General features: G+C 31.6%; 2 protein-coding genes and 2 long non-coding RNA genes across 8 annotated transcripts in view; 1 reads left to right on the plus strand and 3 right to left on the minus strand.

The window, feature by feature from the left end:
- The first annotated feature begins 2,495 nt into the window (after nt 1–2,495).
- LOC143046789 (uncharacterized) lies at nt 2,496–7,239 on the plus strand. 2 transcript variants are annotated; one of them, XM_076219861.1, is made up of 4 exons: nt 2,496–2,635; nt 4,091–4,178; nt 5,248–5,414; nt 6,845–7,239. In XM_076219861.1, the coding sequence occupies exons 1-4, from the start codon at nt 2,602–2,604 to the stop codon at nt 7,108–7,110; spliced, it is 555 nt and encodes a 184-aa protein (XP_076075976.1). In that variant the 5' UTR covers nt 2,496–2,601; the 3' UTR covers nt 7,111–7,239. The 2 variants fall into 2 exon arrangements, with proteins under 2 accessions (XP_076075976.1, XP_076075977.1); XM_076219862.1 differs by having other exon boundaries at nt 2,515–2,635; nt 4,094–4,178.
- A 15,530-nt stretch (nt 7,240–22,769) lies between these two features.
- On the minus strand, nt 22,770–28,657 carry LOC143044978 (uncharacterized). 4 transcript variants are annotated; one of them, XM_076217255.1, is made up of 6 exons: nt 28,527–28,657; nt 26,648–26,799; nt 25,941–26,097; nt 24,545–24,619; nt 24,089–24,164; nt 22,770–23,196 (listed from the first exon to the last, which is right to left on the minus strand). In XM_076217255.1, exons 1-6 carry the CDS (start codon nt 28,543–28,545, stop codon nt 22,929–22,931), a joined length of 747 nt encoding a protein of 248 aa, XP_076073370.1. In that variant the 5' UTR covers nt 28,546–28,657; the 3' UTR covers nt 22,770–22,928. The 4 variants fall into 4 exon arrangements, with proteins under 4 accessions (XP_076073370.1, XP_076073372.1, XP_076073373.1 ...); XM_076217257.1 differs by lacking the exon at nt 28,527–28,657 and adding an exon at nt 28,057–28,118; XM_076217258.1 differs by lacking the exon at nt 24,545–24,619.
- Nucleotides 28,658–51,705: 23,048 nt separating this feature from the next.
- Nucleotides 51,706–72,089, minus strand: part of LOC143044984 (uncharacterized) — a 25,535-nt gene continuing 5,151 nt past the window's right edge. Inside the window, exons 3-6 of the long non-coding RNA XR_012968829.1 lie at nt 60,158–60,332; nt 59,221–59,349; nt 53,393–53,468; nt 51,706–52,917 (exon numbers count right to left, since the gene is read on the minus strand). This is a non-coding gene — a long non-coding RNA (uncharacterized LOC143044984). The remainder of the gene's footprint in view (nt 52,918–53,392; nt 53,469–59,220; nt 59,350–60,157; nt 60,333–72,089) is intronic.
- LOC143046790 (uncharacterized) lies at nt 61,621–61,957 on the minus strand. The gene is made up of 2 exons (XR_012969280.1): nt 61,808–61,957; nt 61,621–61,692 (listed from the first exon to the last, which is right to left on the minus strand). It is a non-coding gene; the product is annotated as an uncharacterized LOC143046790 (long non-coding RNA).

Raw genomic sequence — 72,089 nt, forward strand, 5'->3', positions numbered from 1 at the left:
AAGCTAAAAATAGAATAAAATAAAGATTAAGTAGAATGTACATTCCGCCTGTATGTAATATTGATTGGTGCAAAGTAAGCAACACAACATATACACTATGCAATGTGTCACGTTACTTACTAAAACTAAACTGTCTTTTTCGGTGCTGAGCTATGCCTTCTGAACCCAGGGCCAGTATCCGATTAATTTTTGTTCAAGTATTGTATACATGTATATGTTTGATTAAGATGTATGTGTTTAATGGATAGTTACTACTTACTACTGAATCGTTTATTCCCTCTACTATACGTGAATGGAATAAACTTGATCCAAAAATTCGCAGTGTCGACTCTATTTCTAAATTTAAGAAAGAATTAAAAAATGATAGTCTATTATGTAAAATTGAAACGTTTTATTTGTACGGCCCAAGGAAATTAAATGCAATTGCGATGTTCCGCTTCATTCTTAAACAATGACCTATTTAGAGCTAATATTATAGATGATCCTTCTTGCCATTGTGGGTCCGATATTGAGGATGTCTACCATTACTTCTTCGTTTGCCCAAAATACACATTATGTAGAAAAACCTTATTCCATAACCTTAACTGGCTATCTGAAAACTTTGTTTTAGATACAAAACTATTAATTTGCGGACACTTGGAACTTTCGAACGAACAAAATATTCAAATTTTCAAACATGTTCAAAATTTCATAAAAAGGTCAAACAGATTTCTTATACCTTGATAGAGCGTTATATATTACGGACACGGAACGTCATCATTGTCATCAATTCACAAGTCATCGTCACAGAATTATACGACTTTTCAAACTTCTTTTTCTCTTTTTACTTTCTATCCTCTTTGTTCACCTATCAAAGCTAGTATTATATTGCTTAAATTGTTTGTTTTATATGCATGTCCATTATATTATACTATTATTGTAACTTTATATTGTATTATGGAGAAGACTTCATAAGTATGATTTACTTGTGGCTAATCCATTTTGCTTTAATTCAGCAAATAAAATATGTTTAAACTAATGGATAGTTAATGTTTAACGTTACACAATTATTGATAATGTGAAGTATACGGATAATGATATGTAGATATTATAAATATAAGGATTTGTAGATATTATATAAGGACAATGACATGTAAATATAATAAGGATAATGATATGTAAATATTATAAGGATAATGATATGCAAATATTGTAAAGATAAGGAAGGATAAAGACATATAAGGATAACGATTACAATTTATGCTTTAATTTAGGAGCTTGTCATTAACACTTTTCTCGGCAGCCCCACCAATTCATTGCAAGCCATGCCGTACATTGTACATTCGCCAAAAAAAAAAATTATTTGCAGATTTTTCATTATTTTGGTGTGTATATTCGTTGCTTGATGAGCGAAAATATCTGATTCGAAAGTTATTCTCTCTATATTTGTCAATTTCAAAATATCTAAGAGTCAGTGTACATTTGTTCCGTGAAAAACTGTGTGATTATTTACACGTCTGCCTCTGGTTTTTGTCCAAAACAAGAGAGGTTGGATAAAATTTTAGAGATATTGGACCTCAAAAGTGTCGAAGTAACTGTCCTTCCTAGATTAGTATAAAATTTGTTTGTTAATTTGGGAGTAATGGATCGAGCGAGTATTCAGTATTGAGAGGTATCCTTCTGATAGATGTATGTGACATTTGTGAAATCGTCTGACTGATATATTTAACATTTGTGAAATCGTCTGACTGATATAGTTGTCATTTATGAAATTGTCTGACTGATATAGTTGTCATTTGTGAAATTGACATTTGTGTAATCGTCTGACTGATATAGTTGACATTTGTGAAATCGTCTGACTGATATATTAGACATTTGTGAAATCGTCTGACTGATATATTAGACATTTGTGAAATCGTCTGACTGATATAGTTGACATTTATAAAATCGTCTGACTGATATAGTTGACATTTGTGAAATTGTCTGACTGATATTATATTTGACATTTGTGAAATCGTCTGACTGATAAATTTGGCATCCAAGTCGTTTTATTTTAGTAATACTGTAATTACTGGTATTTTTTGCATTGAGATGACTTGAAAAGAATTTCGTAAATTTCTTAAAAGGAAGCGATCTTATTGATTTTAAGAATGCAATGATCAAAGGTTGTATGCGTACTAACATTGAAGTATAATAGCGGCCAAAAACAAAATACACAATGACTACAATGTAAATATGCTGCCAATAAAATCTGTACGGGTACAAGGTTGAGTTCAATTTTTCAAAATCATTCACGAATATCTATTTCTATCCATTCATGAAAACTAGTACCTACAAAATATATGAAACAAATGTTAAGCAGATGATTGCATCTTTCAAAATAAAAAAAAAAAAAACAATAAGTCCGCCGAATTAATTAAATATTAGGTAATACCACTCTCAGTCTCCATGTTTAAATACGACATTTTTTTAACAGGAAAGTAAACAAATTGATGATACATATACGCTTTATTTTTCAAAAACTTAAATCGGAAGTGTTAGCATCGTACAAGTACACTTATTACAAGTTTATTTTATTATTAATTAACTTTGAAGGACACTAAACCATCAAGTTGGACAAAAATGTTACTATTCGTTGTTATATTGCAGCTTCTTGGTTAGTATGATTGTTTTATCTATTTCAAATGCATAGTATTTTAAATTTTATAGAAAATTTTGTTATATGTTTATTTTAATATTATAATACTCTCTTAATATATAGGGATTTCGATCTACTACGCATTTTATGGATTTCATATAAACACGCAAACACATACATGACATAGTACAGTAAGTTTGTCTGATATGTACTAAGTTATTGAATGATAACGGAAAAGAATAAATAGTCAAATAATGTTGACGGTGAATTATAGATACATGTAGTTACATATATGCAGTGATTAATAGGGTAATGAATTGTGAATTGCAAATAATCACTATGATATGCATAATATTATTCAGCACCAACTAACCTGTTATCAGGATTGTGTTTGTTTTGTTTTTTTTGTTTTTTGTTTTTTTGTTTTTTTTTGTATTGTGTCTTAATTGTTTTGGTGTTTTTTTCCATCTTGTGTATTTTCTTTTTTTTTTTTCATGAGCGGCAGTATCCAACCCACAGCTACATGTAAAATAGCTACATGTACCTCGTCTAGCTTTCTTTCTGTAGAAGTTATCACATTTGTACCATGCTTTCAAAATGATGTGCTGGTCTTTTTTTTCCTTGTTCAAATTAGTGGTCATTCTATTGCTACATGTAGCAGGATTGTGTGGTATTTTTTTTATTGTTCGTCTTAGTTGTACGACACAGGTTCCAGATTGACAATTGCGGGAGGAGGTCTTGCATTTACGTTAACTTGGTTTAAACGCAATAGATCGACATAATCCTGTACCAAGTCCGACTTGTTTTACCGTGTGTTGTTCGTTGTTGTGTTGTTGTTTTTTTGGAGGAAACGGATGTTATAAAAAAGAAGATGTGGTATGATTGCCAATGAGACAACTATCCACAAAAGACCAAAATGACACAGACATTAACAACGTGCTTATTTGTAATATGCAGTGACTTAGACCCGTTGAATGGAATATTGAAAGCAATGTGTGACAAATGCAGTTATCCTTTTCAAACAAATTTAACACGATATTGTTTTGAATATATACTTTCTATCCTATAGAACGGTAATTCTCCTCAGCAAAAGTCTAGCTGAGAACCTATGCTTTATCAATGTACATATGTAGATCCTGGATTTATGAAAAGAGGGGGACGTAATTCATAAAACTGATTATATACTGCCGAATGAAGCGAGGCTAAAAAGAACGATTTACCCCCCATTCGGATCCGCCACGGAGATTTATATTTAAACACTTAAATATAGAAATAAGAAGATATGGTATGAAACCCAATAAGACAACTATCCACCAGAGACCAAATGACACATATATGAACGACTATATAGGTCAACGTAGGCCTCAACAATGAGCAAAATCCATACCGTATAGACGGCTTTAACTGGAACGGTCCACCACGACATAATGTAAAACATAGTTAAAATTAAAATAACTGCATTTTATGTTTTAGTAGGTGTTTTAGATGCATACTGCACTTACTACAATTACGGATATAATGCGATCGGGATGTACTGTACTAATCGCAGTGTGTACGTATTGTAAGTATAGCATATTGATTTACGACACTATCTATACAAAAATATGTTTTAGTCATCCATTCACTATTAAGTCTTTAATTCACTATTTTAATCATTAATTCAACATTCAATTTCAGTATCGTAGTTGACTTTTTTTCAGTGCATAATTCATTAATTTCAAATGTCATTTTTTTTAAATGTCAACAAGCAATGTGATGTTGTTTTATGTTGCTTTTCAGAAAGATATACCAATTCCAATTGTTTTGATATTCAACTTTTACCACAAAAAAGTTAAAAGTATAAAATTTTATTTATGTTGTTTTATGGCCGTCCATTCGAAACAAATTGTTTTCACTCTTTAACTCTTTAACCCTTTTGAGGTTCAGAAGTGAAATTGGCATTATTTTGAACTATTAAAAGTTGTTTCGTATACAAGGAGGTAAACTCAACAATAAAATATAAGGTTAAAGAAGCCCCCCCCCTCCCTTTTCCCCTTTTTGCATATGTAGACAAATCGTGTTAGCTTTCTAATGTGAAAGCCTCTTGGTGTTTATTTATGAAAGAAAGGTTGATTATAGTACTAGAATGTGTGTCATGTACAAAGAAAGAAAACTACACTGGATGTCATGGTCAAATACAAAGTTCACCTTTCTTAAATGTATAAAAATAAACAAATCGTTTCCATTCTTTGACTTCAAAATCCACTGAAGTTCAGGGATGAGATTTTTCTGACTATTTACTTCAACTAGAAGGAAAGTTGCGTAGTACACAGAATTAACCCTTCATTGGAAGTCCGACACATATATGTTTTCTTTCCTTAAACAAATATAAATAAGAAAAATCTTTACAAATGTTCAGCTTACAAACACAGAAAAAATGGTTCTAATCTTCATTTTTCATACTCGACAAATGAAATTATATGTATCTTGTGTATCAATAAGATTCCGATGAGTGGAAATTGACCGAACGGGTCTAGGGATACGCCCAGTAATTAAGGATCGTTGGGCGTAACTTCCTCCCAAAGCTCCTGAAATTTACCAAATAATCGACAATCCATATATATAGTATAATGGTATTTATTATTTTTCAGATCAGCTCCAATTATTGTGGTGATAGCCCTTGGGGCCCTTGTTGGACTAGGCATATTCATTATGGTGTTCGTATGCTGCAGACGTGGTCGTCGAACAACAGGCGTGATTGTAAGCGGAAATTCCGCTCAGCCAACGACAGGGTATATCTATCCAACCAATCCAAACAGTAAGTTAGTTCATGCATGTTACCATTGTCCCTATAGATGGGAACCCTTTAAACAGGTTGCAGGGTATATGTCCGCTCCACAAGGAGCGTTCTTGGTTATGCAGGTGGATTTAAATATGCAGCCCTGCCTTACGGTCCAGCACTAAAAAGACCACTCCAACATCTCTCGTTATTAGCAGTTTTAGTAATAATCATTGCTCAAAGTAAATCGTTGAAGCTAAAAATATATTTCTAAGACTTGTGGTAGTCAAACGTAGTTTATGTTTGGGTGCATTACAAATTTTCTGTTCAAATGCATTTTCAAGTTCTGTTCATTTTATAGCGTCCATGTAATGTGTGTTGCTTCGCTATACAAGTTTTTTTGTGCTAATGCATGAAGATGTCATACACCAACAAGCTATCAATAATTTAGCACTATGGGAGTTTCTTTCACTTGAAAACATTACTTAAAAGATGATTCAGATCAAATATGTATTCGTCGATGCTTTAAGAAAACACCAACAACAAAAAATAACCAACAAAAACAGCATTGTTGCAGTCTAAAAATGTGTTGATTACAAACTTATTTCGTATTACCGGTACATGTATACTCATTTAAGGACTACAGTACTAATAAATATACTCAAAAATGGTTCTTGAATAGAAAACGATATTCATTGTGGAAGATAAAACTCAGTATGAGTAAAGAGACGGAAGACCTAACGGATACTTTTACTTATGCTTAATTTGTGTGTTTAAACTCATCAAACTGTGTACACCGGAGACAACTGCCACTAGACTTATTATCACCAAATATATTTATAAAAGACAAATTCTACGGACACATTACTGAGGCAAATACGTTGAACTATCTTCCAAAAAAGAAAAATTCACAGTACCTTTCATATTTATTATAGCTGGCCCATTTACAGCAAAAAAAAGTGTAACGCCCTTCTTAACGTGTTTTTTTGTATGCATGCTTTCATACTTACTTTCAATAAAATCAAAAAGATATACAGAATATTTAATAGCATATTTTTTGTAAACATCATGCATTTTTTAAAAAGTGAACACTCAGTCTGGTACTTTTTATATGATTTTGATGATTAGGAAACTTTTAGTATAATTGGTAAAATTGATAACTTCTTATGGTAACTTATTTCGTATCAATTCACATCAAACATATTTTTTTATAAAACATTTTAATTCTTTTTATTAACAAACGACGATTTCTAAAAAATGAAAAGAACTGTATGATTAGGAAAAAAAAACAAACTTTTTCTTTGGTTATGATGTCAAAACGGTACCATCTGGTTCTTGTATTACTTTGTGAGCAAATTGGTCTATTTTACACATCGGTTAACTCCGGAAAATATAACAGCTTTTACAAATCTATCTTTAAATAGCAATTCTAATTCCTACGCATCATGTGTATATTTTTTTTACATAAGCTGGTGCTGTGTCATATCCTGGCGGTAATCCACCTGCTGCTGGGTACTACGGCGAAAATGCTGCTCCTACTGGATACCATGCTGGAAATGCTGCTCCTACTGGGTATCATGCTGGCAATGCTGCTCCTACTGGGTATCATGCTGGCAATGCTGCTCCTACAGGATACTATGATGGAAATGCTGCACCAGCTGGGAACTATGGAGACAACAAACCAATAAATACTGGACCAAAACCACCTACAAACAACAGTGCACATCCATCATAAAACAAGACGATACTGTTCCATTATAGACTTCATTAGTCATAAATGTATAAACTTAATAAGGAAACATATTTCCTTCGACTATAACCTTACACGCGCATATATGTAATTCACATATAAGTGCTGAAATCCACGTTATTTTTACTCAAATTTAGTTCGATAAAGTAATTACTAAATCAATAAAACAGGTTAGGCTAAGTCGTTCAAACGAGTTACTACGTCGCTATGACGAGTTAGCTACATATAAGTCGTTATAACGAGTTAAAATTAAAAGGAAAAACAATTCCGTAATGGCACGTACCGGCTTCAGTTGACTTGAGCCATTACATATACTGAACTAGTAAACATTTTTGTTTAGGGCCATTACATATACTTTGTTGAACAGTTCTCTCAGATGATATTTATGATCATGGAAACAGACATAAGAGTATCACTTCTGACGATTTTCTATGTTACCGATGTGATCAGCTACGTCGTACAAATCGTCAGAAGTGATACTCTTATGTCTGTTGCCATGATCATAAATATCATCTGAGAGAACTGTTCAACAAAGTATATGTAATGGCCCTAAACAAAAATGTTTACTAGTTCAGTGAAAATGGACGTCATACTTAACTTCAAAACATATAATTGAACTAAAATTAAAAATCATTAAAGACTAACAAAGGCCAGAGGCTCCTGACTTGGGACAGGCGCAAAAGTGCGGCGGGGTTAAACATGTTTTGTGAGATCTCAACCCTCCCCTATACCTCTAGCCAATGTAGAAAAAACAAGCACACAGCAATACGCAGTTTAAAAGAAGCCGTCCGAGTCCGATGTCAGAATAGGTAACAAAAGAAACTAAGCAAAATGACAATGATACATAAATTAACAATGGACTACACTAGCAGTTACTGATATGCCAGCTCCAGACCTGAATTAAACTGATTGGAAGATTCTGTCTTCATCATATGAAAATCAATCACAATCCCTCCTGTTAGGGGTTTAGTATCATACCATCATAAAACATATGAGAAAAACATAACCCGTATAATGCCAAAAACTAGTTTTATAATAAATGTGTTTATTTCCGATGCAAAGACCCTATGAGTGAATCAATATTAATACCAAAATATGCTATCTTTAATGACCTGACAACAATGTCGTAACTATATCCCTTTTAAATAAGTCTGTTTAAAGGTTTGATTAGCTTTTGATGTGAATGCCGACACTTTTGTGCTTTGTAAAGAATATTACCATAAAAGATTAGATGTGAAATACCTGAACGTATAAGATGTCTACATCTTGATTTATATTTACGAATGATGTTCTTGTATCGATGATAAAATTTAGTTAATCTTTTGACTAGTTTGTGATATCGAAAACCCTGGTGTAATAATTTTTCAGTAATACAGAGATTTCTTTCGTTAAAATCAAATACTTTGTTACATACACGAGCGCATCGAGCTCGTTGAGATATATAAACACCATAAGATGGTGATAAGGAAACGTCACCATCTAAAAATGAATAATTAACAATGAAAAATCATCTCTTTAACGCTCAGTGTAAACTATCGACAAATATAATGCCTACCCATGTTTAAATGAGCATAGAGCATGACATGAAGGAATTATTTCGATTCTAATAGCACAAGTACAGTATTTTTATAGGTCGGAGCGTACGAAAATATCGTAAAAATGTTTGGCTGTTCTCGTTTCCTCCCCGTGTCCAGTCTAGCTGTACATTACAATTTCATATTTAATAAGTTTAAAAGCTAAAAGCAGGGTAAAAATATGTTGTTTGATAAACAATATTATTATAATAAAAGCTTGTTTATGATCAAGAAAACCCTATATTCATTGGGAAAAGACATCGTCTAGCAGAAAATAAACAGAAGGGGTGCAAGTTTGGGACATTAATACTAAAGTTAAAACTTAGTATTGTACGGTAAGACTATAATATCTCCCATATTTTGAAAATTATTACACCAGTCGGAACAAGTAAAAATATTTTCAAATAAGAGAAAAGGAAATGAACCACATAAACTAATACTGGTCATAAATTCGCCGCTGCTGTCAGTCAGTCATAGATGGCACTAAACTATAATACACTTAAATTAATTAACCTTGTTCACGGTTGGAACAATAGTTTAATATTCATACACAGTTTTTAGACTATAACAAATTAAAAATAAGCAAAAATGATGTTTCACGATCATTAATCCATCGCTACATTTTGTAATCTAACGTTGTTTTTTTGTTTTTGTAATGGTGCTTTCTTTCACGTCCGCAATTTCGATGTTAAAAATAGAACACAAATCTTTAAATAGAAACATGTAGTATAATATAATATATAATAGTATATGGTTTGAAGATTTATACAGGGCTTAGTATCCTAATAGTATTGATTCGTATGGTTGTCTCCTCAAAGGAAATTGTTATATATATATGGGTAAACATTAACCGAATAAAAAAAAAAAATCGTAAGGGTTCAATGGAACCCAGTGTCTCGCCTACTTTTGCTGTTAATGGCAGACTCAACAAAAATGAGGAAAAACATCAAAAAAAATTTCCCTCTCGATACTGTCTTTTGATTGAAAGAAGCTTCCAAGTTTGGTAAAAAAATCCAGGATAGTTTATGAATCTAATAAATGTTTTAAACTGCAGACTGTATGTAATGTTAACTGGAAGAAAAATTAAGTCCATTTATAAGTAAAATACGGAAAAAAGGATTTTTTTTTTACAAAATTTACTTCTGAATAATATCTTATGATCAGAAACAAGCTTTTGTCTAAGTTTGGTAGAAATCCAGGATAGTTTAAGAACATTATAAAAAATTTAAAAACTTAAACCACAGAGTGAATGTTTTGTTTCTGGCAAAAAAACTAAGTCCATTTATAAGTAAAATACGGAAAAGTGGAAATTTATTTTAACAAAATTTTCTTCTTGATACTATCTTATGATCATAAACAAGCTTCTGTCCAAGTGGTGCAGGGGTCCTGATCCCGAAATCCATGACTTAAACACATGAAATCCCGAGGTCCCGAATTTATAGAAATTTCAATCCCACCATACCGAAATTCGAAAAAAGAATAGCCGGATCCATAAAGGATCAATCCCGAAATCCCGTGCTGAAAAACACCCGATCCCGGAGTCCTGTTTAAGGTCCCCCCTCATTTGTGTAGATGGACTAAATAACAAAACAATATTACCAGTCATGTCTCAGCTAGTGTGCGATTGTTTTTTTCTTTTTTTTTTCGGTTGGGGGGAAAGGGGGGGAAAGGGGGGTGGTTTGTAGACATATCAAACATAAATGTACATCTGTTTTTATGTCATATGTCTCAACCTCCGTTAATTTGGTTTCCTCGGAAATGTTTTTACACGATGTATTTTCTGGAAAATACACTGTACTACAAAGACTACAAATGTCTTGAGAGAAAGCGAAATTCAGAGAGAGAAGCACAATAATTTATTGTCACATATAATTAGATCTCAAAGGGAGTTGCAGAATAAGGAATACTGGCGAATGTCAAAATTGAACAAAAAAGTTTGCAAAATTATAAAGAATAAAAACGGAAAATAAAATAATTATTTAATATAATAGTGTAGAAAATGTACAGAATTTTACAGAATCGTTAATTGAAGATTTTACAGAATAAACGTTATATCTAAAGATAAAGAACATTTAGGTCCACACTTCATATGGACCCTTAAAAATCGTTGGATTATTTCGGTGTTGCTGGTCAGTAATGAATAAAAAATCACTGGTCAATTTAAAGGTTGTTGTAAGTGATGCAATATATTCTTATTTTCCTATTTCCCATATGTAACTTCCAGTTTTATTAAAGTTTACATTCATCAAAGTCTTAATTTAATTTAGTTTCCTGTCATTACTACCCCCCCCCCCCCCCCCCTTCCTTTATTTGTCGCATGTTGTGTATCATGTACTGATTCTATATATACTTCAAGCATAGATATGTAAACTTATGGAACAATAACCATTTAGTAAACTTTTTAAAACGTTTTTGTAGACTTGTATACAATAAGTTTTATACAGAACAAAAAAGATATTAACAAAGATGTCAGTTTGTCTGCGTGTTTTACTTGTTAACTTGAAGATGTATAAATAACCACACGACACTCTTTCAAGAATTTGTAGAATCATTGATATAATGTTTGTTTATATATGCGATGTTAAGCAGCAGTATATGGACAGAACACGTTCTGTCGTGATATGGAGGTACCAAAACACAAGCTTTTACATGTTCCGCTGCTAAAAAAAACCAGGTTTTTTTTCAAAAGTGGCCAAATCATATGTCGGAACGGAGAAAAAGTGTAAACAGATGACTTACAAGATAGTCTAAGAGATATATGAATTGGTTACCAAAAAATGACAAAGTTCAACTATCTCTCATTAGAGCAAATATTAATAAAGATCAAAACCCTGACCACATGCAAACAGACAGCAAAGTATGTTCTAGGATTCAAACTGTAGATGGTTTTTCGGAATAACTTTAAACTATAAAGGGGGACGGACGGACGGAAGGACGGGCGCCATCTACTCAGCTTCGCTTTGCACCTAGTGGCGAAAAAAGTATTGCCGTAGTGAATATTTTTATTAACTGATTCGTATGGGTGGGGTAGGGTGTCAAATCAGGTCCAAAGTTGGGGGTTTATTTGAAAATATATCACATTATCAGGAGCATTCAGAGTCAAATAGATACCTTATTCAACCTCTACATGCTAAAAACTCCAACAGTTTACTTATTTGTAACTTGAAATGATCACGACTGAGAGCAATATGTGATTACAATTGATTTAAATTAACCACTGAAACACAATAATACATGTATATTAATATTCAGACCTACCTTCGCTGGAATCTCCCATTTAACGACTAGAGGAATAAATATAACTCTTTCCAATTTTTTTCACCAAATTAGAACAATTCTGTCAATATATCTATTCCACAATGACGCAATAAACAAAAGAAATGTTGATCCTGAGGAGAAAAAATCTTTATAATTCTATCTTCAGAAAACAAATGTCTGATGACAGAAAGCGTTTACAAATCGTATGTTTGATATTTAAGGATTGTTAACAAAATAGGAAAAGTCACTATACATCACGTATCCGCTGTAACTTCTCGTCTGTGCTCATTGTTTATTTTAGTGACTGTTTACATGAAAGCATTAGTTCTTTTTTTTAAAGTATAATTGTTCTGGTCTATCTTGATTCAACTCGAACAAAAAGGGTTGCAAGCTAAAACTTATGATTTTCAAATTTTAGAAACTATAATTCACAAAGGTTTACCCTTTCATTTATATTGGAAATGCATTCTAATTCTGCGATGTAGGTTAAGAAAATGTTAGGTTAATTATATAGGGTATGTAAAGTTGGACAAAATAAGTAAAATCACCTTCAACATTTTTACATTGAGTTCCTTTGGATTTTCACCTATGTGATAACTTCAAAATTAATACAACTTCGTTCATTTACATTATGAACAATATTGTATAGAAGTTTTCGTTACCCTTATAAAGTTAACATAAACCAACATGTAACTCAATGATGAAACTACCACCAAGACACATCTGCTTCCAATAAACTGTGTATTTTAATACATGCAGTTTGTTTACCGTATAAATGTAGAATATAGTATGTTATATGGACAAACAATTATACTTGTATTGTATTGTTACAATGAACAGAGAATCAGACGGATGGCTATTTTTCACTTTTAGGTTAACAGTAACACAGTCAAAACAGTAATACAGTCACAATTTAACCGTTATGCAGCCCTAATATAAACAAAAAGAGAAACATTTACGCAACCATCCCGGTTTTTTTCACACAAACAACTTAACACCGAATTCCTGCATTCATAAGCATCACGTTGGATGTCACTAGTGTAGCAGAAACTGATTATCCTTCGGAGAATATGTGTTTATTTCCGGTTATGGAATGTTTGCGTTGCTCAATCTTTAGTTTTCTGTGTCGTGTTTTGTAGACTGTTGTTTGTCTCTTAGTCATTGTATTGTCTGTTTTTCGACGACTTATAGTTTGAGATTGCTCCATTGATATCTAGTCCCTTTTCAGACAATTGAAATGTAATGTAAGTAATCAATTTTCGAGTGCTAATTTGAAATCGAGATTATAACAATTTTTAATTGAATTTTCCTCGGAGTTCGGTATTTTTGTTATTTCACTTTATAATATTATTTTGTTCTGAAATACTTACTTAGGGGAATTAAATGCATATTAATATTTTAGAAGATTAAAACAAACATACATACATTTGAGTAACTTTCAAAAACCTTAATAAATTACTAGAAGTTGCTATATATGGCATCATTCTTGCATGTTAGATGTAGAACAAAGGAGTAGGTCCGGTAAGGACCGATTTTGGCCTCAAATTTCAGGTTCATCTTACGAAAGATTTTGACCACTTTTTAAACACTTTTAAAAGTGTCTATTTCATTTGGATCAATTAATTTATGTGAAAGATTTTAACTGATTTAGTCATTAAAACCAACCCGATTCAAGCTCAAATATGAAAAATCTACCAAACATGCCGAAAAATGTCACTTTTCAGATGATTTTTGTCAAAAATGAAAGAGGCCGCATCCGTGTTCATCCTCAACCTTTATATATGTTATGTATTATCATAAAATACAACTTACATTTCAATATTAAGGATGAACACGAATGCGGCCACTTTCGTTTCACACGAAAACTGTCTAAAATTTAACTAAAATGCTAGAATTGTGAAGATTTCAGTAATTTAGCATGACTTAATGGTACTAGTACCCGATATATATGTGCATTATATTGTCAAACAGCCCCTATTTATGTAGCAGAAGCATTCTACTATCCAATAAATAACTAAAAGTTTACATTTTAACAATTTTGTAAAACTGCTATATTTTGGGGCCAAAAAGGGGTCTTACTGAACCTACTCCTTTAGAGTTTAAGCAAAAGTGGAAAACAATAAAATTACAAAAAAAAAAAAAAAAATGAAAAATGAAAAATTATAGAAAAACTGAGAAATTCTATTATAAAAGGTATAATCTGGGGAATAATAGTATCACTGTTTTTTGTATAATAACATTTGTAATTGTTGCATGTTTTTTTTCTACTTTATGAGCTAAAAATGTTTATAGATATCAGAAAAAGGCCTTTTTTGTACTTTAAAATTTAAATTTTGATTCAACTGTCATATGAGGTGTATAACATAAGATAGACACAAAAATTCAAGTCGATGTCGACCCAGTTCTAAATCCATGCACAAGAAAGTGAAAATTTCATATCTTCTCTCAATTATAAAATGGTTAAGTAGGGCTATAAATCTGTCATTTCATACTGATAAGGCGACCGATAATATTACTTAACTAACAGATGTTTTGAACACAAAATTGTAAAACTTCAAAAGTTTTAGGAAAACGACAGGCACATTTTGGGGTTGACCCTCCCCCCTTTTTTTTAATTTAAAAAATATTTTTTTTTTGGAAATATTCTTTGATGTTGTTTATCCTGACTTTCAAGATTTATTTGAAAACTGATTATTTTTATATATGGTTTTTAAATTATTTCAATCTTGCAATTTATTGAAAAAAATAAATTTTGTAAAAAAATCAAAATCACATATATAATGAAAAAAAAGATACTTTTCTTGATTGGTATTGTGTATTCCATTTTTATCCCTTCTTGCAACAATTGTCACCTATAAATTGAGAGAGAAACCATGTGGTGTCTGTGAACTAACATAATATAATTGATGTGACAGTTTAATTTGAAAATATGGTGTTTTCTAAGTGGTGCAGGAGATAAGTTCACTTTTTATTCAACATCATTTTGATGCAAATTCTTAGGCTTAGATCATAGACTGGACCATTTGCTAGTGACTACGAGCATTATTTAAAAAAACTTAAGTCGCGCGTATGTAAAAGGGAAATATGTAACTAGGTGGACAATTGTTCGTGAACAAATGCAAGTTCCTTCCCGTGAACATTGGTCTTTACCTCAATTTGTAAATGAAAAAAAAAAATATCAGGACGCTCAGCAGTTAAATAGCAACTTTATAACGTGTCTGTTGTTGGTCTGTTGCATCTCTTCAACTTAATGTAACCAACCCTAGGACTGACCAAATATTCTCCACCTTTAAGATTTTCTATAGTTCTTGACGTTTTTAAGTTAGACCAATAGCCAGATATTTTGTGTTTAAGCAGGTAATCTAGTTTTATAATAATACGGTCGGTCCGAGTCAATACCAAATACCGCTTGGATTTCCTAGGTTTTGTGATAAAGGTCTCTTTGAAAATAACAGGAATATCTGTCTCATCTGACTATATTTGTATTTGAAAATGAAAAACAGCATTCACGAGGTTAGACAGTGGCAGTGTTTTACTATGTTGTGTTAGTCATAGAACTAATAAGAAACAATACATATTAGGAATCTTTCTTCCTATCTGAAAATACTTATTCATATAGGTTCTGATTATACTGTTCTTGTCCAATCATATCATCTTGGTATAAAAGGAATAAACATCAAATTCGCTAGTTTATAGTTTAAAACAAGACCTTTATATTTTGTTGGTTTTTTTCCAGTAAAAAATATTACAATTTAATCATTTATTTATTAAATTTATTTATTGTATTACTTGTCAAATTTAAACAATCTAAATTTTTACACATTGCTTTTATTAATTATGTTCAGGTAAAAATTATACTAACAAGGTCTACATTTTACACAAGGCCGTTATGTTAGCACGAGTTTCTTGCTTTTAAATTCAAATAGACATAAAAAGACAGTTTCAATGTACCATATTGTTAGTTGCTGAAAAATCATTCAGGAGTCGGACTGAAAAACCCTCCCATCCCTCCCTTTAAACATTTTTCTGCTGTTTCTGAATTTATTTTGCAGGTTGCAGTTTTTATTAATATTTTGGACTTCTATAACCAAGATTTCAAGATTTCAAGATTTTATTGTAAAGCAACGCTCAGACACATATTTTTTTTTATATGTGTAACATGAGGTTCGTATATACAATGATAAACATGATTTATAGCACAAAGGTAACATTCAAAAAAAAAAAAAAAATAAACAATAAAAAACAATAAAAAAAAAAAAAAAAATAAGACAAAATATAAAAAAATAAGACAAAAAAGAAATAATTCATACAAATTAATATACCTATCACAATAAGTTATTCAGCTTTCTGATAAAAGATGCCACCTGTCTATATAAATTAACATTGCAGTAAGATAACATTACAGATAATTTCTGTTTACTTGGATGCTTCGTATAATAACTAGGGATATGTTGTTCTCTAAAACAAACCAGTTAGTCCAGCAGCTAAGTTCAATATTTTGGGACAATTGATCACTTTATGGTAAAAGCATGAAACTTTGCACAGTGTTAGTTATGATGTTGATAAACATTTTTGAATATGGAGCCATAAAAAAAATCCACAATGGCCGCCAATTTCAAAATGGCCGCCAACAGTCTTGAAGCAGAGTCCAAAAATATAGTATAATTTAACATTTGAAAATAAAAGCACAAAACTTTGCATATTGCTAGTTATGATGATTATCAATCTTTCCTGAATATGGAACAATAAAAAAAAATCCATAATGGCCGCCAATTTCAAAATGGCCGCCAACAGTCATGAGGCAGAGTCCAAAAATATGGTATAATTTATCATTTGAAAATAAAAGCACAACACTTTGCATATTGCTAGTTATGGTGCTTATTAATCTTTAATGAATATAGAACAATCAAAATAATTCCATAATGGCCGACAAATTCAAAATGGCCGCCAACAGTCATGAGGCAGAGTCCCCAAAAAAATGGTATAAATGATCATTTGATAATAAAAGCACAAAACTTTGCATATTGGTAGTTATGATGCTAATTAATCTTTTCTGAAAATGGAACAATCAAAAATAATTCCTTAATGGCCGACAAATTCGAAATGGCCGTCAAAAGTCTTATTATCAGAAACTATATCGTGTATATCTAGAAAGCTATTAATAATCAACAAATATTTGTGCTTTGCAAAACTTTCAGGATTTCAGGTCATCAAATATTGAATTACATACTTTTTGTTTGTTTTTTTAACTTTTTCAATTCAAGCGTCACTGATACGTCCTTTGTAGACGAAACACGCGTCTGGCATACAGACGTTATCCACAAGGAACATATAAACTAATTTACGATCATATTTCTTACAACATGGCTACTGAAAAGACGTTCAGGGTATCAAGTGTAGAATATGACAAACCGACTAAATTAAATAATATTGATTGGGCAAATTGCATCCTATGCCAAGAAATAATAGATGAAAAACGTATATGGCCATTTGATTATAAACATCTCAATGTTGGTGCTGGTTATCAATCTCTAGCTGACAATATTAAGAAGGTTCATGAATTACGATTGATGCCTGAAGGCATTAATGTGTGCATTGAAAACTTAGATGAGGGATCTTGAACAGCACAGTCTTTCATTGACCAAAAGGCATGTTGGCACAAATCTTGCAACTTAAAACTGAACAGGACAAACTTGGATAGAGCAGAAAAACCAACCTCACATGAGAGAATAGACAATAAAGCAACCACATCTAAAAAGAAAACTAGACATAGCTTTTCCGTTCAGTTCACCAGTAACCCGTCTGTGTGCTTTTTCTGTAATGAAAATGGCCAAGAAGCCCTTCATGAGTCCTCATCGTGTGGACAAGATATACATGTGAGAGAATGTGCAGTAAAATTAAATGACACGTTGTTACTTGCAAAATTAAGTGCTGGTGATCTAATTGCACAGGAAGCAAAGTACGACTCTAAATGTTTTGTTTCCTTATATAATCGTGAATCTCGAATTGAAATGAAAAATGATAATGTCGAATCTAAGAAGGAAAGTCAAATCCATGGTATTGCATTTTCAGAACTAGTCTCTTATATAAATGAAACAAGGTCATGCGATGAGACCATAAGTTGTCAGATCTATGTAAACTTTATACAGAAAGAATAACATGTCTAGGTGCAGATGTTTCATCTCGAGTTAATAGTACACGACTAAAACACAGAATTGTAATTTCCCTAACTTAGATGCTTACTAACAAGGTCTTAAAAACATTCTTGCTTTCAAAGATGAAATTGGTCCTGCATTGAAGAGAGTCTGCTTAGAAGACTTTGATAATGAGTAAAGATATTTTTGCATCAAATTCAGAATTTTAAGGAACCTTCCCAAAGGGATATCAGGAAGCTTCCAATTCTGTACCCAAGTCATTGCTTACTTTGGTCAGCATGATTCAGTTTTGACCCAACATTCAGGATCGTTCATATTCTCAGTCGACATTAACAATAGCACATCTTCTGATGTATAGTTGTACAAAGAAACTATCCAACCGTCACATGAAAGATCATGAACCTCCAGTTTGTGCTTATTTGGGAATCATGATCCATGTAAGACTAGCAAACGTGATCTAGTAGATACTTTCTTCAAAGTTGGACTGTCTGTCTCCTACGACCGAGTGTTAGAAATTTCTACTTCCATGGCCAGGCCAATGATGCTTGTCGTCGTTATGTCCAAGAAGGTATTGTTTGCCCTACCAATCCACTACAAAATGTGTTTACTTCATCTGCTGTAGACAACATTGATCACAATTCAAGCAGTATCTCGTTAAAAGATTCATTCCATGGTACAGGTATATCTTTATTCCAACATATTTCAGAGGATGTTCAAGGCGTTGTTCAAACATGTGACCAACCTAAACCTATGTTGAAATGCCAGTCAAAGAGAGCGTCTCTTTTACCAGAGAGTTATTCAAATCTTCCACCAGCTGTACTAAGATTCAGCGAACCAGATATCCCATTAGTTGAAGGAGAACTTTCAATTGATATGTCCTCATTCCCAACTGCATTAAAAGGGGAATTCAAATGGCTGAACAGCTGTGGATAGGTTTTTGCACTGGAAAGAACTTCCTATATATTTCCATTCATGGATTGTGCCTTGCTCTAGGACCATTGAAATTGAAAGTCTTTCCACTGTTCCATTCAGTTATTGGTTGTGGCACAGTCTCAGCTTTTTCTGGGAAAGGTACGAAATAAGCTTGGGACACATGGTCCGTATATGAAGAGTTGTCAGAAGCATTTCTGCAGGTTATTGAAAATCCAAATGAAGTGGAAATTTTAAAAGTAATAGAACGATATGTTGTGCTTTTGTATGATCGGTCTAGTACAGCTAATATGGTGAATGAGTTAAGAAAACAGTTATTAACGCAGAAGACAAGAACAATTGACAGTATTCCTCAAACACGAGATTCACTTCTTCATTGAATATACAAAACGTTCAGCTTACCAAGGTAGTGTTATTTGGGGCAATTGTTTAGTTGCAAATTCAAGTATGCCATCACCAGATTTATTTGGTTGGCAAAAACTTGATGGTACTTGGGTACCATTCTGGTCTGTGCTTGCTGAAGCTACAATATCATGCCAAGAGCTCATCCACTGTGGATGTAAGAAAGGATGTCGAGGAGCATGTAAATTCTTAAAAGCAGCATTAAGCAACTGCTCACGGGACTGTGAAAGAGAAACTGATTGTGACTGTGCTTTCTTTTGATTTTCCTGCATTTTGATCATATTTTAATTGTAATTTTAATCTGTTGTTATGTTAAATAGTTACTTGTGAGTATTTTTTAATTTCTTATCTCATTTCTAAAAAAGAAATACTCTTTGCACTGATTCAATACTGCATGTTTTTTTTTCATTTCAGGACAATTGTGAAATTTTCTAAGGTCATAACCTGTAACTGTTAAAAATAAGAACTCGTCAAAGACGCCATTTTGAACTGTATCGGCCATTTTTATTTCAAAGTTAATGTCACCTGTTAAATTAAATAATAATATGTTTGTATTTACGTGCTTGTATCAAAATAAATGATCCATTATTTTTTAATAATTTTTATACCATATTTAAAAACAAACGTCAAATTTTGACTTGTTAAACGGCGCCATTTTGAATATTGCCGCCATTTTGAAAATATTATCTTTGCACACAGGCATTAATGATACATTATAGGCCTTTGTCGATATCAAATGATCAGTTTCACGGATTTGGTAACTTTCTATCACACAATGATGGTGTACATATACGAATACTGTCAAACTTAGACATTTTGACGCGCCATTTTGAATTTGGACGCCATTTTGATGATTTCTGTATTATAAGGTTTAAAAAAGTAATAATTGACATATCTTAATTGTATTTCCTGAAGTTTGTGACATCTTTTGAACTCATTAAAATTGGAAGACTTTATCAAGTGAATTATGTCATACTAATGTCGGCCATCTTGTATTTGGCGGCCATATTGGATTTTTTTTCGTGGCTCCATATCTGAATTTTGTCTATACCCCTTAATCTTTCACTATGCTAAGTTTCATGCTTTTACCATAAAGTGATCAATTATTCTGATATCCGCTGGACTAAGTTGAGGAGACTTGCATATAAAAAGATAGTGAAATTCGTCTCCTACACTCTCTTTACATATGTGACATTTTCGGTCCTCCGCCGGAATAGTGTACCAACGCCCAGTTTCAATGGGAATTTTTATATTAGACATTCTTAATTTTGTCATCCAGATTCTTGCAATTTCCGGTATTTTTATAAGATAATTTTCAAAACCAAAACAGTTTTTATAACTAGAATAAAATACACCTCGGGAAGATAATTGGACATCTTGATGCCATTTTTGTATATATTGGTCTTGTAAAACCTGTTTTATCAGATGCTTGTAGTCAGCACTATCTTGATTGACAAACACATATCCTAGTCCTGTATCATTAAATATTGATTCTATGAAGTTCAGCCATTTGAATGATTGACCGCTATTTTGCATTAAACTTAATAATAATCTATACATATTACTACTTAATTTGTCACCATGCATTATTCTTCTACAAAATGATGTCATTCTTATTTTAACTTTTATTTCTAATGGAAATCTGCCTAATTCTCCATATACCATATAGTTAGGCGTTGAAGATCTTACTCTTAGAATACGTTTACAAAAATTTAAGTGAATTTGTTCTAAAATTTTCAGGTTTTCGTATCCCCAAATCTCACAGCCATATAAAAGAATAGGCTCTACCATGGCATCAAACATTTTAAGCTGTTAATCTAGTGGGAGGGCTTGATTTCTTATACTTTTGTACAAGTTGTATAATTCTTTTTGTGCTTGATTAACCAATTTTTTCTTCGCCTCCGTAAAAGTACCATTACATTTAAATATAAGGCCAAGATATGAGTAGGTATCGACTAATTCTATATTTTTGCCTTGTAATTTGAATTCGAATTTCCGTCGCACTTTGCCTTTACTAAATACCATGCTTTTTGTTTTTGTAACATTAACTTCCAGTTTCCATAATTCACAGTAGTTCTGGAAAATATTTAGTGCGTTTTGCATACTTTCTGCAGAATCCGCCATTATGCCGGTATCATCAGCGTACAGTATGGCAAACAGTTTCATAATTTAATTTAACTCATTTTAACATTTTTCTTTAACTATCTCAAGGGGACATCCACCTAAATCAATAAAGAATTTTTCTATGTCATTTAAAAAAATTGAAAAGAGAAAGGGAGATAGATTTTCCCCCTGTCTTACACCAGTTAGACAGGGGAAATATTCTGACTGTTGGTTGTTTAACACATGATTTAATATTATTATACATATTATACATTATTACCATGTACATAAGAATATCATAAAAAAAAATCGTCATGGCAGAACTTGATTGGACTTAATTGATTATTGAGATGACTGATTTATCGAAATCACTGTTGGGTTTACCCAGCAGAGACAATTGTTATACACTGACTGGTACAACCGTCAATGTTTGATAGTCAACTTATTGTAAATTGTTGACAATTTGTTATTAAATTTGTTTGAAAATTAAATTGCCATGACAAATAAGCAGCCAAACAACTAATCAAGTTGTTGTTGTTTATTATACAATGACTATTATGTACCTACAATTCTGAAATGATATCTTTGCTTAGTTTGATATTCATTGTTTATTATTAATCAAATCAAGCAAACGTATTTCCGTATAAAAAACATTTAATTTACACACTTTCTTTCATACACATCAAATATATACAATAAGTACAAGTTTACTGTAGACATTATACAGGATCGTGTTGCGGTATAAAATATATTCCAAAAGAACAGCTCGAAGGGTGTTGGTAATTATCTTTTTGTTTGTATTTGTGTTTTTGTGACATCATGTATATCTGTAGAAGGAGTTAAGTGATTTTTCCTGTATCAATTGTTGTTGCATATTCTTTTATGTAACTTTTGTTGGTCTAGAAACTTAAAGATTAAAATTACGAGAGTTGAGATCTTTATGTACTACATTACGCCCGAAACATTGTATGTGCCTATTCAAAGAACCTCAGTAGTGGTCATGGTTGTTTTTTGTTATTTTAATTATTAAAGATAACTTGTTAAAGAAGATATGGGAAAACAAATTATCAATTTCGTTTTAAATTTTGTTTCCCCTGAGGATTTAGTACTTCTGCACTTTTGTTACTGTATGAAGCGTGGAGTAGAATATCAAAACAAATTTTAAATATTTTGCTCGAAATGTTTGAGATGTATTGCTATGTGTCATATAGAAAATCATATGTGTTGTTTGCAAATTTATTAAATCAATTAAGTGTGGAAATTACAAAATGTATGATCATCATTTCAGCATATAATAATTGAAAATGTGAGATTCGAATATCCGTGGAAAGGTAGCATCTGCTGGTCACTACCGTTGAAGCACAAAACGTAACTGATTTGATTAAATCATCTTGTTGGTCTTTTTCTTCCTTCTTTTCTTGTGTTTTTTGTCTTGTGTCGATTGTTTATAGTTTGTCGACATTGTTGTGGTATTTTCATATATTCCTCCTGTGGGCATTAGATCATCATAGGTCTGACAATCATTGGCAATTGTTAGTGATGCATATGGACTGGTAACACCCTGTGTGGATTGTGGAATGTTGTCATATCTCGCCGACTCATTTGTGTTTGAACAAGATTGCAAACATATTTTTGCATTTGACCTAGACCTTCAACATCAAAATAAAATGCAATTATTAAATTGGAGGCCTAAAATAAAACCAATAGAAGTGATTAAAACATTTCGTTTATTAAAATCCATCACATTAATAAAAAGACTCGCGTATCAAACTACAGCAAATGTATTAGAGTTATGCATATTCATTTCTCGCATCAATGTTTTTTTGTTAATATCTGTTCTTCTTCGACGTTTAATTTGGGAATTACTTTTTATATGTTCTAGTTTTTTTCAAATGTTGAAGTCGTCTTGAAAATGCATGAACTATTTTCCACTAGACGTAAAGCAACAAACAATCAATCAATCAAACAAACATGTTGAATTAAATATTTGCATTTTTTTAAAAAATTATTGAGTTTTAAATTATGTTATTTAATAATCCAACGTATTGCTTTAAAGTCTGCGATCAAGCGAGAGGATCTTCAAATTTAATCCTATTGACACGCAGTGTTATTCTATCACCTTCGCATTAGGAGTAGACGGTATGAACTCACTCCAGTCCAATTCTTAAAACAGAAAAAATGAGAGCAATTCATTTGATTATCCTGGTTTTGTTGGGTTTCCTTTTTTTGCATAGTAAAACTAATTATCTTTTGAGGTCAACATGCAACATCACATTTTTAACGGCTTCTTTTGGAAAAAAACAAAAACAAAAAAGATAGTTAATTTAAAGATATTGAATACCATAAACGAATCAAACAAGCATAAACAAACTGATAAATGACTAATCCCGTCCTCTTGGAATGTGAGATCATCGAATAAGATTTATTGTTTTAAATGTGTTCTTTGTTATATTTTACATTATGACTAAAGGATATAAGTGAATGTACATAAACACGTTAACATAAAAGTCAAATTTTAGTTCAAACATTTATTTCGTTTACCTTTTTATAATCAATACGATCAATATTGCCAATATTACTAATAAAGTCAGGCCGACTGAAACACCAGCAATGATACCTACAAAACATGGTTTTAGTTTCTTTTCGCTTTTACATATACATTTAATTTTTTTTACACGTGTATTAAAATTGCACACATATACACATTACTAATCATCATAAATGACTTTGTAAAAGGCATTTTTTCTAAGTTTTTTTTATTCAATTCAATTCATCAAAGCTTTATTTATTTTAAACTGATTCCAAATAGAACAGTATATTTATCTTGTTTAAACATTATTTCTTAATATACCACTATATTCAAAAAGTCACTACAAAATGATAAATTTGAAATATGACAACTGAACTGACTGAAAAAAACCCAATAGTTTTCATCACACTATCATGACTACCATTGCATACGATACTCATCGTTTTGTAGTCGGTTTTCTGTAATACCTTCATTCGCAGTATTCATTCTAGCAGGAAGCGTTGTGATTTGTCTTGGTTGTGGCATTGATGATCTTGTAGTGTCTTTAATATTAAAAATGACATACTTAACACAGATTATTGTTCATTTCAAGTATAATGACACATAATTGCTAAGTTGACCAACCACAATGAAGTAATTGTTTATTTGAAGCGTAAACACATGTCCTGTATGCTTTACGGGATTGATGTCGAATATACTATATTGTGGCATTGATGATCTTGTAGTGTCTTTAATATTAAAAATGGCATACTTAACACAGATTATTGTTCATTTCAAGTATAATGACACATAATTGCTAAGTTGACCAACCACAATGAAGTAATTGTTTATTTGAAGCGTAAACACATGTCCTGTATGCTTTACGGGATTGATGTCGAATATACTTCTATAAATATATTTTTTAAGACAATTTATAGTTTGTTACCTGTTGTATGCGGACGCTGACGCCTAAAAAGTGTTTATCAAGTGTTTAATGTATTTTCTTTCTGATTTCAATTTTCAATCGGACATAACTTGCATATAAATGATAAAGGGGTGGGGAAAAAAATCTCAAAATTCATAATTGGAAAATTGTCAACTTTAGAAACAGAACATCTATCATATTCATTCTAATCGAATTCTTATTATAGGTAAGGTGAAGCACATTTGTATATGGTCTGATTCATTTAATTGCATGCCATGGATGCAGTTACCAAGTGAAACTAATTGCATACAATAAAACCTCACACTTACCAAAAGAAAAGATCCGGAATATGCATAGGTACGTTTAATATGTATATTGAATTTCAACCTAAAAGGTAGAAGGGATCCTTTTTTTATTGTATTAAATACATTTGACTCGTGGGTCAACACACTATATAAGGTGAGCTATTTACTCTGTTTTTTGACATTTAAAAGACATTATACACATGTTTGTTTGGACAAAAACAGTTATAAAAGTGATACTTTCTTTTAATAAATTAATTGTGTCATGAAATTTCCTCTCATTTACTTTTCGAATGTTTGACCTTGGTCTTCAATTTGTACTTACAGTGGACTTTTAATATAAAAATAGGAAGATAAAGTATGATTACCAATGAGAAAACTCTCCAACAGCGACCAAATGAAATAGAAGTTAACATCTATATGGCACCGTACGGCCTTCAGCAATGAGCAAAACCCATACCGCATAGTCAGCGATAAAAGTCCCAAAAATAAAAAAAAATAAAATTTGAGAGTCCCAGGTGAGTCATTTGGGATTTTTTTAGTTTTATTTTTACATGCGAATTACTATTAACTAAATTCAAAAATGTGCCCCTGTTTGTTTTTGTTTCTTACATTTTGGATGTAATATAATTTCACACAAGACTAATGTCTGCTTACTTGCTACAATATCATAGATGGAAAACGTCGAATTACCACCACACTTTTCAACTTCGTGGCCATAACAATTCATATCACACTCTGTGTCATTTACTTTGAAAGGTCCATTGGCATCAACGATGTATCGATTATAACCACAACTGCAGACGTTACCACTCTGTATATGTAATCATATATTAACTAATGAAGTATAAATTATGCATTTCTGTTCATTTTGTAAAACGATTATATTTGAAAATTACTTAATCATGTTAATATACTTTTTTTATTACTAATTTTGAACTTAAAGCAATTGAAATATCTCCTTACTATTGTTTCGTATGTATGCTAAAAGTGTGTCTGTTGAGCGTAACATCACTTCGGACTCATCAAATTGTATCTGTGGTGAGTCAAAAGTGATGTACAAGGAGTTAAAACTGTGCACTAGTTAGTTTTTAATTTCAAATGATTGGCAACATTTTAGAACAACAAAATATCAATAAAACAATATATGTATGTTCATGCCAGAAACGAACAACTACCAACTGGGCTGGTGATTACCCTCGCTGACTTACAGTACATAACCATAAATATTGACCTTGTGGCAGAAATAGCATTAAAGTACCAATTTGACTGCACCCGATGCGCGTTTCGACAATTAATGTCTCTTTAATTTGGTGACGCTCGAGGCCAAAATATTTAAAAAAAAAAAATCTGTGAGTGCTTACCGTTATCCCAACAAATTGACTCTGCTCTCTTTTTCTGCAATATCTTATACAAGCAAATGGAGACATATACAATTGAGGTTTTTCATAGTATCGACGAAGCCCCAACATACTTATATTTCTATTAAAGCATCCAGTATACATGTAATTGAAACCTGGAATTAATTTATAAGAAAGATATTTAAATAATATAAACGTTAACAAAACACATTCTACGATTTAAGAAATACATGTACGAGACTAATGTGTGGTATTTACCAACTAAGGAAAACATTTTGTCGCCAAGATGAAGAGACATATGATTGTTGGTGACCTAATTAACTACATTGACATTCAAATATAATATATATTATTAAGTCGGGGCCTCGGTGGCCGAGTGGTGTAATTAGTTACTACGGTAATCACTAGCCAGTCAACACTGAGGTTGTGAGTTCGAACCCCGCTAGTGCGGGTGCACTCGACTCCAATCTTAATTGACTAGAATTGTCAGTTTTCCTATCGAAGGTCAGTGGTTTTCTCCGGGCACTCCGGCTTTCTCCACCAATAAAAACTGGCCGCCACGAAAAAGCCCAAAATGCGGTACTTAAAAGTGGCGTTAAAACACCAAAAATCAAAAATCAAAATATTATTAAGTCTATAGGTCCCTGTCCATAGAGACGAGCTTGTAATTCAGTGGTTTTCGTTGTTAATGTCTGTGATATTTTTTTTTCTTGTTTTATTGTCATAAATTAAGCTGGTGTTTTTTTTTTTCGTTTGAATTGCTGACTATATTGGTTTTGCTTATTGTTGAAGGTCGTACGGTGAACCTAGTAGCTTAATTCCACTTTATTTTGCTTCTGTTGGACAGTTATCTCCTACACAGTCATACCACATCTCTTTATTTTATACTGTAAGTTGAAAATAAGCAGTCTCAAAATATTCAAAATCGTCCATGTTAAATTTTGTCATAATTATGTTTCAATATGTTTAAGACATGATTTCACTCAATAAAATTAGAAACAGAATACTTGCGGTTAAAATTGGGAAAACAACTAAAATGAAGTCCACATTGCACTTAACAATTCCAAAGTTAACCAAAGGGGGTCTCACACATACATAAAACGGTCACAAATGTATATGCATGTATCATTTTTTTTTTATCATTGAAGTCTCCAATATTGAATTGAAATTGTATTTTTCTGTTGGGTAACTATCATGTAGGTTCTCTAATTCCGGTACAGTTTATAAAAAATATTATTCAGAATTTAAAATTTTGTGCACAAATTCACAGTGCTCATCTTTCTTTTTTTTTTTTTTTTTAACTCTATATGAAGGTGCTGCAAGTGGTTAAGTTAAGTATGTCAACAATTCAAGGAGTGTAAACAAAGCATGATAATTTTAATTAGAATAAGAAAGACTTCAAGCTTGCCAACCTCGCATTTGGTAACGGCACTATGTCTTTGACTATCTATCATCAAGTTTTAATGTTCGTGAAGTTGTTTTCTGTCTGTACTAAACGAAATGTATAACTAAGTACATTATGCTTAAATTTAATGTACAGTTGTGCTTTTTCTTTTTTCACTCTATTAGAAATTCTAATTATATGAAAAAGAAAAAAAGGGGGTTTAAGTCCTCTGAATACTTGTTTTTCTTTCATCACCCAGTAACATGTAAATGTTATTGTCTAACGTCAAGAGAATCTCACCAGTGATCGACAATGTGTATTTGTTTGTTGTTTTATTTGAATAAAGTTGTTAATTGTGTTTCATAAAACACTTGGTGCCAGTCTTATTGACACATTGAATACTTATAAATGTGTGTACATGTTTACATTATCGCCATCAATATTAAATATGCATAAAACATTGGAGTATAAATTCTAAATTGATTGCAATATATTTACCTTTTCTTCCATCACCCATCTTTGTTTGTATATATATGCGTATGATTCCTTTCAAGTGGGAGGAAATAAGAAGACTCTTATGTTACGTAAGATAATCCGGTAATTTGAATATTTCCGCATCACTTATAAATTGTACTTATATCAATGTAAACATTATAAGTTACGGAGCACTGTGTGGGGAAAAATATACATTGTGCGCACATCATATTACTTTTTGTCATCAATATATATTTTGTGCGCAGAATATAACTTTATTGTGCGCACAAATTAATATCGTGTGCACTCAATTTAAAAATGTTATAAGAACAAATTATTATTTTGTACAAATAATTTTTTGTTTTTTTTCCCAAAAATTATAATTGTGTGCCCAATAAATTTAATTTGTCCACTTAAATTTATATTTTCTGCGCTTAATATAAATAAAGTATGCGCTGGATTTAAAATAGATGGCGTAACATTGAATATGTTGTGCTCTCACATTCGTTTAGAGCTTACACGTATTTTGGATAGGGAAAGAGATTTGACCTTGCAACAGGCGATCTACAGATCCCAAAAATAGTTGTTGCAACGTTTCTTAACGTGCAAAGAGCGTGACAATCTCTCAACTCCAGGGTATCGGATTAAACGTCCCTAATCTGACCGGACGTGGCTGCGTACTTGTACATCCCTACAAGCCTAATGGACGATCCATTTTGGCAAGGGTGTTACTGCCGGTCGGAAAAGACCTAAGTGACCATATTTCTATTCCCAACTCACCCTTGGATGTATTTCAAGTGTAGACAAGCAGACATTACTACACAAAAAGAGTTTATAAGAATGTGCTACCAATTATTGGCTGTAGTGAGTTAAAACAAAAACTTCATACGGCATTTGCAATCATATGACAAACTTCAACCTTATGGATTTTATGCATTATTGCCGAAGTTGTGGTCTTTCAAAAATTGAATATTGGATGAAAATCGTAATTTCAGATTCAAGAAACCTTTCTTAATAGACTGAATACGTATCAATTTTAACAAAAACTATATGATCATTGCATTCATTGCAGTCTATCGTCAATTAAGTTTTTTTTCTATTCTACTCCAAAACAAGAGCTATACTAAGTGTTAATCATGCATATGTATTCACAGGTTGGTTTTAAATGGGAATGTCAACTCGGTGAAGCATTACTAGTGGAGTACTCGTTGGTTTATTGAAGCGATACTCGCGTTACCGCTTGGACAATATATACAAAGTTAAAACACTATTATATAAGTTTTACCCTTGGGTGGTCGCTGTCCACAGGAAGATATACTGTAGACACATTATCATCTGCACTAGACTACTGTCCAAGGATTTATATATATATCTAAATTAATTTACCATCAAAAACATGTATTGATTTAATAAGCACTAATTTAATTAATACATAATTATAATATTGAATACTATCGATTATTAATTAGAACCAGATCAAACAACAATTACAATTGAATGTCCCTTTGGTATCTTTCGCCTCTCTGTTACAAATGTACACGGTTGCTCGTTAAGAAAACACTGTCTTCTCTATACTCATGTATCTTAGCATCTAAGAAAAATAACTCAACTGCAAACTTAAGTTTGTTGACTAGTTCGCTGCGTAAATCTTTTCTGAGCTGCCGCTTTTATTACAATACAGCAATATTATAACAACATAACATATATACAAAATACTATTTGCCATCATCTTCCAAATTATCAATATTCAAAACACACAAAATACTGTTTCGTGGCCGATCAGGAAAAACCAATTTGGAAACCTGCGTCCTTTTGCCAATGCCATGCGAAACTCAAGTGTTGGACCGCACTTATAAAACATAAATGTGCATGTACAAAAAATGCTGAATCTAGATAAATACAAGGGAGTTTTAGTCCGAAGACTACAGCTATAAAAAATTTATAAGACACAACATATAATCCAAGTCCGAATACGGTTATATAGCCATACCATATATATATAAATTATATATAACAGACCATTAACAATTGTCAAATTGAGCATTCTTTATGCTTATGAAAAAAATTGATGTACACAGTACGAGCGCAAGGCTAGAAGTGATACTCATATAACTATCTATTTACCACTACAATTTTGGCGCCAAAAATTCATACGCCTCGGAAATACCTTACCGAGAAGACAATAAATTCACGCTTTACTGCGTGCCGCGGGAATTATCTAGTCTTCTTTATACTCATGTACGTTAGCATCTAAGAAAAAAAACTCAACTACAAACTTAATTTTGTTGACTAGCTCGATGCGTATATAGAACAACAAAGATAGAGTATAGAGAAAAAAACTGACAAATTGTTTAATCACAGTAATGTACGAAACAAACTTCAAATAAATGAAAGCTAAACAGCGGACAAAAAATTTGAACACAATGAAAATTTATAAACCCAAATGCTCTGAAACTTGTAATCGGTTAGCAACAGAATCTGCTACATAACCATCCTTACTTGAATCACTCTTCCACCTTCCGTGTCTTTTTCAACAACTGTCATTAACACCTGCATTAGCCTCCGAAGTGGCACCCTCTGACCGTAAAGAATGTAAACCGAGATTAAGCTCTGGAGCGATCATTTTCAAACGCTTTATCATACATTCTCTTGCAGTAGTATAACTTATAGGCCTATTAACCTTAATCAAACCACATTTATCTTTAGATCTATACAAAGGACGAAATAAATACATGTCCGTGGATATTTCAACATTCGCCAAACCAAGATATCTTAAGAACATAGAATAAGGACAAGCTAAAGACTGCCCCTTGGATATCAACACCTCATCTCCAGCTCTATACTGGTCGGTCTTACTCTTCCTAATTTTAAGTACCAAATAACCTTCTTTAATTGTGACATCATTGCATTTCAATTGACTCAATTCACTAAAACGTAGAAAAGCACTAAAACTTAACAAAATCATGACAAGATCTCGTACAACTGTTAAATCATTGGACTATTGATACATACTACATAAATCAATTAAAATATCTTTAGACACTGGATCTTTCTTGTTGACAGGATTTTTTGCAGTTCGCTTAGCAGACTCGGGTAAATTTTGCACAAATGTGTTGCTAGTTGGATGTAACTGACCATAAATTTCGTGAGCCCACTTAACGTAGTAGAAAGCAGTGTTAACAGTACTAAATGTACCACCATTATCTAATAAATACAAAATATAAAGCTATATGAATTGGAGATGCAGGCAAAGATAGCAAACTATGTTCTATACACAATCTTTTCCATTTCATAAAACCGTAATTATATTTTTTATCAGTACTTTCACTTCTGGCATCTAGTAACCGTGTAGATAAACTCTTCACTAAATTATGTAACGAATTTCCCTCTTCAATTCCACTGTCCTCCACAGCTTCGTGCACAACCTGCTCGATGTTTAAGCCTGCTCCAAAGATAAAAAAACACATCAATCAAATCTTATCTTAAATGCAAGCATCGTCAATGTTCCTTGTTTCCCAAATAAACCATTATTACCTCTCCCTGTAATAACAGAAACTCAGAACTTTCATATTAACGTAGTTATATATATGCATCTAATTGTCTTTTTTCATTAACAAAATGTTCATATTGTTAATTATGTTCTCTGCAGATTTGTATACCTATGTATTAATATAAATTTCACGTTGCTTACACATGATAATGCTGTTATTTAAATGTGCTATAGCATAATTGTGCTTATTGCAATAAACGTATTTATCTTATCTTAACAGAATTCTCTTCTGTCAAGAATTTTTTGTTGTTTATAAAACGTTTAAAATTCCCGTTTGATTCACACAATAACACCCAATAAGGTGCAGATTTCCAAAAAGGAAATACCAAAGTACCGTTTGCTTTGTCTTCCAAAAATTTTCTACTAACTTTACAAACCAAATTAGGCGGTGGGACGACTCAATTGTTTTCGCCTTTCCAATTTTGTTTAAACGCATCTACTGCTTCTGTACAATTACACAAAAATTTAGAATTAAATCTTGTACATTTAGTGTTATAGTCTGTGGCAAATCTGTCCACTGTATAAATACCCCATATACTATCTAAGCTATTAAAAACTTCAGTACTGATACCCCAGTCATCACAATCAGAGTATCTACTCAGATTGTCTGCCACTTTATTTTGGTTTCTAGGTATCCATTGTGTCGTAATTTTACAACTATTTTCAAGGCATAATGTGTGCAATTCACATGCTAAAACTTGAAGGTCTGTTTTCCTACTACCGTTTTTTTACTATGCTAGTAACATTTTTATTATCTGTATTAATTTGTAATGTCTGGTTTTTAAGCAAGTGCAAAGAACTTTTAACTGTTCTATTGACTGCCTCAAGTTCACGCCATGTAGAACTCTTGATCCTTTCATGATCTGCCCAACTACCCACTACAGTGTGCAAACTATTTCTGGGCGTTATCAGACTACTGTTCATCTGAACATCACTAGAGTCACAGACCGACTCAGCAATATTGCTATCAATAGCAGGGACTACAAATCCCCCAAAACCAATCTCTGAGGCATCTGTATAAGCCTTATCATCATTCAAATCTGACTCATGCAGATTTACACCCATCGCATTCAGATCATTTACTGAATTTGACCAAAATCTAAGCTCACCAACAGCTGGAGCTGTCAAAGCAACCAGTGACTTCCAACTGGCTCTAAGAACTATACACTGGTATAATTCCCTGGTCCTTAATCTTACCAGACTTCCAAAAACAACTTGCATTGAAATAATTTGTCCGACAATACAAGCAACCAGTTTTGCTCTGTATAAAATTTTCCCTTTACTGACACCGTGAAGAATTTTTACAATACTTAATAACAACCTATCCACTCGCTCTTGAGTAATCTGAATTTTGCCTAAATACATATCCCACACTAAACCTATCCAAATCAAGTTTTGTTGTGGATACCAAATACATTTATCCTCAGCTATAAGAAAACCAAAATCAGACAAACTTTTTCTGATATAATTACTAGCTCTTTTAGAAGAAACTAAATCACTAGCTCCTACCAAACCATCATCAAGATACACAATTATCTTTAATCCCTGTTTTCTCCAGTACTTAACCACTTCTTTCAAAACTTTTGTTAAAATATGTCCTGCACTTGCAATAACAAAAGGAAGAACATTGAAAACAAAATAGTTAGCCACTCCGCCAATAACCCAACTGAAACCTAAATATTGCTTGTGCTCCTCTCTTATTTCAATATGATGATATGCACTTTTCAAATCATATCTAAATAGATAATCACCCTTTTCAAATAATTCTCTTGCCACCGATGCATCTTCAAATTTAAATTTAAATTGCTGTATGCAACTGTTAATGTAGACCGAATTCTTCTGTTCCTATAATGCATATATTTCCTAATTTACATTTGCTTTTTATTGATTTTGCTATTTTCTATTTTTTTTTTTTTATTGTGCAATATAGAGACAGAAAGCAGTGCCCATTCAAAACAGGAGATCGCGGACAATTTGTTTTCGCTCATATTGTCGCTTTTTCTGCACTTTTCAGACATCCGTACATGAATACACTAATAGATAAACGGTTTTTCTACATTTTCGTGTGCCTTACTATGATCAAAGACTTTTCTGAGTCTGGATAATCCACTTTTTTCAACATTCAATACTTTCTACTTTCAATATTGGCAAGTTAGACATCTTGAAATATCTCGACCAATCAACGCTGATTTCCGGTTACTCGGATCTTCTCACATGATCTTAAATGGTAGATGTAAACAAGAGTAACTATGAAATGTACAACGCCATTCACGGCAAACTTTAATCTTATATAATAACGAAAGAAATAGTCATGTCAGACAAATGCTACCTTTGTAATAATACTTTTAACTATTCTGTTAAAAGAAAAAGGTACAACCGTGTATCTATACATTTTAAGTTAAGTAGAAACAATGAAACTGTACGTGAAATGCTCACTTGTTTTGGTTGTACACCAGAAAAACTTGCTGACAATATGCTGGTGTGTTTGGACTGTGCCCAGCTATTGTCAAAACACCAGAGCAACAAAAAAAAAAATAAAGTAGAATCTCTAAATGAATTAAGATTAAAAACCTCAGGGACTTATCTGGGCCACAAAATAGAACTCCTTTCGTCATCTACTGAAACAACTAGTTCCAAGAGAGTCAAAGTTAACACACCAAAGAAAATGATTGCATTTTCACCCAGGAAGATAATTTCAAACACAGAAAAGCAGAAAAAGGTATGTCATTTGAGGTTACTTTTTATTTTCATTAAATAGAAAAACAGAAAAAAGTGTGCCCCATGTCATGCATGTACTTGTTGGGATTAGAGATACAAACATATTGGAGACCTGGATGTTGACGATACACACAATCAAAGACAACAGAAATTATAATCACTATATGTCACTTATCTTTGAAAAGCAGATACACATGATAAATAGTATAATAGCCAATAATACAAATCTTCAACCAAGACCAAACGTTACTTTGCACCAACTTGGATATGACAATATTACAAAATGTATGTACATAATACAGTGTAAGCTGTCTTAAACAAACCCTAAATCAATTGAAAACCTTTCTACAATGTCCTGTCATATCAAATTTATAAGTTGTTAACTTGATTAAGCAAAAAAAAAAAAAAAAAAAAAATCTGTTAAGAACCCCTTTTCACTCGGTATTAAAACCTGTAGACATAATGTTTTCTTGAGTTTGTGAGATCGCTTTTAAGTAGGACTAGTTCATCAGATAAGTTGAAACATAGTTTGTTTTTTTACTTTCAGACATTAAAAGGCAATAAGAAACTGGCGTCTTCTTACTTGGTGAGTAGTAGGTACAACATACTTTTTAGCCTCCTGTTAAGAACATCAACTGCGGCTAAAAAGGCCTTCTACTCACAAGTGAAGACCATAGTCAGACAAGAAGTTTCTACTCTTGTAAGGCCAAGTTCTAAATCTGTATGGAGATTAACATCAAAAGAAGGCATAGACTCAATCATGTAGTTTTCATGGGATAAGGTTATAGAGGAAACCAAGTTACTGTGCCCAGTATTCTATTCATCTTTATCATCAGCAATAGATAAACAAGAGGATCTAACAAAGAAAAAAGGGGGAAGGCACATTTCACTAAAGCCCAACCTTGGCTGTGTTACTGGGAAAATAGTATTTGCCCAAAAACCAACCACGATGAAATTTCTGCAAGAAATAACTGGTGTCCAGTTTTGGTTGTCTGGAACCGCAAGAGAGGTATGTTATATATATGATTTTATTATGAAACACAGACACATACTGAATTAGTGCAGATTAACCAATGGTATAACTTGTCAAACTCATTTCTATGAAATTTATTTCTTACATCTTATAGGAAATAATAATATCATATCTTTTTCAATATAAAACATAGAATAAATTAAAATAAGAAGATGTGGTATAAATAGCAATGAGGAGCACATTATTTTATGTTGATTTTGAAGTAAGTAAATTTTTATTGAACATTTACTTTTTGATTGATATCTTATTGTCACAAGCATTCTAGGCTAATCCATTACAAATGATAAAATGCAAATATGTTAACAGTTGACAGATTACAAATGACATATGACAAGGAACTGATATCACATAAGAACAGGACCGGTACATACATAAACGACCAGGCTGGACCAAGGAGGAGATTGTTTACTGATGATGAAGGTAAAACATTAGTTAATAATATTCATAAAAATCAGTCTTTTTTAAGATTAGAAAAAATAAGGAATGTATTCTAAATTGGTAAAGAAAAGGTGTTTTATGGCCTTAATGTGACCTATAGCTGCATCTATTTACTACTTCAATTCTTTGATGGTGATTTGTTTCAATGGCAGTTATACTTTTTTTTTATATATTAGTCTGAAATGTAAGTCTATTACAAATACTGGTGTGATCTGGTGTTATATTTTACATGGTATTATTATTAAAGCTCATTATAAATTTATATACTAAAGTTGAATTACTAAAGCAATATCTTTTCAATTGCATATTTATCCTAAGTGCTTTACTCTTTGAAACAATGGATATCTCAGCATGTATAACTTTTTATAAAAGCCTGAAGAGGATTCTACAACAATCATACAGATACAAATAAAACATTCAGTCTTTATCAACCCAATATGTGACATTAAATCCTTTTTTGAACAATTGAGAAAATATTTTTTTTTTTACATAACGCCAAATAAAAATTTTACCATCATGCAGAAATCTTATAATATTATATTTATATATTTTACTTGATATCAACTATATTATTCACGTTGAAAAATAAAACCAAATTAGCGAAAGGCTCCTTTTTTTTATAATATTGAAATAAAACAACTTTGGTAAATATGAAGCAATATCCAATTTTCACTCTTTATGAAGTGCTAATTCTATAATTAAGGTGATGTAATTGAAGATGATGTATCGGATTCACTTTTAGAAGAAATGGACAGTGATGATGACTTGGATAAAACCATTCCATATGAAGGTAAAACTATTTAAGTTTGATTAACCATTATGCTTATTATCATTCAATAAATCAAATTTATACATATAAAGCAAAAAGCTGATCAATGAAAAATCAAACAATAAAGTGTGTCAACAATACACACTTGTGCCACTCATACTATCATTTTTAATATTCAGTTAACCATGAGATTGTTGTGTAAACCCTATTTTGCATACAATTAAAAACAAATACAGAATAATGAACATATATAGTTAGTTTCAAGTTAATGAAACTTCAACTTCAACATAAACTACCGTCACCAAAAACTTAAACATGAAACTGTACAATTTTTTTTTACAATACATGTATCACTTATTAGTTCAATGAACCTTTTAAATGTTGGATTTTTTTTTGTTTCAAGTTGATGTGACTTCTAATTTATAAACTGATGTGACAGACACCCTCCTTTGGTTGTTAAAATTTGGTTGATTATTTCGGAAATCATTGAAGCATGACTATAGTGCGAACCCCCCCCCCCCCACCTTTCTTGGAAAAATTATGGATCATAAGGACAAATGGACTAACAAACTATTGAATGCATGCACCAACCAGAAAACATAATGCCCATCTAGTATTGGTGATGGAAATAAAAACAAAGCAACAGCAACTAATATTTACTTTATAACTGATTTTTCTTTAAATTGCTTCGCCTTTTTACTAATTTTAGAAGAGGAGACACAGGAAACAGAAAAGGTTGAAGACCTAGATCTTAATAATAATGAAACAGATCAAGCTGATGGTGATATTGTAAGAATAAGTTTATTAGTATTTATGATATATCCAACCTTTTAAAAATATAATTTAAGATTGATATGAGCAATTATAGTGCTTTAGTATATATGTGCTGCTTTAGAGGAAATCAGTACCAGGTTGTTGCAACAAATCATATGTCACAACTTTTAAAATTATAAATTTGAAAATTACAAATATCCCAATGTTTTTGAATTTTAAAACAATACCAGAATTAAATCAGTCTATATAGTCAAGTGTTATTTCCAATCACTGACACTTATATATATTTAATAAAATATGGTACTCTGTTAAGGTCACAAAATGATTTTGAAATGTTTGTAATTTCATATTAATATCATTTAAATAATTTTATAACCACATATGCACATTTGATAATTTATTACTTCCCTTTATAATTAAATAGTGTTTTTATTTGGTCATGATAAGTTATGTTATATCAATGCAAAATATGTTTTTAAAATATAAATACATTTGCTTCTTACAGATGGATGATGGAGAACCAAACAATGTTGGGCAAGTTCATGCTTATGAACATCCAATTGACTCCATACAAGATGATGGTCATGCTTGTGATGATTTTAATGATGCTGTAAGAATACATTTGGAATATAGAATAAAATATTAAAAGCTAGGACAATAAAACATATACTGTATTTATATATTTATAGTTTAAAAATTGTTTTATGGATGACAATAATAGAATTGTAAAAAGACACCAGTAGTTATTTTTATTTGATTTATCCTAATAGCTTCTTAAGACATATCTTTATTTATATTGCTTAATATTTTTACAACTTAATATCTACATGAAATTTAAAATTATTTTGAATTAAATCTCATTTAAATATGGAAATATTTAGGATTTTATCCAATTATAAAACTACTTATACACAATAAAAAACAATCACGAATTAGGTAACTCACAAACAGTCTTTATTTGTAAATGTATTAGATAAGTGAATTCAAATTAATACTGACATTTGTTTTAAGATAAATATATTTCTCAAAGATTGTTTTACAAAACATTATGTAACAATTCATGTAGTTTTATTTCTTTTCTTACAGTGTGATGAAGAGAAACTTGGATACCCTATTGTATTTGACAATGTAAACAAGCATATTTAAGCAAGATCCACTGATAGGAAGCATGGAAATACCATGACAAATATGGTCCAAGCTTATGCTGCTGTTGATAGGATACCTTCATTACATCTTTGTGATGAGAAACCAACATCAGAGCAAATACCACAGACACCCATTGAATCGTATCTTCCAGATGATTATTTTAGAAAGTCATTACGGTAATTGATATACTTTAATTGACTAATAGATATTTCAAACTATATTGTTTATAAACCGATCCACTTTAATAAATAAAGGAACATGGGGTAAATGTGCATGGACAAATTACACACACTATAGATATAAAATTACAAATTATCATTGGACAGGGCTTTTATTCCTGTTCTTCATCTTGATGGTCTTTTTCAGATTTTCAACAATTAACAAATCTTTCTGACCCTACACAAATGTCAAAACAGCTCCTAGCATTGAATTAAACTGTGCTATTGATAAACATTAACCACAGTTGACTTTCACCCACAGAGAAGTGTAAAATTGGGTGATGGTGGTATTTGACGGTTATCCATTTTAAGTGCAGTTAGTTTTGAAATAAATCAATTTGCACTCATATCTCATTATTAAATTCATAAGTGTCAAGAATGTTCAATGAATTACATAAATAATATCAATTTGGTTATATATATATGTATTATAAATGAAAATTATGGTCACATTTTCTATTATTAATATACACAAACTAATAGATAATTAAAATTGACAATTTTACATGTCTTATGTTTGTTATTTGGTTTTATTTTAAGGAAAAACTTTATTGTGGAAGTTAAGAAGATTCTAAAGACACACCTAGAATTTTTCACCAATATGTTTCTATCAGATGATAATGATGATCATTGCTACGCAAGTCAATCCTCTAAAAAGAGCCAATGAGTAAGTACTTAAGTCTGTTTGAAAAGCATTGATAATTAATTTATGTAAATACTTACAAGTATATTATATTGACATGTAATTTAAAAAAAAAATATGCGGTATAAATATGAAGTTCCTTATCAAATGACGTAATGTTAATAAAACTCATAAATGACTTAAATTAACTTCATATCCTAAAATTTTTTTTAACAATGAATAATGTTAAGGTCATTAAAGTAATGCATGATTGTTTACAAAATATAATGAACTCATGTGAGAAAAACAGGTTAGTTATTTGTTCAACCAAACATAAAAACAGTATATTCCAATCAAACTAACTTTTAACCTCAAACTAATTGCAACAGAAAATGTTTTAGTTCTAATATATAGCATTAAGCCCTAAATATACCCAAAAAAGTCCCCAAAAATCTTACTTGGGGGAAACTCAAAATCAGCATTTTTAGTTTCCTATGGTAATTGGAAGGGGAGATAACTGTGCAAAAAGTAGTGTTTTTGTCAGTTTTTGATTGATGTTTATTAAAATTTATGTATGGTATGATACTTTGATGGGGTTATAAGTTAATAATTGACTATATGATATGATCTTCTGCTCATGAAATGTGCAAAACCAAAGTGTTATGGGTATTTTTATAATTTGTTTTAGTAAGAATCGTCTCATACAGTTATGAAATAAAAGCTTAATCTTAAACATCACTAAAACAACCCAGCCATTTCATACTTTAAGTCATTTATAAAAGAATGAATTTATAAAATGTATATTCGTCAAAGTAATCATAGATTAATTATTGTATTCGTTTTATTTCAGGACACATACACCGTTCTGTTTTCCTCCAAAAGTGCAAGGAGTATTGGAACATTATCTCACATTCGCAACACATATCGCCACATTAATGTGAAAGCTGATGTTCAACACTCCTTCAATGAGGCTACTGAATTACTGAGATTTGCCACCACTAGTTATGTGCTTGTTAGTGCGTTATCTTTTATGAATTGTAAAACATACACAGACTTGCCAGAAGACTTGCCTACTGACCACAGCTTGAAAAAAAATTTCATGATGTTGCTTGTCATGTTGTTGATATGTGCTACAAACCACCTAACACAGCACCTGTCATCAACGCAAGCACATCAAACAAAGAGTCATATAAATACTGTGTATGCAAAGTTGACAATGATGAAGGGATGATAAGTTGTGACAATAAAAAATGTAATAAAGGAAAGTGGTTTCATTTCTCCTGTATTGGCATTAGTGAACAGGAAGCAGAAGATCTAGAAGATAACGAAAGAATGTTGTTCTGCTGTGAGGGATGCCGTACATCAAAGAAGACTATAACAGATAGTAATAACGATTCCGTCTTTGAATACAGCTGTATGCTTCTTTATAGAGGACTTAAGGAGATTGCACACCATAATGCAATAAGAAAAAATAATGGATTGAAGCTTATAGATTATTGGAAAAATGATTTGTTTCAATTTTATGAACTACATCACACCAAATACTTTTTATGTGCACATCAGCTGATTACGGATGTGAGTGGAGGTGTATCCGAGAGATTAGGCCATCAATTGGTGTGGAACAGAACTGTAAACATGAAAGGGGACAATAATTCCAACATTGAGATGGACCTTCAAATGGAATTCTTCAATAGAGAATTTAAAGGTAATACATGTATGATAAAAAAGTTTATGTATATTATATTATGAATAACCATATGAAAACAGCTTTATACAAATATAAAGATAATAACAAAATATGTGAATAATATGTGAAAATTTGAATAAAATAACTTAGCAAGTAACAGTAACTCATATGTAAATTAATTGCATGATAACTGCACATTGTCATTAAAAATAATTCAATATGTTGAAAAAGTTGTTGCCTGTTATTAACACTTTTGATTTTTTCAGTAGGTCCGAGACCACAATTATTTCGTAGTGCATTTCTTTTAGAACATAAATATAAATAAAAAAAAATCCCGCCTGCGCTTTCTCAAAGAAACTTTTACAGTGTGTTGTACTACTTTTGGGACAAATTATATCAAAATTATAGAAAACTTCATCGGCTCTAACTCAAAATATGGACAATTTTATGTTTAGGGCGTCTTGAAATCTTTTGACAGCTTCCGAAGTGCTAATTTTAAACCTTTTTCAGCTGGACCAAATCACTACTTTCCTTTAAAATTTTGGACCCAAATTTCTTTACAGTGTAATTTCGCCCCCTACTTGCAATTTGAGGCATTAAACATGGAGAAATAAATTTGGAAGGGGTATAAAAATTGATGGCAAGTAACCCACTGTCAACACTAGTAGTCCAGTCGATTTGTGCAAATTTTTGACAAAATTGCTCAGATTGTGGTAAAAGCATAAAATTTGGCATAGTAGTAGTATATCACATGGACAACATTTTAAGCTATGGACCCAATCTGAAAATCGAAATTGGCGGAAGAGGCGGCCATTTTAAAATGGCGGCCGTTTGATCTCAATAGATTAATAATAGAAAATCATGAAAATGATACAAGAGAAGATATTGACATAAAATCTGGTTGATAGAATAACAGTGCTGAATCCAATTGTCTTGTAGAACAAAAGTTTCGGAAATATTACCTATATTGAATGGCGGCCATCTTGAATAAAAAAAATTTAAGCCAAAATATGTAGTCATTATTCGATATAATAAAAAAATGCATTGTGGAAGATATTTACAAATGCATTTGTTTGAGCTATATAAACAGGACAAAAAGATAGCCTTTTCCCCTCCCCCGAGTTATTCTTCTGTTTTGTGTACAAAAGAATTAAAACGCGGACACTAAGAGGATCATAAAATGAACTATTACTCTGAAAGCAATATTCGTGCAACCGCTTGTTCGACATAGAATAACAGGAGAATTTTATTTTATACGTAGAAATAAAGCAAGAAAATTTTTGTATACCTGTCGTTTATAATAGTTGGCTGATTACTGGATAATTCGTTTTGTTGATATTGTTCATTTGAAACAACTTTTAAAAACCTTGATTGCAGACATAATGAATTTTATATCATACAAGTAATGTTATAAGAACATCAACTGTTCAAATGTTCTCAATTGACGTTGAAAATATCTAACAATGAATGAAATGTACATGTACATGTTTTGTCAAACCACACTCTGTTTATCATATTCTATCACATTGTCCTCCACATCAACATAGAGTAGAACAACTTAATGCTGCCTTTACACATTTGCATTTCCTTAGTAACCGTGTTCACTTTGACTTCTAAGTTAAGCACTTGCTGCAGGAAATTATTATATAGTCATATGGTATATTCATCACAATTGACAAGGACTGTTATCTGAGGACTTCATATATATTAATTTTTTGGTAGCCATCTTGAATGATGGCCATTTTGAAAACATGAATTTCCAATATATAATTATTCGCTAATCTTATTAATTCACTGTTTGTATTCATACTTTTTTTACTAATTTATGTTGGATATTCACAAAGAGGTCAGATAAGGCATGCACATGTTTACAAAATTAAGATTAGTATCAAAATTTCTGTTACTTACACGTTTGCCTAAGTAACGTTTTAAAACAGAAATTACGTATATATTATATAATTTATGACCGAAAGTTTTTTTTTTTGGAAAAGATCAAAATTGTAGATTTCGAAAACACTGGAACTAGATACAAGAAAAACATAATGGGCAATTAGACTGGAAGGCATGTGTGAAACGGCAAGAGAGGACATGTAAGGGTTTGCAATGCCAAGCAGATACAAACAGAACAGTCATAGACATTTGAGCTGGCAATCACTCTTTTGATGCAAGCATACGAAGATGTTGGGTCTTGATTTGGTTTTCCTTTTGCTCAATTCGAAACAGTTGAATGAGGGCTATGGAACTGCAGAAGCACTCCAGAATCACAAGGCAAAATGGCACAAATCATGTCAAACAAATTTTCAGACCTCAAAATATTTCATCAGCAAAATGGAAAACATACTTCTGATGTTGAAGATTAGTTGCCAATTGAAAGGAAACAATAAGTGACCAGACACTGTAAAGTGGAACTGGATCAAAAAGAACATTGACTGCAATGTATTTTTTCTGTGGTGATGTATCTGAAGATCTCCATGATACATCGACATGTTCAAATCAACAAAAATAGGGCATGACTGTGCACTTGTACTACAAGACATACTCCCTTAGTAAGAGCTGGAGATGTCAAATCACTAGTATCATGCTTAATGATTGATGAAACTTGATAACATAGCAAACAGGCAGATTAAAAGACACAGAAAGAAAGCCAGGAATCTTTTATCCTTGGAGTTGTGCTTTCCTAAATAATGAAATACATTGATGGCACCAATCTTCAAGCTTGCAGATCACGCCTGAAAGATCTTGGAGTTATCATGGAAAGAAGAACTGATACAACGCAAAATTGGAATGTAGCTGCCATAGGATATCTATAAGCATACAAGCAAGATAAATTAGTGCTCTTGATTTTTAACAAATGTAATCGTGAAGCTCTGAAACAGACCTAATAATAGAAGGGTAAAAATGAAGGCATCACCATAGCCATAGCAGGCAAAATATATATGCTTGATACTAAGAATAACTTTACAGGGACACTCAATAACAGCTGTTGACACGAATCAGTTCAACAGACATAAGTTTCCTTAGTAAGAATGGCCAAACATCAAGACACAGTCCAGAAATATCGTTGAGGGGCAGACAAGACTTACCATTTCTCAGCTATAATAGTTCAATTGTGCAACTCGTCGCTGAAAGGATACAACTGCAACTTATCAGTCCTCAGATAGAGAGTAAGATGTCTTAAAGATTGTGGAACTGATTCATTTGGAAAGCCTAGATTGAATGTCCCTTAAACCTTTTTATAGTAACAAGCTTAACTCTTAAAACTATTCTAGTTACTTTGACTATGAAGAGGCCTTCATCATCACGACTAAAAGACATGGCCTGTTTCAGAACTTCCCCAACATATTCGTTGAGAATCCGGAGAAAGACGCAACCTTTCATGTGTACTTGCATATCATCTATGGCAGCTAGTATTCAATTTTTCAGAAGTGTTGTATTAATAAATCCTTCCATGACAACTCATATTTACTAAGAACGTTTACTGTACAATTTACCAATATCATCAATTTCAAATATTAAAACAATATCTGTTCCAGAGTGTGAGCCGTCACTGTTTTCTATCAATTTGGCAGCCCCATTCCATGGATAACAGATTCTGGACTTTTTTTTCTGTGTCTCGAATTCTGTCTAATTGCCCTGTCTTGCAGTTTTAACAAACATTTAGCATGATATCTACTCCTGAAATATTAATCTCCAGCACTGAGTCTTGCTAAAAGAACAATGGTTAGTAGTTCAAGTGACAGTCACATACTCTATTGTCGATCATAATTGTCGAGGCTTAATGATGATAGTCAGATACCTCATCACAATGAATGAAAAAAAAATACTGCAAACATATGCATGCCTTATTTGAGCACTTGATGAATATATCCTATATGAATAGCAACAGTCATATAAATAAATGATAAGAAAAACTAGTTGTAAATGCATATAAAACTTAGTATTAATTAAAAAAAAACAATTTAGGATAGCGAATACTGATATATTTGAAATTTACGTTTCCAAAATTGCCACCATTCAAGATGGCCACCTAATACTTCAATAGTCATCAGTTGATATTCTTTGTCATAATAATTTTTATTAATTTTTTGGACATTATTTCAAAATGGCCGCCCAGATCCGCCATTTTGATTTTCTGAATTGGGTCCATAGCTATAAATGTTAGTTAAGACATCAACTAACACTCTGCAAAATTTTATGCTTTTACCACAATCTGAGCAATTGTTTCACAAATCGACTTGACTATAGGGACTATATTTGTGAACAACGAAAATCAAGGGACGGCAATTGTGTTATCGGACCTAATAGGATAGAAAGAGTTGACAAATCTTAAAAAACAACTTGGTATGACCAAAGCTTAATGAATTATAACACTGCTTACAAAGTTTCATGGCAATAGAATGTACATTATAGACAATAAGTTAAGTTCTATACTCATCTTTGCATGTAAAATTTTGACGTTAAAATTGAAAAAAATTAACTATCAACATTTGGGGCTTTAAAAATTAAAATATTGCAAAAAAATACTTTTTAAATGCCTTAATATATAACTTATCATGTACTTAAAGCAATAGAGTACTCATTTGATTGATCAGACTTGGCATAATTATTCAAAAGTCCAATTTATATGAGCCTGCGCCTAAAAATTGAGGTTTTTCAATGAAGGGGGCCTTACATGAAGATGTAATATTTTCCAGCAATTTTAAATTTGTGAAGCTTTTTGGTTATAAATAATCCTTACATATGTATTGAAAGTACTTTAAATGGAAAGAAAAGTTACAAATAACATATCATATTAGTTTAAAAGGGTCTTAGGCCAAGTAAGACTGGAAAAAATTTAGGGTCAGTTTAGGCCGTGCCACATATTTACATTAAAAAATGCATATTGAGGCTATAAGTAATAAAAACTTGTGTCTTTTTTATCATTTCTTTACTCATGTGACATGATACAACAAATCTGAGTACAAAAAGACTCTTGCAATTAACTTTTCTTACAAACAGTATGGTCTGATACAAAGATTTTTGCCTTTTTAGGGAAAAACTTGCATGCAATTTATTCTCAACAGGCTTATATTTAAACCACTTGCTATCCTACAGAAGAAAAGTAAGATATTATGTGAAATGGAACAGGTACAATAGACATTGTAAAGTGCTTTTGATACAAATTTAGTGAGGTCTTTATTATGGACTTCAAATTTTATGTACCAAGCTCCCCACTTTTGACTTCATCCAAACAGGGCGTTAGGCAAGGGTCATTTATACAACACATTTTGCACATTTTGTCTGAGATAACCTTCTTTTCTGTAGATTCAGAGTTTATGAATAAGTAAAAGAACTAGATAAAGGCAGGCATAGAAACACAAATATTGACACATGAAAACCTGTCAGATAGAAAGTCAGGATGCCATTTATGCATCAATATTAAAAAGCTATAAAATGCCTATTTTGATCATAAAATGCCAAAATTGGTAATTTTTGCAGAAATTCTATAAAATAAAAGTTTAAATCCTTTAGTTTCATGCTAGTTGACAAATTGACACCATCAAATCATTTAGGGAAGTTGCCAAAGTACAGATTCTATATTTACAGATTTCACCTCTTAGGTCCGAGACCACAATTATTTCGTAGTGCATTTCTTTAAGAACATAAATAAAAATAAAAAAAAATCCCACCTGCGCTTTCTCAAAGAAACTTTTACAGTGTGTTGTACTACTTTTGGGACAAATTATATCAAAATTATAGAAAACTTCATCGGCTCTAACTCAAAATATGGACAATTTTATGTTTAGGGCGTCTTGAAATCTTTTGACAGCTTCCGAAGTGCTAATTTTAAACCTTCTTCAGCTGGACCAAATCACTACTTTCCTTTAAAATTCTGGACCCAAATTTCTTTACAGTGTAATTTCACCCCCTACTTGCAATTTGAGGCATTAATCATGGAGAAATAAATTTGGAAGGGGTATAAAAATTGATGGCAAGTAACCCACTGTCAACACTAGGGACTATATTTGTGAACAACGAAAATCAAGGGACGACAATTGTGGTATCGGACCTAGTAGAATAGAAAGAGTTGACGAATCTTAAAAAAAACTTGGTATGACCAAAGCTTAATGAATTATGACACTGTTTACAAGGTTTCATGGCAATAGGATGTATATTATAGACAATAAGTTAAGTTCTATACTCATCTTTGCATATAAAATTTTGAGTTAAAATTGAAAAAAATTAACTATCAACATTTGGGGCTTTAAAAATTAAAATATTGCAAAAAAATACCTTTTAAATGCCTTAATATATAACTTATCGTGTACTAAAAGCAATAGAGTACTCATTTGATTGATCAGACTTGGCATAATTATTCAAAAGTCCATAAAAATGCCAAAACACAATAACACAATGACGGGATGTATAAATAACGAGCCACGTCAAATCGATATTACCAAAATTAGACTAAACAGTAAAAGTAATAATTTACAAAGACATTTAAAATAACACTATAATACGTAATTAAGATGACAAACAACGTCAGTTCCTAGAATCTATACTCAAGACCATCGTGTATAATTTGTGAAGTTGATACGGAATATTTATCAACAAAGTCTTGGGGTTGAATATACATTAATTGTATCTGGTGCAGTAAACCAGGTACCGTTAATGAAACTTTAAGATTCAAACTGAATCATTCTTCAACAAGGCGGCGTTAGATAAGTGTTTATACTGCACTCGTTCTATTTGAGCAATCAAAATGCGTTGACTGTATATTTCTATGTCATGTACAGTCACTGACCTGATATCACTTTTCCTCATGAATTTTTAAATAGAAGAGCCAGAACTATATTTAAAAATTCATGACGACCTCTTCAACCTGTCTTTGTTTCCAATGTATACAACGAAGCGTGGAACGACTCAAACTTATTTCTTTTATAATTGGTGGAAAAACATATTTCATTTGTTAATATTTTTTGTTTAAATCAATAAATCATTATGTTTTATATTTTTGTCCATACTCAAACGCATTAGTTCACCATCGATTGATTTCAACAGGTAATGTACATTTCATCATGTTCATTGTGATGTATATTTGGTTATAATGTACTAAATAAAGTTACATGGGCGCAGCCATTTTATGAAGGGAACATGACATAGAGATAAAAATAGCTGGCTATCTGTGATTGGTTGTTATATCATTTATATATTTTTCTCCTGGAAAGAGTTATGAATAAAGTTTAATGCAAGCACAATTTATCCTCAAATGTATATGATCAAGGGCCGGAAATGTCTTTTTTTCTTTTGATCAAAATTAGGGAAAATTTTCTGCGAAATCGTAAGGTATCGTAAAAAACCCAAAATTCACCAAGAAAAGCCATGGGACCATATATATATATTTAAGTGCGGTAAAATCACAAATAGATATTGAGCTCCAATTAGACGACAGCAGTTTTTCCATAACTAGTTTATTAAAAACGCCATTTAAGGAGATAATTGCTAAACATCGCATTGCCGGCAATGGGGCCAACATTTAGTACTTTTTATTCTATTTCTCCGCTAGATTTGAGGCCTTTTTAAAGGGGAATTTTTCTCAAAATTTAAATCAAATAAATAACAATAACACAATAAACTACAATTGAAAATGTTTTTTTTTCAAGATTGCAGCATAAAGACAATAATAGTTAGTACGGCGGCTTCGTGAAAAATTGAGCACATCCTGCTACAAGCATGACACTTGGCACAAACCTTCCTCTAGTATTACTCTTTAATTTCAGATAAAAAGGCAATCTGAAAAAATACACCACTTCCGGTAACATCCAATATGGCGGACATTATACTTAAATCAGCCCAATATCGAAGGATGGTATGTGAAAAGGTGTTATAATCATGCTGCTATCACTATATTCAGCACAAATCTTTGTTCTGTGCTACTTTTGGATACATAATATAGATTATATGTCTTTAAAAACCGTACTTCCGGAAATATCCAATATGGCGGACATTGTACTAAAATAAGCGGTTTTTTTTTATGGAGGGTAATTGAAATGTGTTTTAATGTATTGCTACTATCATTATATTGTGCAGGAACCTTTCTTTGGTGCTTCTCATGGATACAATATATAGGACATATGTCTTTAAAACCCCTACTTCTGGTAATATTCAATATGGCGGACATAAAAATATCAGTTTTTTATTTTAATATTCAACATTTTCAAAATGTAAAAACAGTGTTTTGTGCCGGTCATTAAACTTTTGGCTTTTAAGTTATGCTCAAACCACTAATTCACTATTATGTTTAAAATGTTTTAATACAAAGTTAACATTTCAGGTAAAAAACAATATGACGTTAATTTCAGAGATGAGTACTCAATCTGTATCCTTGATGTAGAGTTTTGGATAGATTGATTAAAAAAAAAATAAAGTCACTAAAGTACTAAAACATCTTTAAAATTACTAATATATGTCCGCAAATACATGTCTATTCACAATTACCACCACAAGCACATAAAGCAGTGCAAGGGAGACCCGATTTTCCACATTTACAACGACCACGGCATCCTTTCTTACATCCACAATCTGCAAGCTCCTGACAAGATGACGAGGCCTCATCGCCATCCAAGACTACATCCACTCTTGTTACACTTTCCAGGTGTTTCATAATGTCAGGACAGAATACCAAATCAGCATAATCGTCAGCAATTGTGAATATGCTTAAACAATCAACATCTCGTAACTTACATAAGGTAACATATATTAGTAATTTTAAAGATGTTTTAGTACTTTAGTTTTTTTTTATTTTCTTTTCATCAATCTATCCAAAATTCTACATCGAGGATACAGATTGAGTACTCATCTCTGAAATTTACGCCATATTGTTTTTTACCGGAAGTGTTAACTTTATATTAAAACATTTCAAACATAATAGTGAATTAGTGGTTTGAAGATAACTTAAAGCCAAAAGTTTAATGACCGGCACAAAAAACACTGTTTTTACATCCATGAGAATCACCATTTACTTGGTATACAGCTGTCTTATGGTCCTTGGTATCCGTTGTGTATATTTCAGTTGGTCATTAACTTTTATTTTCATATTTGAAGATTCAGTCAACCTAAGTGACTAAATAAATAAGATGTGGTATGAGTGCCAATGAGACAACTCTCCATCCAAGTCACAATACGTAAAAAGTAAACAATTATAGGTCAAAGTACGGCCTTCAACACGGAGCCTTGGCTTACACCGAACAGCAAGCTATAAAGGGCCCCCAAAATGACTAGTGTAAAACTATTCAAACAGGAAAACCAACAGTCTAGTCTATATAAAAAACGAGAAACGAAAAACACTTATGAATCACACCAACAAACGACATACACTAAACCAGGTACCGTTAATGAAAGGTTTAAACTGATTCATTCTTCAACAAGGCGGCGTTAGATAAGTGTTTAAAGTTTCATATTTCATAAGGTTGAGGTACATTTATTTGGTATACAGCTGTCTTATAGTCCTTGGTATCCGTTTTGTATATTTCAATTGGTTATGTAAATTCAGAAATTATTGCGTTCATTTATTTTTGCGATTTTGTCATTTTAAATTAAATGCGATTTTAATTATTACGATTTTGAGAAAAGTCATGCTTAATTCAGTTAAGATATTACAAAATGCGAGTTTTAATTATTGCGTTTACAACTCTGTCGCATTATTCGCAATAATAAAAACCTCGCAATAATTTCTGAATTTACAGTATTAACTTTTTTTCATTTGATGAGTCAGTCAACCTAAGTGACTAAATAAATAAGAAGATGTGGTATGAGTGCCAATGAGACAATTCTCCATCCAAGTCACAACGTGTAAAATGTAAACAATTATAGGTCAAAGTACGGCCTTCAACTAAGAGCCTTGGCAAACACTGAACAGCAAGCTATAAAGGGCCCCAAATGACTAGTGTAAAACAATTCAAACAGGAAAACCAACAGTCTAGTCTATATAAAAAACGAGAAATGAGAAACACTTATGAATCAAACCAACACACGACAACCAATGAACAACAGGCTCTTAACTTAGGACAGGTGAATACAAATGCAGCGGGTTTAAACGTTTTAACAGACGCCAACCTTCACCCTAACTTGAAATAGTAGTGTAACATTACAACACTAAAAGACACACTATAAAATATCAATTGAAATGGCTTAACCCTATCAAAAAGACATATAAACAAAAACAAGTAAACATACATTGAACAAAAAAGTTTGATCTATAACACAATATAAATATAATTATATTAATAAAAAAGTTGTAGAACAATGTCAAAAAGGCAACCTTTACCAGAGATAATATGGAATAAAATAAAGTAACGTACACAGGCAAATTTAAATATAATAATTTTGATGTTGACCTCATTTTTATGGTTCATTGGACAAGGTTTAATTTTGGTGATTACATGTACGTTCGTTTCTGAGATACAAAATAATAGTAAACAATATTGTTTGCATATACATGTTCGTCTGCCAAGTTCTATCTTAATTTACCTTATTGTCATAGATCACTGATTATTTTTAGTTGTATTATATATGTATTAAGACCTTGATCTAAAAGACTTTCAACATCAAAACATCAAACATGAAATTTTAATCATAATCAGTTACGGAGTCGGGACGTGTCAACGTGTGCACCTTGTTAACTATACGAAGTGTGGAGTAGATATATGTTATGTCTGTTTATTTTGTTCACACATTGTTGTCAATATAATGGAATTTTATGTGACGGTCATACAATGGGAGAGGTTTAGCTAGCAATAAAACCAGGTTTAATCTACCATTTTCTACATAGGGAAATGCCTTTATCAAGTCAGGAGTGTGACAGTTGTTTTTCATTCGTTCGATGTGTTTGAGCTTTTGATTTTGTCATTTGATAAGGAACTTTTATTTATGAATTTTCCTTGGAGTTCTGAATTTTTGTCATTTTACTTTTTTTAAGATGTATTGTAATCTCTGATATTGACAGACCTAGGACGGGTCTTGATCAGCAATTTATAAGATACATTGTCCGGAAGAAGATTTTACAATTTAAAACATGTAAAAGAAAAGTTGAAAATGTAATATGTGAATTCCTTTGGAAGGAATCATCTGCTGGTCACTGCTAGAACGTATATATATATATATATATATATATATATATATATATATATATATATATATATATATATCTTATATGCGAATCATCTTTTTCGTCTTTTTTTCTTTCGTGACTTATGTTCTGTGTTTTTAGCCAATTCTACATAGTTTCTCGCCAACGTTTCGGTATTTTCATATGTTACTTCTTTTGGCATTAAATCATCATAGGTCGAACAACCACTGGGAACAGTAAGTGTTTCATACGGACTGTAAGACCCCTGTATATGCTGTGGAACGTTGTCATATTGCACTGACTCATCTGTATTATAACTAGATTGCAAACTTCTTGATACATTTGTCTTTAACCTGTAGCATTTAACAAAAATGAAATATTATATATGATTCAAACTATAAAGTTTTTAAGAAATAAGAAATAACTATTAAAATATGAAGTTGAACAGCATATTGCGGACCCAAACTTTTTGCAAAATACAGCTACGGTAATTTATCGGGGAAGAAATCATTCGTATTTCAAACAAATCTAAGTTTTGTAAACACTTTTTTTTTATAGATATGACAATAATCAATGATAACTAACGTCCACTCAACACAGAAGTGCTGACTTCTGGGCTGGTGAAAATGACACTCCCAGCAAAATTTTTAATCTAATGAGTGATTTAAATTTTATAACCTAGAAAGCCAATAGGCCTTTTGAGAAGAAGGTATGATTGCACATGCGTTGTGTACGTAAATTGCTTATGAAAACTTAATCATAATTTACCTTTTTACATTCAGGTCAAATGATCACACACATTTTAGTTCAAATATTGACTTCATTTACCTTTTTCTAATCAACACGAGTAGTATTATCAAAATCAGCAATAAGGCAACTCCAACTGAAACACCAGCAATAATACCTACAAGACATGGTATTTGATACAGCCGTTTGCAATCAAAATTCAAGAAAACATATTTGCATATTGAAATTACGCACACATATATAAAATAAAACTTTTAAATCCTGAATCTGAGCTATTGACAGAAGTTGGTGACTTTATAAAGCAATCTTTAGAATTGCGAAAATGAGGTCCATGTCCATCAAAGGTTACACTACCATTTATAACTATGTTTTTTATGTTATATTTGTAATTCTTCACTATCTGTATCAGATATGTTTGTATTTGTGTTTGCTTGACCCATATGGATGTAGTTTGCAAAAAAATTATTATAGAAAATACTTGTACAATTCGTCTCATCAGCAAAGCAACTTTTAATAAGATGTTTTTTTCTAAGCTAAGTGTTCGATTAAAATAAAAGCAGTTCAACTATTATGCTTTTTACATGTGATATCGTTTGAATTGTTAATATATTTATTATGATCTTAAAAAGTAAAATAACAAAAATACCGAACTCGGAAGAAAATTCAAAACGGAAACTCCCTTATCAAATATGGCAAAATCAAAAGCTCAAACACATTAAACGAATGGATGGCAACTGTCATATTCCTGATTTTGTACAGGCATTTTTTAATGTAGAAAATGGTAGATAAAACCTGGTTTTATATCTAGCTAAACCTCTCCCATTGTATGACAGTCGCATAAAATTCCATTATATTGACAACAATGTGTGAAAAACACACATAATAGGTAAAAATTTCAAAAATAGAGGTACAGCAGTCAACATTGTGTTATAATCTTAATCACTATAAAAACAAACAAATATGTCAACAAAGAAACACAAAAAGGCATATAGACAAAACACATCAGCAAACACGAAAGACAAGAATACTAACAAGTGCCATACCGCAATAACACAATGACGGAAGTATCGAGCCACGTGAAATGGATAATACCAAAATAGACTAAACAGTAAAGTAATAATTTACAAAGACAAATAAAAGAACACTATAACACGTAATTAAGATGATAAATAACGTCAGTACCTAGAATCTATACTTCAAGACCATCGTTGATTATTTGTGAATTATTATGGAACGCCATGACTGCCTTATGTTAATGATTAGCATTATATGCAGTGCTCACAACATTATATTAAGTGCTCACAACATTATATTAAGTGGTCCAAACATTATATGCAGTGGTCACAACATTATATGAAGTGGTCAAAACATTATATGAAGTGCTCACAACATTATATGAAGTGGTCACAATATTATACGTTTTTTGTTGATGAAGGTGATGATGGGTCATGGTGATGATGATGTTTGATGTATGATGAGATCATTCGGTAAATTTCGTTTTTTAGCGGAAATTACCGAATCCATAATTGGTAATGCCCAGCAGACAAATTTAAACAGTTATTAAAGTCATGTTATCATTAAGGCAGTATACAATATTTAAAACTGATTGAAATAAGTAAATTAAGAAGTATGATCAATTTACCACAAATTTATTCCACACCAGGGCATTTTAAACTTATTTTGAGGATCAGTTTCACCATATTCACAACTTAATATGTATATATATTCAAGTGTTTAATAAATTGCTTCGCCGAACGCAGTTGGATACGACCGCAGAGGTCCACCCCTGAACCGTTTGGACAAAAATGGACACACTATTCATGCTTGATTCAGGTCTGAATTGGGAATGTAATTACATATTTGACACATGATAGGTTTCTGACACAGAATAACTGTAGTCAAAGAACTTAAAATTGGTTATATAATTTGAATTTATACTTAATTTTTTGCTTTTGCACTACGCTGTTGCGAATTGCCCCACCCCCTCCAAAAATTAAAAAAATACCCTCCTTTTTTTTGGTTGATTTTGTGCAATACCCTAGAGCATACTGACCCCAACCCGAAGAAGAAAAGAAAAATGTATCCCCCACTTTTTTTCTTTTTAAATTCTGAAATCTGATATGGGAAAAAAAATTCTTTACACATAATTTTAAAGCAGTGTAAGTGAGGTAATCAAACATGTATGGATTACCTCAATATATTTGGATTACCTTCCTTAGGGACGACATCAAAAGATCAATGTAAGATAAAAAAAAAACTGAATTCAAATAGTTTGGGGGTGGGGGGTTGAACTGCTGCAAGATTTGGTTATCCGACATTGATTTTTACATATATCCATATGGGTCAATCAATTTTTCCCAAATTAAGTTAATAGGGGGTAGGGGGGTCAGTGAAAAAACTATTTGAATTAAGTTTTTTATCCTTCATTGAACTTTTGATGTCGTCCCTTACACTGGTTTCAAATTGTCTTAATTGACCATTAACCAAGAAACCCTTGTTTTTCCCTCTTTTTTGCCTCTAATTCCTAAACGGTTTGAGCCATAACACCTCCCCCACCTACCCCTCCGAGCAAATCATAACCATCCCTTTGTGGTTTGGAAACTTGTGGTATAATTTCAGAGAGATTCATACACTTAATGACTGGAAACTACAAAAATGTTTATTTGGACCCCCTTTTAGGCCCCTAATTCCTAAACAGTTAAGACCATAACCCCCCAAATCAATCCCAACCTTTCTTTAGTGGTTATAAACCTTGTGTTAAAATTTAATTGATTTCTGTTTACTCATACAAAAGTTATTATCCGGAAACCACCTGTCTTCGGCGACGCTGACGACGACGACGTGATAGCAATATACGACCATTTAAAAAACAAAATTTGCAGTCGTATTAAAACATGACATTTTTATACACATATATTGTGCATTTCTGAATAAATATATTCAAATCAATTTGGACTGTAATTAAGATATGTTATGACCCAGTATTTTTCAAGGAGAACCAAATATCTGTCAGAAGTATACTGTTCATTGCATTTTTTTAATTTTTTTTTTATTAATGTTGGTCAGCAATTGCAAATAGAATTTTACTTTTTTATTTTACTTAAACATTTACGATTTTCAATCATATTTTAAAAAGGCATGTCACAGCAATGTTTGGTGCAAAATAACTAGTTTGTGAATTTAAATTCTTTTAAGAATATAATTCGGACTATGCTATTAAAGTCAAATTAGTTTCGACAATTTTCCAATTTTTTTCCCGTGAGTGATCCATATCCATGAGAAAGAAGCCCCACAGAAACAATCAAGATCCGTCGTCAAAAGTACATTTCCAGATAACGAAAAAAATATTCAGATATGAAATTTTCAACCTTTTACATTGATCCTAACATGGGATATGGATAAAAAATTGGTAGCAAAAATAACAGAAATCCCCAGACTATAGACAAGCTGGTATGTGAGAAGAATTAGAACGCCAATAACAACAACGAGAAGAATTCACAGTAAAACAATACTAGTAGTTCTCCATTAATATTACAAGTATATATTGACATAATAACGAGTATCGTTTTTTTTTTTTTGTGCTTCTGTTACAAAAAAAATAATTTGTGTGGACTTTAAATAAAATCAAAGAAGTGCTGAAGTAACATATAGCATTCCTCTTTTATGTGCTGTTGCTATCATCTGGACCTAAACACAAATTTGAATCTTTTTTCAAGGTCCATTGTTATCAAAGAAGTGCGATCTAAAAGATATTATTCTTCTATGACTTGTAGGTGATTAGATTTTGTATCTTAATGTACCTTAACCAGAATTAATTTAGGTCAAGATGACTCTTTTTTCATGGACAATCGTTACTATCCAATACATGTAATAGTAAATCATTCGTTTTTACTCAGTTTGCTTCAATCTTTACCTAAATGCAAAACTTAGATGCATGTTTTTTTTTTATTAGTTGTTAGTGGCTTTGAACTAGCTGTCAGTAACTGCGAGTACTCTCAGATCAGTACTTATAGTGTCTTTTTGTATTTGGGATACACAAGTACCCGCCTACGTCCACTTTATTTTTTTGTTAGATGTACTTATTTATATTTGTATCCATCTGATGAGTTAAGCCTTTTACAACTGATTTTCATAGTTCGTTCTTATGATGTTCTGTTACGCCACTGTCCCAGGTTAGAGGGAGAGTTGGTATCCCGCTAACATGTTAAAACCCGCCACATTCTGTATATATGTGTCTGTCCCAAGTCAGGAGGAGCTTTTATTTCAGTGGTTGTCGTTTGTTAATGTGTTATATACATGTTCGTTTTTCGATCGTTTGTTTGTACATAAATTAGGAATGTTTTACGTTTATCATTTCGGGGCCTTCTGTAGCTGACTATGCGGTATGGGCTTTTCTCATTGTTGAAGGCCGTACTGTGGTCGTTTAGTTGTTAATTTCAGTGGTGTCATTTTGTCTCTTGTGGAAAGTTGTTTCATTGGCAAGCATACCACTTTTTTATATATGAACCGTGCAGACTGACGAACACACGTAGTAAACGTTTTATTCACCCCACAAACTCAGTTTTCATAAGAGATGATAACTTTAAATGAAAATGTTAAACTGGGTCTTGAAAGGGTAAATTTTCTTTTGAAAGTTTATATCTCTATATAAGACTGCTGATCATATTTAGAAGACAAACTACTTGGCGTGCTAAAAAGCTTGTAAAAAAATTGGAATAATTGATGTAAAGTTATGTTAAACACCTACAATGAAATGCTTTTAACTGCATTTTCCTTATCTGTTAGATACTCATTCATGTAAAAATGCCAAATTCTGAAAATCGATGCCAAAAAATGACTCTATCATGACATATATAAGCTAGCGTAATATGGCACTTAGGTGTTGTAGAAAGCTGACTATTTTTATTTAAAAGGTAATTAAGCTTTTTATAACTGAGTACGGACTATAAAGTTGCACCTTGCTAAAGTTCTTCAGTAGGAAATGAACTCGAGGAATATATCATACAAATTTTCCTTCGATATTTCATTAAATAAACTTTTTATTATTTAACTTACATTTTGCCAATCGCATTTCTTACGACGAACAGAACTAGTTCATGCATTCGCCTCTTAGTTTCATCTTTTCCTTACTTATTTCAATTAGTTTTAAATATTGTATACTGCCCTAATGATAACATGACTTTAATTGTTAGCTGGGCATTACCAAATATGGATTCGGTAATTTCCGCTAAAAAAACGAAGTTTACCGAATGATCTCATCATACATCAATCTCATCATACATCAAACATCATCATCACCATCACCGCGATCATCACCTTCATCAACAAAAAACGTATAATGTTGTGACCACTTCATATAATGTTGTGAGCACTTCATATAATGTTTTTACCACTTCATATAATGTTGTGAGCACTTAATATAATGTTGTGAGCTCTTAATATAATGTTGTGAGCACTTAATATAATGTTGTGAGCATTTAATATAATGTTCTGAGCACTGCGTATAATGGTGTGAGCACTGCATATAATGTTGTAAGCACTTAATATAATGTTGTGAGCACTGCACATAATGGTGTGAGCACTGCATATAATGTTGTGAGCACTGCATATAATGGTATGAGCACTGCATATAATGTTGTGAGCACTGCATATAATGGTGTGAGCACTGCATATAATGGTGTGAGCACTGCATATAATGCTGATCATTAACATAAGGCAGTCATGGCGTTCCATAAATTATGGTTACTATAGCTATTGAGCATTGCTAATTGTCTTCCTTGTTCTAAATATAGTGTTTGCTTCCATAATAGTCTTATATAAGACGAATATGGTCATTTTGAAAGGTGGCGACTATACTATTTAAAATTAAAAAATCAATAATGTTCACTACCATTGAATACGGTACTTACTATTTGATATTCCATGTTCTATTGTTCTTCTATTTTTGATTGATGAAGATGTTGTATTTAAATCATCAGTAGTTATTCTTTGAACATATCCTGTGGTTGGGCTTGAAATTGGCACTGGTGAACTTGTATCTTTAAGATTGCAATTCCATTATAAGATGAACATAAATGTACAGTCCAGCGACTCTTTTCCCAAATATCTTACGATTAAATTCATATTCTCAATATCAAAGAAAAAAAGCTTCTTTTTGTTATTTTCAACTGAAATTACGCAAACTCTTATTCTTTTTGTCGTTTTCGCTAGAAAGGTAAAGTAACCAAAAATAGTTATGTTGTATGATTCTAATCAAAATGAACCGTGGTACAATTCTCAGTGTCTTGTTTTACTTTTTTGAGTTATTACATAACTTTTCGATTCCTTGTTTCACATGCGATGTTTTTAAGGTAACTGAATGGTTTGCTTTATTAACCCTGTGTCTAAGAGTCCGTGTAGCAAGATGATTGACGGGAAATGTTAAAAAATAGAACAATTTTGAATGTTTTTCCTTTAAAACAACATGATTTTGTTTTTGCAGAATTTCCGCTCATACATTCACAGCATATAATATCCTTCATATTTCAAATTACATTAGCAAATATGTACATTGTGTTAGGGATTGTTATTATCCAATGTAAAGATATTCAATATCATGTGATTTTATTAATTTTTTTTTACATTTCATGTTTCGCTGATTGAATGGAAAATAGCAGGTTTTTTCAAAATAATTTTTCGTATTATACGTTGATTACAGCGTGTAATGTCGTCTTTTTCACATGCTGCCATTATTCATTTTCTAATAATGTATATGAAAACTGTTAACTAAATATAACATTGAAGGCCTTTACATGTTAAAGTTCCGTATTTTGAGTCTATCATTTAATTTCAAATACGTCTGCTTACCTGCTAAAATATTGTACATGGAATAAGTCGAATTACCACCACACTTTTCACCCCTATTACCGAAACAATCTATGTTACATTCAGTGTTGTTTACTTGATAACGCTCGAAGGTAAAGAAGATGTATGGAGAAAACCATTCTCGGTGCAATATTCCACATATGCACATCTTACCATGCTGTAACCATGTAAAAATATACATCTTATCATTTTTGTAGATGAAAATTGAAAAAAATCTTATTTTGTACTGACTTGGTTTGTTTTTTTTTAAGTGACAACAATACCTTCTAACTAGGATTTTGTATAAAGAAAAGCTTGGAATATAATGGTATTTTTTTATTTTGATGTTCATTGTACGGTAAATTGAAAACTTTGAAATTGCATGTATGGACAGAAGATCGCCCGATACTGTTAAGCGTTCAAATAGATTTCTTTCACTATGAATATATATCATAATTAGTTGATCCTAGATTAAAAGTCAAAGTAATTTGAAATTATAAATCTATGTTTAAAATACATTCCATTAAAAGTTAACTTAATCATGTAAAATGTGAATGTTAATTAAATATTTAATTTGTAAGTTTTGCAAATGTAAACATGCCTTTTATTCGCAATCCTTGTATTTAAAAAAAAACTATTTAACTGGTAATGTCTGTTAAAAATGATAATTTAAACATGTTGTGCTATATTTGAAAAAAAAAGTACTAACTTAACAAAGATAAACTTTGGATAGGAGCATACTTATGTTTTAAAGGGGCATTAGCTGTCAAATTCATGGTCACCGATTTGACTCAAATTCTCATATTTGATTTATAACATATTAAAACGTAACTATACCCAAATTACAATAAGTCTAAAATAAACAATTAAAAATGAATGGACTCGATAATATATATCAGGACTTCGTGTGTATTTTTTGTCTAGACGGCATCTACTTAACCATTGAGATGACTGCCTTACCCAAAATAAACAATACCATAATCTATAATACTAAAATTACGAGGTCCAATTTGTCAGCCGTCATCACGTAAAAACGACGAATCAAAGAATTCAGCTTTATATATAACTAATATAGTACAAAGGTGTAGATTAAAAATTACACCACTCCAGGCCCTTTTGTTTTCCACGTAATTAATATTGCCAATAATTAAGAAGTTCCGGGTCGAGTCCGATACCGATGCCAATAGTATATTCACCTGTTACCTATTAACTTATCTGTACGTTCCGCATCTAACAGGTGCACCAACAAACGGCGTATTTAGGATTATGCTATATACACGGATCATAATCACAGGGTTGACACTACTAAATTCAATCATTGTCAAATTGTCATCTATCAAGTTGTAGTATTTTAATCAGTAAGACTTTCTAAGATAACAATACGAATACTAAAAATCTGGACTAAAAATGAGGTGTATATAGGAACCGTTTTCAATTTGTTAGCGGGCATGACATAAAACAGTGAATCAAATAATTCAACTTTATTTATAACTAACATAGGACAATGCTGTTGATTAAAAATTACTCCATTCCAGGACCTTTTGTTATCCAAATAATTAATATTACACATAAAACAGTGAATCAAATAATTCAACTTTATTTATAACTAACATAGAACAATGCTGTTGATTAAAAATTACTCCATTCCAGGACCTTTTGTTATCCAAATAATTAATATTACCAATAATTGATAAGTTCCAGTTCGACGGGTTCAAACAGAAAGATTTGAAAGCAGAGAAAACTGTGTATCTTATTATCGGCATGACTTTATCAGATAAAAAATAATACTAAAATAAGGCTTGCGCATAGTTACAAAAATGTATATACTTTAATTCAGTCACGGACCCGCGATATCACGGGTGTGTTCTAGTTATAAATAGAAATCGGCCTCATGCAATTGGACATTTCTAGGTATGTTTGATTTCGTGTTATGTTATAGGTCAAATAAAATAATTTAATTATCGTTTTTTACCTGTTTAAGAATGACTTTTTGTGGATCGATTCAGTCAACGAAATGGTTCACCCTTGTTTCACTTTCAACGTTGACTTGACGTTATAATGGCTGAACACGACTAATACGTGCGTTATCAATCTCTAGCTAATAGGTTAAATTCAAGGTCACATGAATACGGATTCAATGAGGTCGAATTATTCACTTGCAAGCGAATATTTCATCAGCGATGTTTTTAAGCTTATTTTGACAAAATTAAACAAACTGGCTGCTAAAAGCGAATTAGTATTTAACTTTGTCACTTTCATTAATGATTGCACAAAAAATAATCATATTTTAATTTTTGTTTATATCTCGTAGCTAATGTCCCTTTAAACATTATTATGTATGTATCTTTCATCACTGCCGTAAATTTGACGTCAAAAGCCTGATTATTCTTCAAATTGATCAAATTGCCTTTTTAGATGTATATACCGTTATTTAACTTGTAAATGTATATACATCACGGGGTCCCAACCGACAAATTTATTTACAGACGTCCGACTGGAGGTAGAAACACACACACCCTTCCCGTTCATATAATGATTTATGCGAAAAGACCTACAATGTACCCATTCATGTATTTCATAAGAAAATCACAACCATTTATTTATTTTTCTCATCTTTCATGACATCTTATTTGAAGGAGAGGTTAAACACATGGAATCCGTGATTCATATTATGTAATAAAAATATCAGAACACTGTTTTACAGACATCTTAACAGAAAAAGAATATATGTGACCCATTTACATTTCTACCCACTGCTATACTACTTCTACGAAGTTGCACCCCATTGATATATTTGATATTCCTGAAAATATTACCCACACCAGCGGCACGTCTGTGTATATCTTTTTATCTTACCTCCTATACATTTCTAGGAATATGATTGGTTAAAAGCAACCGCGTGGAGACCATGTATATTTCATATTAGGTTAGTAAGCGAGGCTTATTTCAATACACGGTTAGTAGAAATATAGTAGGAATATTAGTGACAATATTCAAAAACAAGGGTACAAGGTCGGACCCAAATTGTTACATGGGTATTACATTAAATTCTTGTTTTAGCAAATTATTTTCGTCTATCCTAAATAATAGACTTGGTAAACTATCAGATTGTAATTCCCTTATTTCAAGCTCACAGGCTGGTTTTCGTAAAGGACACTCAACTATTGATATCATATTTGTTTTGTACGCCCTAGTCATTATTTAATTTTCCTTAGGCGGGAAACTTTATTGTACATTTGTTGATTTTAAGTCTGCTTTTGACACCATAGATTAGGGCTGTTGAATAAATTGCAAAAATCTGATATCAGGAGTTAAATTTTAACTGTTATTCATAATATGTACCAAAATTTAAAGACACGAGTCAAATTTGGTAAAGAGTGCTCGGACATATTCAACTGTGAGATTGGTGTGAGGCAAGGAGAAAATTTGTCACCATTTTTGTTTTCAGTTTATCTGAACGACCTAGAAGATTTTTTTGTGGATAATAATGTAGACTGTCTACTTATGCTTAGGCAGCAACCATTTGATTTTCTGGGGGGGGGGGGGTGGCTATGGTTTTTTTTGGAAAAAAAAGTTTGTTTCCAGTTTTTGGAGAAAAAAATAATTTGTTTTTGATTCTGAGAAAAAAAAATTGTTTGTTTCACAACCTCAGCTGCCACTATATGTAATGCTAAAATTGAAAGAAAAATATTGTTTTCGACTTGTCACGAAAAAAATAGATTGTTTTTCCAGAAAAAAAAACCATAGCCCCCCCTCAGAAAATCAAATGGTTGCTGCCTTAGAAAAATTATTGCTTTATATCAAACTGTTCTTGATATTGTATGCTGACGACACTGTCATCATGTATGAAACGCCTGAAGGTTTACAAAAAGCATCGGAATCATTTGAGAAATATTGTAATATATGGAAACTAAAAGTTAACATTGGTAAAACAAAGGTAATGGTTTTTAGTAAAAGAAAGATGAAGAATTGTAATGCATTTAAGATTAATGATCAAATTATAGAAACAGTGGATTCATATTCATACCTAGAGGTCATGTTTAATTACAATGGAACTTTTCCAACCGCTAGAAAAAACAAGAGGCTCTCAAGAGCCTGAATCGCTCACCTTAATTTTTTTGGTTAAATCTCTCATCAATGATTATTTTGGCTTTTCAATTTATTTAAATGTTCTTTGAATCGTCCTATTTTCTTCAAAAGCAAAAAAAAAAAATCATTTTCTCCTATGTTCTATTTTAGCCATAGGAGCTATGTTTCTTGACATACAAGGAAATAAAATATAAAATTTATACTAGATACTCTGAAACTCATTTAGCCTAAGTTTGGCTGAAATTGATACAGCAGTTTCAAAGGAGAAGATTTTTTAAAGTAAGTCAACATGATGAACAAATTGTGAAAAAAAGTCTTTAAAGGGCAATAACTCCTTAAGGGGTCAATTGACAATTTTGGTCAAATTGACTTATTTGTAGATCTTACTTTGCTTAACATTTTTGCTATTAACAGTTTATCTGTATCTATAATAATATTCAAGATAATAACCAAAAACTGCAAAATTTCTTTAAAATCATCAATTCAGGGGCATTATACCTGAAAAACCAGTTACCCAATTCGGCTGAAAATTTCAGGACAGGTAGACCTTGACCTAATAAATACTTTAACTTCTTGTCTTATTTGCTCTAAATGCTGGAGTTTTTGAGATATAAGCCAAAAACTGCATTTTACCCTGTGTTCTATTTTTAGCCATGACGGCCATGTCTTTTGATGAAATAAAAAATAAAGTACAAACTTTATTTTATACACCCTACTGATCATTCAGTTGAAGTTTGGTTGAATTTGGTTTAGTAGTTTTAGAGGAGAAGATTTTTTAAAGTTAGCAAATATGATGAACAAATTGTGAAAAATTGTCATTAAAGGACAATAACCCCTTAAGGGGTCAATTGACAATTTTGGTCATATTAACTTATTTGTAGATCTTACTTTGTTGATCATTTTTGCTGTTTACAGTTTATCTTTATCTATAATAATATTCAAGAAAATGACCAAAAACTGCAAAATTTCCTTAAAATTACCAATTAAGTGGCAGCAACCCAACAATGGTTTGTTTGATTCATCTAAAAATTTCAGGGCTGATAGATCTTGACCTAATGAACATTTTTACCCATGTCAGATATGCTCTAAATGCTTTCGTTTTTGAGATATAAGCCAAAAACTGCATTTGACCCCTATGTTCTATTTTAAGTAACAGCGGCCATGTTTTTTGACGGATCAAAAATCGAAGCACACACTTTGTGCAGGATAATCTAAGGAACAATCATGCTAAGTTTCATCCAAATCCATTCAGTAGTTTCAGAGGAGAAGATTTTTTAAAGTTAGCAAATGTGATGAACAAATTGTGAAAAATTGTCATTAAAGGACAATAACCCCTTAAGGGGTCAATTGACAATTTTGGTCATATTAACTTATTTGTAGATCTTACTTTGCTGATCATTTTTGCTGTTTACAGTTTATCTTTATCTATAATAATATTCAAGATAATGACCAAAAACTGCAAAATTTCCTTAAAATTACCAATTAAGTGGCAGCAACCCAACAATGGTTTGTTTGATTCATCTGAAAATTTCAGGGCTGATAGATCTTGACCTAATGAACATTTTTACCCTGTCAGATTTGCTCTAAATGCTTTCGGTTTTGAGATATAAGCCAAAAACTGCATTTGACCCCTATGTTCTATTTTAAGTAACGGCGGCCATGTTTTTTTGACGGATCAAAAATCGAAGCACACACTTTTTGCAGGATAATCTAAGGAACAATCATGCTAAGTTTCATTCAAATCCATTCAGTAGTTTCAGAGGAGAAGATGTTTGAAAAATTGTTAACGACGACGACGACGACGGACGCCAAGTGATGAGAAAAGCTCACATGGCCTTTTAGGCCAGGTGAGCTAAAAATACATGATCAAGCTCAGAAGGCACTTTATGCCTTATTCTATAAAATACAAAATATCAGTATACCTATTGATTTACAATTCAAACTTTTTGATTGTCTTGTTGTTCCAGTTTTGATATAAATAGCAGAAGTATGGGGTTTTGAAAATAAAAATTGTATAGAAAAAATGCATCTTCAATTTTGCAAAAAAAAAAAAAACAAACTTAAACTTAGAAACACCACTCCTAACTACATGCTGTATGGTGAAACTGGGAGATATCCCTTAGAAATTGTAATAAAACAAAAAATGTTGTCTTTTTGGAATAATTATTTATTGATAAACGATAATAAATTATCAACAATTATGTATAATAAATTAATGTTTGAATTACACAAAACTAGTCCTAAAAAGTTCAAATGGATTTCGTACATGAAGTCTACTTTGGACGAATGCGGATTGAGTTTTGTTTGAAATAACAAGGTACATATGGATAAAAACCAGCTTAAATTAAATATAAGACAAAGACTAACCGATCAATTCATTCAGCATTGGGTATCGCAGATTCAAATTTCTTCAAGGGGAGAATTCTATTCTCTATTCAAAAACAAGTTTGAATTGGAAAAATATTTGATGAATCTCGAGGAACATGATTCTTCGTTCATTTTTTTTTACATAAATAAGGCCGTTAGTTTTCTCGTTTGAATTGTTTTACATTGTCTTATCGGGGCTTATTATAGCTGACTATGTGGTATGGGCTTTGCTCATTGTTGAAGGCCGTACGGTGACCTATAGTTGTTAATGTCTGTGTCATTTTGGTCTTTTGTGGATAGTTGTCTCATTGGCAATCATACCACATCTTCTTTTTTATATGAAAGGGTATTCATTACTAAACTGAGATGTGTAAATATTAGGCCGGGTTCACACAAACGCCATGTACAGTAAACATGTTTACAATTACTTTAATGTAATGTACACAGGTTTCACATTAAATTTGTTCACATCTATACACCTTGTTTAATTACCTGTACATAAGATTTGTTCACACTTGCAAATTATGTGTCATTTAAATGTTCATTACGTAGAACCGAATAGTATTTTTTCGGACAACTTTTCTAGCAGTTAGGGAACGAACATTTAACTTCAAAAAGGGAAAAAGGGGGGGGGGGGGGGATGGGTAATGGATTTTTCCTAGAAAAATATTCTGATCCCCAATATGATAAAAAAAAAATATTCTGGTCATACAGATGATAAAACAAAATATTCTGAATCCAGAATTTCCCCATACATTATAGTGTTAAATATTGAAAAAAAAAATCATTTGATTGCTAGCAACGAAAAAAACTGAATAAAAAAGTTCGCGCGAAAAAAACAACATACCCCCCCCCCCCCTTTTGAAATTTAGTAGTTGCTCTTTTATGAAAGCCATTTTGATGATTTGCAGTAGTTTAAAGATACTAAATATGTCTCGATTACGCATTAGAAAACGTATACTGCAGCAGAGTGCTTACAGACGTAGAAAAAAGAATTGAGATGTAAAGGATCACTACATTTCTATCTTTTATGTTTGTTTCAAATGGTGTTTCTTTTCCAAGGAGTATTTGGCAAAGGAATGGGGTAATGTTTTTTTTTTTATTATTTCGAAGTGTATTTTAACGGATCTGAGATACTAGACAAACAATACAATTTACCTCACACATTTTTAAGTAATGCATTTATGAGTGAATCGTTGTTTGAGTAAAGACCAGTGGCAAATATTTCTGTGTACGTTCAGTCGATTCGGGAAGACCTTTCCAAATGAATTATGTGTTCGGCAATTATGATGCTTTGAGTCTTGATAAGGGGTTAGTAAAGCTACGTACAGTTTTTTTTTATAACAAATAAATATATCAAGTTTAGACAAATATTTCTGTAAAGATCTTTATTAATAAATGTTATAAATATCAATTTTATTCAAAAATCGTTTCTTCCTTAAATATACATGATAAAATTAATGTTCTAAATGCCTAGTTTTGTGTACACTTAACCTACACAAGGCCTACATGACTATCGACTGCATGTAGACAAAACATGATGTAAACTACATGTACATATTGAGTTTTATCAATGGGAACGTAATTGTGGTTAGTTTACGTGTGAGTTACACTAACACAACACCGAGTTAGGTCAATGTGAACACGGCCTTGAATTTCCTGTAGAAACTGGAAGATGGACCGGGATACATAAAGAGAATATAATTTGTAACCTTTGCCAAAACGGAATCGGGAATGAATTTCATTATTTATTCCAATGTATATTTTCGTCATTTGTAAAACTTAGAAAAACATATATGGGTCATTATATAAAAAGTGCAAATTTCGACGAGGTAACATTTTGAAAAATGATGTCATTGTTTAAAACATTTAAATGTGCTCCGCTATTCTATAGTATGGTAGCAACGATATTCAGAAATATGCAATGGGAAAAATGAAGAGTTCCTTCAATTTTAACAATTTTAGGTCATGCTTTGATAGAATCGTGTCAATGGTGTTACCAATTTAAAGCATACATTTAGCTACTAAATATTATTGTTTAGCATCAAACAACTGTTCCAATTTGTTGTTTAGGTTGAAATTACAACTTATTGACATTATTCATATAGCTGTGCATTCTATTCAAAAAAATTTTCAGAATATATTGTCGTAAAAAAGTTGGCTGTCCTAATCATGGCCGTTGTAAATACTAAAATATGCACTCTAAATCAAAGATATTGATTGACGACCAATTTTTTAAATTTACGCCATATTGGTTTTTTTTTTTTACCGGAAGTGTTATTCAAAAATTTACAACAGAATAAAAATAAGGGGTTTTGAGGATAACTAGAAGCCAAAAGTTTAATGACAATAAAAAAAAACTAAAAAAAAAAACAACATTTTCTTTACATTTTGAAAAAAGTTAAATATTAAAATACAAAATTTATATTTCTATGTCCGCCATTTTGGATATTACCGGAAGTAAGGTTTTTAAAGAGATATGTCTTATACATGAGAAGCACAAAAGAAAGGTTCCTGCACAATGTAATGATAGTAGCAATACAATAAAACACATTTCAATTACCCTCTCTAAAAATAAGCTTATTCTAGTACTATGTCCGCCATGTTGGATTTTACCGGAAGTAAGGTTTTTGAAGACATGTTATCTATATCATATATCCAAATGTAGTATATAACAAAGGTTTGTACCAAATATTATGTTAGTAGCATGATAATAACACATTTTCACATACTAGCCTTCGATATAGGGCTGATTTAAGTATGATGTCCGCCATTTTTTATTTGACCGGAAGTGAGGCATTTTTTTCAAATGCCTCCCTATCTGATATTTAAGGAATGACTAATATTTTTTCTGTCTATGAAGAAATAACATAAAAAATTTGGTGCACACTGAATAACGCGCGTAGCGGGTTATTTTACAGTGTGCACCACATTTTTTATGTTATTTCGAATAGACAGAAAAAATATTACAGTCATTTCTTATAATTTAATTCTAAATTCCATTTTAAACCGTAGAAACTCATGAAAAAACGTTGATGACGTCACGGTCACATGACTAAATTATGTCTATGGGCTCATAACAAAATAACGTCAGCCAATCAGAAGACGCGTTATATCCAAAATTAAATTATAATAAAGAGTAATAGTTGAGAAAGGTCTATGCCAAATTTCATGCTTGTAGCAGGATGTGCACAATTCGTCTGAAATGTGCTTGTAGCCGCCGCACTAATGTGAATTGTGTAAGATTAAATGATAATAATATACCTAATCCTTCGTACAGGACCTAAAAACACGTATATTTATGAATGAAAATAAATAAAACGTCGCATTTTTATATAGTAACACCACTGACCCTTCAGTAACTCCAATGACACAAAAGTATCACCATTGACATCACATTTCAAATTTTACCTTTATTAAGTTCTGAACACAGAGCCAAGAACACCGAGCAAAAGAAAAAGATAAAAAAATAATTCTTAGGCTAAAATGTCTCAAATTATATAACATATTAACATCAATAACTAAAAATGTCAATAGTGTTACTAAATAGTTTCATTGGTGTTACCAGGATACATCAGTTTGTGAAAACTTTGTATATGTAATACATGATATTGTTAAAACATTGTTAAATAAGTATTGTTTTTCGTAAATAATATGATGTTTCGCTTGTTAAGCATGCAAGAAACACAAAACAATGCTGATTGTCATGATATATTCAGTGGTGTTACTAAACTGGTCAATGGTGTTATTTTATCAAAATGGTCTCACCATTGACAGTAACACCAATGATTTAAGGTGTATTTTAAGATTTAGTTACGAAATAAGTGCTCCATTCCCCTATTCTATATGTTCACTGTGTCTAAACCACACCGGCAAAATTTGCTCGGACTCGATGGTATCTAACATCCGGCACAGTGACGGAACACCAATAGACAAAAGAAAGGTAGGTTTCTCCTTATTTTTTTATTTTTTTTTATGATATCGAAGAATATATATACATATACAACTATTTTCTATTGTGAGATGCAATATTTCCTACAACCGTTCTATATTAACGGAGAAATAAGTCAAAATGCATGTCAAAATGACGAATTGAGTGAACCTTGCCTCGAAATTGTTTAATTTCTCGTTAAATTGTTCACATTGTACGGAAAGAAAGGTACGGGAAGATAGATATTGACACGGAGATTGCAAATTTAGTTATTATGAGCATCTCAATAATTGTATTTCTGTGTATGGAACGAAAGAAAAGGGTCATGTCAAATTAAAATAAACCGGTTTCGTCAATGTTGTTACTACACAATCACCCGGTTTCGTCTATATATTTCACCCGTTTTTTTTGGGTTTTTTTTTTAACAAACAATTTATGAAAAGAAACTTTGGCACGGATCTGAACATTGTCTTTCGAGAATTTAAATATATATTTATTGTAAAGTAAACTTGGCGTTTAAACGGGCACTTTTGGACATAGGTAATTATGATAATACACATTTTCCTAATGAAAGGCGTATCCCTTATTTCACTTAACTTCAAACTAATTTTAAATTGAATATAAATACTGAATAGCAAACACTGGTATCTAATTATTTTGTAACATTATTATATTTTCTTTGTTTATAAAAGTAGTATGTAAAGATGAAAAATAAAAGGATGTGTTTTGATTGTGCCATAATTTTAATTTACTATACTATATTATATACACTTAGTTTACAATATTTACTATCAATTAATACATTTATGCATTCAATCATTGACGAACAGTCCCAAACCGACTATAGTCTATACTGTTCTGCACAAATTAATCAAATTAATTTTCTGGTACTTTATATACTGTGTTACTTGCGCACTAAAGCGAGTTTTCACACTTAAGCATCCATAACATAGCAGTGAGATTTGTAACTTTCTCCCCGTTTCTGGTAGGCACATTTATTTTCATAGGCATTTTTTTCACATTATTTTTACAGCTCAAATTCATTTTTTGTACAATTCAAAATTCAATTGAAACTTCAAGATAACTTTCGAAAACAATATCTGACAGTTTTGTATTTTCAATGTGAATAAAAGTTGGTTTGCAAAACATGACCGTCATTTATATCTAGGTCTTATTAAGAAGAAGTGACGGTAACCACTTATCCCATAAACATTGACAATGAGACAACTTTCTTTTAGACACAAAAATTATGTTGAATTAATCAAGTTTAGGTCAGCGTATGCCTTAAACAATGAGAAAAACACACAAACTGCATGAAAGCAAGCTATAACAGGGCCCTAAATTAGAAATGTAAAACAATTCAAACAAGAAAACTACCTGCCTATTTTATGTTCAAAACGCATATGGTATAAAGCAACCAAAGACAACCATGGAATTACAAGCGTGTGATTCGGGAATGGACTGAGTCAAAGTGTTGTCGCTGACACAAACAGTACAACAAAAGTACAAATAATAAAAAATGATGAAAAAACCTTAACTCGTCCGATG

Source organism: Mytilus galloprovincialis, chromosome 9, assembly GCF_965363235.1.
Source record: "Mytilus galloprovincialis chromosome 9, xbMytGall1.hap1.1, whole genome shotgun sequence".
In the NCBI taxonomy this organism is placed as follows: Eukaryota; Metazoa; Mollusca; class Bivalvia; order Mytilida; family Mytilidae; genus Mytilus; species Mytilus galloprovincialis.

Bases quoted from the DNA above. Each gene is read 5' to 3' on its own strand.
- LOC143044978 (XM_076217255.1), bottom strand. The intron at 24,620-25,940 runs GTAAGCAGACAT...TTAATATTAAAG, and splicing joins CATCTATGATATTGTAGCAA to ACACTACAAGATCATCAATG. The intron at 24,165-24,544 runs GTATTACAGAAA...CATGTTTTGTAG, and splicing joins AATGAATACTGCGAATGAAG to GTATCATTGCTGGTGTTTCA.
- LOC143046789 (XM_076219861.1), top strand. From the start codon at position 2,602: ATGTTACTATTCGTTGTTATATTGCAGCTTCTTG. The intron at 4,179-5,247 runs GTAAGTATAGCA...ATTATTTTTCAG, and splicing joins AATCGCAGTGTGTACGTATT to ATCAGCTCCAATTATTGTGG. The intron at 5,415-6,844 runs GTAAGTTAGTTC...TTTTTACATAAG, and splicing joins CTATCCAACCAATCCAAACA to CTGGTGCTGTGTCATATCCT.